The 72,089-nt window shown below is 44.9% G+C and overlaps 1 protein-coding gene across 5 annotated transcripts; it reads right to left on the bottom strand.

The window, feature by feature from the left end:
• Nucleotides 1-16,877: 16,877 nt before the first annotated feature.
• LOC106611257 (thrombospondin-2) lies at nucleotides 16,878-61,045 on the bottom strand. 5 transcript variants are annotated; one of them, XM_014211281.3, is made up of 23 exons: nucleotides 60,900-61,045; nucleotides 59,919-59,987; nucleotides 57,532-58,091; nucleotides 57,219-57,303; nucleotides 42,265-42,473; nucleotides 39,520-39,660; nucleotides 39,175-39,268; nucleotides 38,155-38,325; nucleotides 36,905-37,081; nucleotides 36,205-36,378; nucleotides 35,219-35,346; nucleotides 34,501-34,653; nucleotides 26,738-26,956; nucleotides 26,333-26,440; nucleotides 25,490-25,649; nucleotides 24,660-24,778; nucleotides 24,189-24,423; nucleotides 21,812-22,039; nucleotides 20,145-20,416; nucleotides 19,817-19,914; nucleotides 19,402-19,541; nucleotides 19,206-19,239; nucleotides 16,878-18,695 (listed from the first exon to the last, which is right to left on the bottom strand). In XM_014211281.3, exons 2-23 carry the CDS (start codon nucleotides 59,980-59,982, stop codon nucleotides 18,692-18,694), a joined length of 3,573 nt encoding a protein of 1,190 aa, XP_014066756.1. In that variant the 5' UTR covers nucleotides 59,983-59,987; nucleotides 60,900-61,045; the 3' UTR covers nucleotides 16,878-18,691. The 5 variants fall into 5 exon arrangements, with proteins under 5 accessions (XP_014066756.1, XP_014066750.1, XP_014066775.1 ...); XM_014211275.3 differs by lacking the exon at nucleotides 60,900-61,045 and adding an exon at nucleotides 60,540-60,844; XM_014211300.3 differs by lacking the exon at nucleotides 60,900-61,045 and adding an exon at nucleotides 60,540-60,844 and having other exon boundaries at nucleotides 42,265-42,470.
• Nucleotides 61,046-72,089: the final 11,044 nt, after the last annotated feature.

Here is a 72,089-nt window from a genome sequence, read left to right as displayed (position 1 = left end):
TCAGCATTGTCTCAATGCAGAGTTCTGACTCACCCATGGATTGATGTTTCAGCCTTGTCTCAATGCAGAGTTCTGACTCGCCCATGGATTGATGTTTCAGCATTGTCTCAATGCAGAGTTCTGACTCGCCCATGGATTGATGTTTCAGCATTGTCTCAATGCAGAGTTCGGCATTCGACTAGCCTTGTGCGACATGCATGCGCAGCTACTAGCCTGCTAGCATTAGCGGCAGGCGGACGAGCAATATCCAGTACGGCTGTACTGATGAAGCCTGAGCTGCAATGTGAAGCTAACTGAAGCTGGCTTTAGAAAATCTTGAGTAGCTCTAGCTTGCTTCGTAGTACATCACTCTGGGATATCCCCTGGATTAGTGGCTTCCACTGTTGTACTGCAGACTGGATGTGTCAGGGGGCCCCTGGCTCAGGGTGGGTTACGAGGCCTCTGATGGAGTCACAGACACAGATTCACATGCCTCACATCAGATTCTCATTACTGGCCTGGACTGGTCAATGGCTGTCTTACCACGCCAGCCCTTCCATGTGGTCATGTACAGGCATCAAATTAAAAATAAAAAAAATCAACAAATTAAATTGTATTGGTCACATGTGCAGAATACAACAGGTGTAGACTTTACTGTGAAATGCTTACTTACGAACTAAACTATAAAAAGTTAAAGGTAAGAAAAATATTTGCTAAATAATAAAGGAAATATTAGTAAAACAATAAAATAATGACAACAAGGCTATATACAGTTGAAGTCGGAAGTTTACATTCACCTTTGCCAAATACATTTAAACTCAGTTTTTCACAATTCCTGACATTTAATCCTAATAAAGATTCCCTGTCTTGGGTCAGTTAGGATCACCACTTTATTTTAAGAATGTGAAATGTCAGAATAATAGTAGAGAGAATGATTTATTTCAGCTTGTATTTCTTTCATCACATTCCCAGTGGGTCAGAAGTTTACATACACTCAATAAGTACTTGGTAGCATTGCCTTTAAATTGTTTAACTTCGGTCAATGGTTTCGGGTAGCCTTCCACAAGCTTCCCACAATAAGTTGGGTGAATTTTGGCCCATTCCTCCTGACAGAGCTGGTGTAACTGAGTCAGGTTTGCAGGCCTCCTTGCTCGTACACGCTTTTTCAGTTCTGCCCACAAATGTTCTATAGGATTGAGGTTACGGCTTTATGATGGCCACTCCCCATGGATTGGCTTTGTTGTTCTGAAGCCATTTTTCCACAACTTTGGAAGTATGCTTGGCGTCATTGTCCATTTGGAAGACTCATTTGCGACCAAGCTTTAACTTCCAGACTGATGTCTTGAGATGTTGCTTCAATATATCCACATAATTTCCCCTCCTCATGATGCCATCTATTTTGTGAAGTGCACCAGTCCCTCCTGCAGCAAAGCACCCCCACAACATGATGCTGCCACCCCTGTGCTTCATGGTTGGGATGGTGTTCTTCTGCTTGCAAGCCTCCCCCTTTCTCCTCCAAACATAACGATGGTCATTATGGCCAAACAGTTCTATTTTTGTTTCATCAGACCAGAGGACATTTCTCCAAAAAGTACAATCTTTGTCCCCATGTGCAGTTGCAAACCGTAGTCTGGCTTTTGTAATGGCGGTTTTGGAGCAGTGGCTTCTTCCTTGCTGAGCGGCCTTTCAGGCTATGTCGATGTAGGACTTGTTTTACTGTGGATATAGATTATTTTGTACCTGTTTCCTCCAGCATCTTCACAAGCTCCTTTGCTGTTGTACTGGGATCGATTTGCCCCTTTTCTCACCAAAGTACGTTCATCTCTAGGAGACAGAACTTGTCTCCTTCCTGAGCGGTATGATAGCTGTGTGGTCCCATGGTGTTTATACTTGCGTACTATTGTTTGTACAGATGAACGTAGTACCTTCAGGTGTTTAGAGATTGCTCCCAAGGATGAACCAGACTTGTGGAGGTCTACCATTTTTTTCTGAGGTCTTGGCTGATTTCTTTTGATTTTCCCATGATGTCAAGCAAAGAGGCACTGAGTTGGAAGGTAGGCCTTGAAATACATCCACAGGTACACCTCCAATTGACTCAAATGATGTCAATTAGCCTATCAGAAGCTTATAAAGCCATGACATAATTTTCTGGAATTTTCCAAGCTGTTTAAAGGCACAGTCAACGTAGTTTATGTAAACTTCTGACCCACTGGAATTGTGATACAGGTTGGAGTCATTAAAACTCGCATGACACAAGTCATTTTTCCAACAATTGCTGAATAAGATCTAATTGGGGTGTCTGAGGAGTGGAAGTCAGTCATGGTCTGTTGAAGCAAACAGGTCTACTATTTTCTCTAATACACTTATTAATCCAATGTATGTTATTTATAGTGTTGTCATCCAAATCATCTATGTATTACCAGACCAACAGTCCCAAGTTCTTTCATGATTGAAGGGTTTTGGGCCCAAACATGCTTTTGCACTGCATTCTTTACCAACCGAATTTAATCCTGACCGAGAAACATCAGCCACTGTTTTACCCCCCTCAATAACATACCGGTAATGTAATGGGAACAACCATCAGTGATTAGACCTACATCACTAATCATTCTCCACTGACAACAGGGTGAGAGATTTGGGATAAGGACAAGAAGGGAGCAGTATAGTGTCGTGGCATTTCAGATGGCCAATGTTCTCACAAGTCAGAGTAGCATGTCAGCTGACTTTATTACATTTGGGTCCTCTGGTCTGGTTTGGCAGGGCTGTGTTCATCCAAACATATAACTAATTTATGAAAACTGACATTAACAGGAGCGGGGCTAGTTCCTGCAGTGACGTGCCCCCACAGCATATTTACTGTTAAACACACTTCCCTTCCCTTCCCTTCCCTTCCCTTCCCTTCCCTTCCCTTCCCTTCCCTTCCCTTCCCTTCCCTTCCCTTCCCTTCCCTTCCCTTCCCTTCCCTTCCCTTCCCTTCCCTTCCCTTCCCTTCCCTTCCCTTCCCGTCCCTTCCCTTCCTTTCCCTCACAGCGACCTCATTTGAACTCCGCAAACCAACTTCTCCACAGTGAGTCAAACAGAGGAACCCAACCAATCCTATCCCCCTATCTCAGAATTGCTACCAGGGTTTGGTTCAGTAGAGATAAAAATGTTTTTAAACAAAGTGAAATGGGGAGGTTTCACTAAGGTCTAACACCTAAACTTGCCCAATGAGAGAACAGATTGTTGCCCATCTGAATATGGCCCTAATGAATTGCGAAGCTGTGGCGTGGTTGACTGGAAACGGTTCTCTGTTTTCTGTTTGGTAAATACTTCTGCTTCCATGGAGCTTGAAATACAGCAGTCCTACTGTTTCTGCCAGCCCTGGGTCCAAATTGTATGTGTTGTCTTTCAAATGCTTTATCTGTGCTTGATTGATCTTGTCCAGTTTCTTGTTGTCCATTTATCCCCGTGGTTACATGGCTGGATGTTTCAGTTTATACTGGAATACAAGAAGGAGTCTAAAATCGACATTAATTTGTGTGCGGTAATGTTTACAGAGAGAATGGTAGTTCATTGATGTCAGTCAGTGAGCAGTAGCCTAGGCCCATGGTTCTGGTTCTTGGCTGTTCTGAGCTCACCTGCAGCATCTCAATTCAAACAGTATGGAAAGCATTATAAGACTCCTGGTCTTTTTCATTTTGTACAAAAAAAACCCATCTGGACCAGAATGGCATGGTCCCTAGATAGACACGGTCATGTCTGAAAACATGTGAATATCCTCTTTTTTTATGTGAAATAATATGTAATTGCTTCTGTTTCCATGGATCCTGTCTTCTTCTTCTCCTCACTGATATTGTAAGTATGTTTACATTCCTTAGTGAAGAGCAGCAGACTCTTGAGTCAGAGGATGAGATTATGATTAAAACCTCTCTGGGATAGGGGTCCCGCTAGCGGACAACTTCCGGTGAAACTGGAGGGCGGCAATTCAAATAAATAATCATAAAAATTATGAATATAAAAACATTTAGGTACATACAAGTGTCTTATATCGGTTGAAAGTGTCACAACTGTCTTCAGAAATGGACCAAAATGCAGCAGAGTTAGTATTCATCCTTCAATTTAATTAGAAAGAACACTCTACAAAAACAAAAAACAAGGAAACTGACAGCCAACAGTCCTGTCAGGTGCAACCACACTAAACAAGAAACAATTACCCACAACCCCAAAGAAAAACACACACTCCTATATAGGACTCCCAATCAAAGGCAACTCAACACACCTGCCTTCAATTGGGAGTCCTAATCACCAACCCAACCATTCACACACACAAAAACCCTGCCACATCCTGACCAAAACTAATCCAATTGCTCCCTCTGCTGGTCAGGATGTGACAGTACCCCCCCCTCAAGGTGCAGACCCCGTAATGCACCTTAAAAAAGAAAACACAACAAAAAATCCCCAATACCCCAACAAAACCAATAAACAATAACCCCTAAACAATAAGGGAGGGAAGGGAGGGTGGCTGCCGTCAACGACGGCACTGTGCTACACCCTCCCTCCCCAACCCACCTATCCTGGAGGTGGCTCAGGTGCGGGACGTGGACCTCTCTCCAACTTCGGCGTCGCCCACTTCGGTGGTGCCGATAGCTGCGCCGGGCAGACGGGCCATTCGGGCTGACCCTGGCAGACGGACCACTCGGGCTGGGCCGGAGGACAGGCGGGCCACTCGGGCTGGCCCGGAGGACAGGCGGGCCACTCGGGCTGGGCCGGAGGACAGGCGGGCCACTCGGGCTGGGCCGGAGGACAGGCGGGCCACTCGGGCTGGGCCGGAGGACAGGCGGGCCACTCGGGCTGGGCCGGAGGACAGGTGGCCACTCTGGCAGACACGGGCAGTCGGGCCACTCTGGCAGACCCGGGCAGTCGGGCCACTCTGGCAGACCCGGGCAGTCGGGCCGCTCTGGCAGCTCCGGGCAGTCGGGCCGCTCTGGCAGCTCCGGGCAGTCGGGCCGCTCTGGCAGCTCCTGACTAGCGGGCGGCTCTGGCGGCTCCTGACTGGCGAGGCTGGGCTGACACACTAGACACCTGATGCGTGGGGCTGGTACTGGACGTGCCAGCCTGGAGACACGCACCTCCATGCTAGTGCGGGGAGCTGGCCTGGGGCTCCATTCTTGCCCCGCAAAACTGCCCTTGTGCCCCCCCCAAAAAAAATTATTGGGGCTGCCTCTTGAGTTTACTAAACTTTTCCATAGCCCTGGAAACGCTCCTCCTTATCTCTGCCCACGTCCATCCTTCCTCCTCGTTCTTCTGCTGCTTGGTCCTGGTTTGGTGGATAATTCTGTCACAAATGTCTTCAGAAATGGACCAAAATGCAGCAGAGTTAGTATTCATCCTTCAATTTAATTAGAAAGAACACTCTACAAAAACAAAAAACAAGGAAACTGACAGCCAACAGTCCTGTCAGGTGCAACCACACTAAACAAGAAACAATTACCCACAACCCCAAAGAAAAACACACACTCCTATATAGGACTCCCAATCAAAGGCAACTCAACACACCTGCCTTCAATTGGGAGTCCTAATCACCAACACAACCATTCACACACACAAAAACCCTGCCACATCCTGACCAAAACTAATCCAATTGCTCCCTCTGCTGGTCAGGATGTGACAGAAAGTTTAAAATATTGTTAATCTAACTGCACTGTCCAATTTACAGTAGCTATTACAGCGAAAACATGCCATGCGATTGTTTGAGGACGGCACTCCAAATCAAAATATTTTTCCACCGGCAGAGGTTTCATACATTCACAAACAACGATTAAATATTCACTTACTTTTAGAAAATTTTCCTCTGATGTGTCATCCAAAGGGTCCCAGCTATAACATGTAGTGTTGTTTTGTTAGATAAAATCCTTCTTTATATCCCAAAAAGTCTGTTTAGTTGGCGCCATCGATTTGAGTAATCCACTCGTTCAACATGCCAAGATAGGAATTCGACAATCTACCCCTAAACTTTGTTTCAACAAGTCAAAATATGTTTATATTTAATCCTCAGATACCCTAAAATGTAATCAAACTATATTTCATACGGAAAGAAGTATGTTCAATAGGAATCCGATTTTAGCAGGTGCGCGTTGTCTTCATGGCGCGCACACACACGAATTTCCAAGCAGGTATCCTTGTACTAAAACTCATTATTCTTACTCATTTTGGAAGAAACAAGCCTTAAACCTTAAACAAAGACTACTGACACCCAGTGGAAGCCATAGGAATTGCATACTGGGAGCTAGATTACATTATTTCCCTATACATTCCATTGTAAGAGCATGGGCTCTCCCCCCAAGAAATCCAGTTGGTTTTTCTTTGGATTTCCTCCTACCATATCTATTGTGTTATTGTCTCCTACATTATTTTAACATTTCTACAAACTTCAAAGTGTCTTCTTTCCAATGGTACCAATTATATGCATATCCTGGCTTAAGGGCCTGAGCAACAGGCAGTTTACATTGGGCATGTCAGTCAGGCGGAAATTGAGAAAAAAAGGACCCTAGCCTGAAGAAGTTTTTTAATTAATCTATTCAATCGTTTGTTTTGAAACCATGACAAATGAAAACCGAATGTAACCGTATGATTCTTTCTCACCACACAAACATTGTAATAATTATACATGATTAACAACAGTCTCTAATCAAAAACGAATCAGAAACATAATTTAATCGAGGACACGACCCTCCTCACAACGTTAGTAGATCCATCCTTCTTGTTGGGTAGTAGAGCAGAGCAGCCAGCATCAGGACTGTGTTTGTCAAGTGTCAGTTTGCTGTGATAAATATCCCATTGTCTTGGCTTGGGCTCCTGTGAGACACACAGACAGACAGTGATACAGGCAGTGTGAAGGAAAGGAGGTTTTTATATACCAGAAACTATCACAGGTAGTGTAAAGCTTGTAAGACCATGCCTGTGGAATGGAAGGGGGAGAAGAGGGGAACAATGGATGGAAATGTGGTCCTGGATTCTGGAAGTGTGGTCCTGGGTTTTAGAAAGTCCTGTGGTCTGGAAGGAAGTGTGGTCCTGGATTCTGGAAGTATGGGCCTGGGTTTTGGATGTGTAGTCCTGGGTTCTGGAAAGAAGTGTGATCCTGGGTTCTGGAAAGAAGTGTGGTCCTGGGTTCTGGAAGGAAGTGTGATCCTGGGTTCTGGAAATGTGGTCTTGGTTTCTGGAAGTGTGGTCCTGGGTTCTGGAAGTGTGGTCCTGGTTTCTGGAAGTAAGTGTGATCCTGGGTTCTGGAAGTGTGGTCCTGGATTCTGGAAGTGTGGTTCTCTCCTATTGGAGTCTTCCCCCATGGCCTCACATGTAGCTATTAGCCAATATCAGATTCACTACCAGTGGAGGTCCAGTAGAATATACTGTATACTATATGAATAAATCAGTTGAGGTCCAGTAGAATATACTGTATACTATATGAATAAATCAGAAGTGGACTAGAAGCTATTTTATCAGTGGGGAGGAAAAGTCTAGTGTTACTTCAGCATGCATAAATTAGTCCTCCTGCCGACTTCCGTGTCAGGTTTTTTATTTTTCCAGGCCTGGGTTCCAAGTGTCTGGACTCACACACGATATTGGTGGAAGTGTTTTCAGAGCCACAGCTGAATCCAATTAGGACACTACACTCACATACACACGCCTGGCGCATGCACTGTTTGTGGTTTTTCTTGCTCCTTCACTGTGCACGTCCAACTAAAGGAGGTTTCATGTGAACTAAAAAGAGTCTCTTGTCTCATTGTGGACTTTTATGGTGATTTGGAGTGTACTTTCTCATGTCCAGGGATTGTACTTGTATATCAAGCTGCCTCACGCTACAGAAACAGGTTATAGGCTCCTGCAAATATGGGCTGTTTTGGCTGGTACAAGGCTTCTTACTTACTTTCTTAGATATGAATAAGATATGATTCTCTCTCTCTCTCAACTCAACACTTGCATCAATGTCTGAAACAATCCACTTACAGTGCCTTTTAGAACTCTTGATTGTAAATTTCAATATTCAATGTTAAAATGGAGCCAGTCCAGTTACTGAGCTGGAAATCACTTGACTAACACAAGTTACGGTAACTTAGATTATATTGACTATATTCATCATGACGTTCTAAAAATTATTCTTGCATATAAATTGAGTTTGTAAATCCTCCATGATTAACATTTTGATTCAAGTCTTTTTCAAGTCATCGCCTCAATGATATTTTCTCTGATATGAGCTACGAGAATTCAAATACATGGAGATAACACATGACAGTCCTGTTTCTTCATCTGAAACTTAACAATGCAATTATACCATTGTCTGTTCTCCAGCTGTGTGTGTGTGTGTGTGTGTGTGTGTGTGTGTGTGTGTGTGTGTGTGTGTGTGTGTGTGTGTGTGTGTGTGTGTGTGTGTGTGTCTGAATGGAACAAACGTCTAAATCTCTCAATGTCCCTCATCCATCCGTGTCGGATTGCTCAAGGGAGAGTTGCGTTTAACAGCCTTTTCGTATCTGTCTGGCCCAACATTGATTCATCCATCACACACACACTGATCAGTCACACAAGTGTCCTACACTTCCTTCCTTCCTTGGTGCCATTGATTCCAAGGCTGAAACACCTGTTATCTCTGGCATCTGAAATGACCATCTGACAGACTAACATGGTTGAAGAGGAATGGAAAACATTTAGGAAACAGGATAGAGGTAGCCAAATGAATGGTCAATGTTTCTAGTCTGTCCTATGTTTTACAGCACTATTTGGTAACTGGGTTTAACTGGGTTTTACTTAAGCTGCTAACAGATTGCTGCAGAGTTCCATAAGAGATAAATGGCTTGTATAATCTTGTATAATCATCAGCTGTCCGGGTGGCTGGTTTCAGACGATCCTGCAAGTGAAGATTCCGGATGTGGAGGTCCTGGGTGGGCGTGGTTACACGTGGTCTGCGGTTGTGAGGCCGGTTGGACGTACTGCCAAATTCTTTAAAACTATGTTGGAGGCGGCTTTCGATGGAGAAATGAACTTTCAATTCTCTGGCAACAGCTCTGGTGGACATTCCTGCCGTCAGCATGCCAATTGCACGCTCCCTCAAACCTTGAGACAAAACTGCACATTTTAGAGTGGCCTTTAATTGTCCTCAGCACAAGGTGCACCTGTGTAATGATCATGCTGTTTAATCAACTTCTTGATATGCCACACTTGTCAGGTGGATGGATTATCTTGGCCAAGGAGAAATGCTCACTAACAGGGATGTAAACAAATTTGTGTACAACATTTTAGAGAAATACGATTTTTGTGCATCTGGAACATTTCTGGGATCTTTTATTTCAGCTCATGAAACAATGGGCCAAAACTTTATATGTTGCGTTTATATTTTTGTTCAGTATAGTCAACACCGGTAAAGTTGTCTGTTTCACTTCAGCTAGGGCCTAACCTCCCGGAGCAAGGAGGTTTAGGGACCGGGCCGGGGACAAAATGAAATAACTCCAAAACAGTGGAAAGATTTCTCCCGTGCAAAATGTCCAAACGCAGCAGTTTGACCAGTTTTAAGGAAATGAAAAGCTGAGAAAATGACTAAACACGTTTCTGATAAGACTTCAGTTCATCTTGGTTGCATAATTTATATTAGCTGAAATACTGTCTGCTTACATAACAGTGCCAAAGATAACACATTAAGAGCAGGGCGGCAGAAAGCCTAGTGGTTAGAGCATTGGGCCAGTAACCGAAAGGTTGCTGGGTCAAATCCCTGAGCTGACAAGGTAAAAATCTGTCATGCTGAACAAGGCAATTAACCCACTGTTCCCTGGTAGGCTGTTATTGTTATTAAGAATTTGTTCTTTACTGACTTGCATAGTTTAATAAAGGTTAAATAAAAAAAGAGATGCTGAAAGAAAGAAATAATATTTCTCCAATCCTTTTCCCGAGACATGATTTATATTTGCTGTATCGTACTGCAATAAATACATAACTCTGCAGGAGTTACTATTATATGACGCTGCATGTGAGAGATAATAGAGAGATTATAGAGAGAGGTTATAGAGAGGTTATAGAGAGATTATGGAGAGAGGTTATAGACGTAAGGTATAGAGAGGTTTTAGAGAGGTAATAAAGAGGTTATCGAGAGGTAATAGAGAGGTTATAGGGAGGTTATAGTGAGGTAATAGAGAGAGGTTATAGAAAGAAGTTATAGAGAGAGGTTATAGAGAGGTTATGGAGAGAGGTTATAGAGTGGTTATAGAGGGAGGTTATAGAGAATTTTTAGAGGTAATAGAAAGGTAATACAGAGAGGTTATAGAGAGGTTATAGGGAGGTTATAGAGAGGTAATAGAGAGGTTATAGAAATAGGTTATAGAGGGGTTATAGAGAGTTTATAGAGAGAGGTTATAGAGAGATATATAGAGGTTACAGAGAGGTTATACGCCTACAGTCAGTGTCCAGATTTCAGTTACTATTCCATTTAACCCACATTAACTTAAATGAGGAATACTGTGTATTCATGGATACTTGTTAGCGGGATATCAAAAGTGCATGTAAACAGCATATCCAGAATAAGACCTTAAGCGGGATATGAGCTACTATACAGAATACTGTGCTCATGTAAATGTGGTCACTGTTGCACAGAGGATTCCTACTTCTGCTTTGTGACTGTGACTTCCCCACCGCACACACACACTCTCTGCTTCGCCACCACAGACACACTCCTCAGGTCTCCACCCCCTCCCACATCTGAGGCAGCCTGCAGCCAATACATATTTTCCGAGTGCAAAGAAGGCTGCATATTTCGCTAATACCTCACAGATTAAAGGCATAAAAAGCCTATAAACGAAAACAGAGGAAGATAAGTGATTTTGATAAGAGCCTTGACTTGGCTTGCCAACACAATATGAGGCTCCTCATTGTGTCCATGTTCGATATTTGTCCTACATTCTTTGTTGTGGGAGAGATAAATCTAAATCACATTTTTATAGAACACATCGCTAGCTATACCTGTGATGTCTGGTTTTACTCCGTGCAAGGTTGTGGTAAGGTCAACCCTCCAGGACTGATTTACAGAGACTGGGGCTGTGAAGCCTGACTTCGTGCATCTGTTCCCAGTTTCACACCAAAGCTGTCAAACTCAGAGACCCTCAGAGGAGACAAGACTGTAATATCTGTTTTTGTGATTTGTACATATTATGCTGGGTTAAATGAAAGATTGTACGTAAGCTATGTATGAAAAATGGCATCAGAATTAACACGAACCTATCAGCAAGGCAGTGAGGCACTTGATTTATAGGACAGCAGCTTTAGCTCAGTGGGCTTACACAGTCTTGATGGTGTGCAGAAGACCCGGATTTTGAAGTCCAATAGCATGCTTGTTTACTACCATGCTCCTCAATTCTACTCCATGACATTTTAGCACTAACCTGGACTGTGGCAGCACTGCTACTAGCAGCCAGACTACCCCACCACCCCAAACCCAACATCAAACCCAGCATCACAGAGAAGAGTTAATGTAGCTGTAGTGTAGCACACTTACAGAACTAATGTTTCTGGCTTAGCAAGCTCTCTCTTGCTCTCTGCCCCCCCTCTCTCTCTCTCTTTCTCTCTCTCTCTCTCTCTCTCTCTCTCTCTTTCTCTCTCTCTCTCTCTCTCTCTCTCTCAAGCTCTCTCTTGCCTTCCTTCTCTGCAAACAATGAGTCCGCAATTAATGTTAGGGTTTGTTTATTAGCATGGTATAGCAGAGGTAGGTTCTGTTCATTAGCATGGTATAGCAGAGGTAGGTTCTGTTCATTAGCATGGTATAGCAGAGGTAGGTTCTGTTCATTAGCATGGTGTAGCAGAGGTAGGTTCTGTTCATTAGCATGGTATAGCAGAGGTAGGTTCTGTTCATTAGCATGGTATAGCAGAGGTAGGTTCTGTTCATTAGCATGGTGTAGCAGAGTTCATTTCTGTTCATTAGCATGGTATAGCAGAGGTAGGTTCTGTTCATTAGCATGGTATAGCAGAGGTAGGTTCTGTTCATTAGCATGGTGTAGCAGAGTTCATTTCTGTTCATTAGCATGGTGTAGCAGAGGTAGGTTCTGTTCATTAGCATGGTGTAGCAGAGTTAACATGGTATAGCAGAGTTAGCATGGTGTAACAGAGTTAGCATGGTGTAGCAGAGTTAGTTTTTGTTCATTAGCATGGTGTAGCAGAGTTAGTATGGAGTAGCAGAGTTAGTATGGTGTAGCAGAGTTAGTATGGTGTAGCAGAGTCAGCATAGTGTAACAGAGTCAGCATGGTGTAACATATTTAGCATGGTGTAGCAGAGTTAGCATGGTGTAGCAGAGTTAGCATGGTGTAGCAGAGTTAGCATGGTGTAACATATTTAGCATGGTGTAGCAGAGTTAGCATGGTGTAGCAGAGTTAGCATGGTGTAGCAGAGTTAGCATGGTGTAACAGAGTCAGTGGCGGTCAGTGCCGTTTAAAGATGTTTTTTTATGAGCATGGCCTTATTTCTATTACATTATTATGACTGTCATCCATATTCCATTCACCCAGACTTTTATTTTCTGTAAGTATTATGTTACCTGGGACTTTTTACATAAAGTAAATGAAAAAGACCCCCAAAAAGGTACTGTACAGATGGTTGTGTGGAGGAGTTGTTGAGCTGATTTTTATATATATACACACCTTTATTTAACTAGGCCAGTTAGTTAGAACAAATTCTTATTTACAATGACGGCCTACCCCGGCCAAACCCAGACATCGTTGGACCAATTGTGTGCCGCGCTATGGGACTCCCAATCATGGCCAGTTGTGATTCAACCTGGAATTGAACCAGGGTCTGTAGTGACTCCTGCTAGTATTGAAATGCAGTGCCTTAGACCACTGCGCCACTCGGGATCCCCAATGCACAGATGGTTGTGGAGGAGTCGTCATGCACAGATGGTTAGGGAGGAGGAGTCATGCACAGATGGTTGTGGAGGAGTCGTCATGCACAGATGGTTAGGGAGGAGGAGTCATGCACAGATGGTTGTGGAGGAGTCGTCATGCACAGATGGTTAGGGAGGAGGAGTCATGCACAGATGGTTGTGGAGGAGTCGTCATGCACAGTTGGTTGTGGAGGAGGAGTCATGCACAGTTGGTTGTGCAGGAGGAGTCATGCACAGATGGTTGGTTTGTGGAGGAGGAGTCATGCACAGATGGTTGTGGAGGAGTCGTCATGCACAGATGGTTGGGGAGGAGGAGTCATGCACAGATGGTTGTGGAGGAGGAGTCATGCACAGATGGTTGTGGAGGAGGAGTCATGCACAGATGGTTGTGGAGGAGGAGTCATGCACAGATGGTTGTGGAGGAGTCATGTCCTGTTGAGATCATTACATTTTTCCTCTATTTGGAATCCTCTTGTTTCATCCCTGTTATGCTGTCAAGCATCAACCACCCACCACCTAAATGTATTATATCTTGACTGGATCAGATAAGAGACAGAGCAGGGAGAAAAGGGAATAGAGGTTTTGATATTTTGACTGGATCAGATAAGAGACGAAGCAGGGAGAGAATGGGAGAAGAGGAAGAGAGCAGCCGTGTGTGGAGAGTGGTGAAGAGAGAGAAGCGATGGAAGGTAAGAGAAAGCGAGAAAGAAAGAGAGATTAAGAGAAAGATGGTGAGAAAAGGAGAGATGTGGAGAGAGGGCGGTAGAGAGAGAGGGAGGTGGAGAGAGGGAGGTGGAGAGAGGGAGGTGGAGAGAGAATGGTGGAGAGAGAGAATGGTGGAGAGAGAGGGAGGTGGAGAGAGTGGTGAAGAGAGAGAGAGAGGGAGGTGGAGAGAGAGAGGTGGAAAGAGAGGGAGGTGGAGAGAGAATGGTGGAGAGAGAGGGAGGTGGAGAGAGAGAGGTGGAGAGAGAATGGTGGAGAGAGAGGGAAGTGGAGAGAGAGAGGTGGAAAGAGAGGGAGGCAGTGAGAGAGGTGGAGAGAGAATGGTGGAGAGAGAGGGAAGTGGAGAGAGAGAGGTGGAAAGAGAGGGAGGTGGTCAGAGAGAGGTGGAGAGAGAATGGTGGAGAGAGAGAGGGAAGTGGAGAGAGAGAGGTGGAAAGAGAGGGAGGTGGAGAGAGAGGGAAGTGGAGAGAGAGAGGTGGAAAGAGAGGGAGGCGGTGAGAGAGTTGGAGAGAGAATGGTGGAGAAAGTGGGAAGTGGAGAGAGAGGTGGAAAGAGAGGGAGGTGGTGAGAGAGGTGGAGAGAGAATGGTGGAGAGAGAGGGAAGTGGAGAGAGAGAGGTGGAAAGAGAGGGAGGTGGTCAGAGAGAGGTGGAGAGAGAATGGTGGAGAGAGAGGGAAGTGGAGAGAGGTGGAAAGAGAGGGAGGTGGTGAGAGAGGTGGAGAGAGAATGGTGGAGAGAGAGGGAAGTGGAGAGAGAGAGGTGGAAAGAGAAGGAGGTGGTCAGAGAGAGGTGGAGAGAGAGAGAGAGAGAGCCTGGGGATAAGCGGCACACAGGGCAGTTTTCCCTTTAAACCTGTTTGGATAAGAGTCCCAGTCCGGGTCCAGAGCTCTCTATGCGTCCAAAATGGCACCCTATTCCTTATGCAGTGTCATTTTGACAAGGACCCATACGACTCTGGTCAAAAGTAGTCCTCTGTGTAGGTAATAGGGTTCTATTTGGGAAACAGCCCAGGGCTCTCTGCTCTCTCTGACTGCTGTGTCTGTCTCCCTGACCTGGGCTTATTTCACCGACTTGGTGGTGCCAAGGTCCATGTCTGTCTCCCTGACCTGGGCTTATTTAGACTGACGTTGTGGTGCCAAGGTCCATGTCTGTCTCCCTGACCTGGGCTTAGTTAGACTGAAGTTGTGGTGCCAAGCTCCATATCTGTCTCATTGTAGCCAACTTAACCAGACAGGACACACACACACACACACACACACACACACGCACACGCACACACGCACACGCACGCACGCGCGCGCGCGTGCGTGCGCACGAAGCTAGGGTTACAGTACGCAAATGGACTTTGAATGAGTCATTTGCTTAAAGGGCTCTAAATTACAAGCAGATATGAGATCATATTTCAAACTGAATGCTTAAGTAAATACTGATTTGGGTGACTTCAAATTGTGCATACTCCAAACCTTGTAGAATTAGAATGACTAATTCCAATTCTACGTTCGACTGAACGTCTCAGAGAGTTCTAGTGGTTATACTGAATGACCCACATTAGATCTAGCAGAAAAGCAGTTGTATCCTATCTGTGCCACATGGCTCCATCTTCTAGCGTTGCCTCATGAACCACCAGGAACGCTCTCTGGGCCCGCTCTCTGGGCCCATACCCAGGCTGCGGTGAATGCCACGTGAGCTTATTCATTGGGCTTCAGCCTTAAGGGCCCAGCCACCCAGCCACACAACCACAGCTCAGCTTATTATCTGGGATGGACCTGGAGAAATGTAACTACTCTCATCGAAAACGTGTAAGTATCAAAGAGTAGGCCTTTAATCTCCCAAACTCCTTCATATCAATCCTGTCCTTCCCTTTGTCTCCTCCCCTTTATTACTGTAGTTAAAACCCTTTAGTGTCCTTGCTCTCTACATACCTTATGGACAGGTGGTACAGAGTGCAGAATCTTCAGCACCATCCTTTAGTGTTTCCTATGCTGCTACCATGCTACTGAGTGCATGAGTCAGTCATTGTGTTTTTATACTGCCGATCTGTAGCGAAGGCCTGAGCAGCAACGTGACAAGGAAAGCCATCTGAATCCTATTTGCTGCAGTGCATTCCATGGAACAGAATTGCTAGTGCAAATGGATGTACGTTTCATTTTGTGACTGTATAATTATCTTGTAAATGGTTACGTTGGCTTTCATTAGCGTTGAATTTGACAATGATTTGTGTGTGTGTCTGTGTGTGTGGGTGTGTGTGAGTGTGTGTGATCTTAGAGCTAAAACTTCTCAAACATATCTTCGGATTCTCACAGCAAGGTCAGAGAAGAAACCTGTCCCTCAGATATATTGTTTATTGTCAATGCAATTTCATGGAATGTGAAAGTATGTTACATTAGCAACATGTTATCTACCATCTAGCCAGGGTAAAGGTATGTTACATTAGCAACATGTTATTTACCATCTAGCCAGGGTAAAGGTATGTTACATTAGCAACATGTTATTTACCATCTAGCCAGGGTAAAGGTATGTTACATTAGCAACATGTTATTTACCATCTAGCCAGGGTAAAGGTATGTTACATTAGCAACATGTTATTTACCATCTAGCCAGGGTAAACGCCTTTCTATCAACACCGACTGCTACTTTGGGAAATGCTTTACATAATAGGGGCGGAGAGTGGCAGGTAGCCGAGTGGCAGGTAGACGAGTGGCAGGTAGACGAGTGGCAGGTAGACGTGTGGCAGGTAGCCGAGTGGCAGGTAGCCGAGTGGCAGGTAGCCGAGCGGCAGGTAGCCGAGCGGCAGGTAGCCGAGCGGCAGGTAGACGAGCGGCAGGTAGACGAGCGGCAGGTAGCCGAGCGGCAGGTAGACGAGCGGCAGGTAGCCGAGCGGCAGGTAGTCGAGTGGTTAGAGTGTTGGACTAGTAACCGAAAGATTGCAATATTGAATCCCTGAGCTGACAAGGTTAAAAATCTGTCGTTCTGCTCCTGAACAAGGCAGTTAACCCACTGTTCCTAGGCCGTCATTGAAAATAAGAATTTGTTCTTAACTGACTTGCCTAGTTAAATAAAGGTTAAATAAAAAAAATAGCTTTGAAATGATTGTATCCATATTTCTCTTTGCATACGATAGATTCAAATAGAGGGACTATATATTTGATCTTCACTTGACAATATTTAAAGGATCTGATGTATTTATTAATCAATCAATCAGTTTAATGTTAAATATAAATCTATTTCCATTTTATGACATATTTATAACAATCCATCATTTCCATTATCACAATGAAGAAGACATGGTGTACAAACAATTTATTTAGGAAATAAGATCATCTCTTTTAAGTGGAACACATACATGACGACTCCTCCACAACTAATAATGGTAAATTTAACAACAAATACCTTTTTTTTTTCTTTTTTTTTTTTTACATTTGTGCATTGAAATATCCCTCACAAAATATAACAAAGCTAGTTATTAACAACGAAAACTAAATTTGACAACAATTAATGCTATGCAGACTGATGACAACTTAAAAGCTATACATTGCAAATATCCTTGATACATATAATTCAACCAAAAGTTACAAGAAACATTTTTACTTGATTTTTGAATAGATTCTAGAATGGTTAAATGTTTGAATAGATTCATCTGGTTAAACGTTTCACTCATTCAAAACAGAAAGTTCTCTTCTCATGACCACCTGTTTCCACGTGAACGACACATTTACATTGACATAAAGTCAAGTGTTTTCATTGTGTCCCATCTGAAATGCCCCGTCACACCAGGCATACACACTCAAACCTCAGACCAGCAGCTGTCGTGGTCAAGGATGCTGTGAACCGTTAACATAATAATCATTGTTGCTCTCTCACACATACTACTACTACAACTAACCCCAAACATGACATTTGCCCTTACATGAATGTAGCACTCTTACATCAACACTTAAGGCTATGTTCCAATGTCCATACTAGCATACTACTTAGAATGCATGTACAATATATTGCTTGATTCTCTCGAAGTGGGATGCTAGAGGGGTATTGGAATAGGGAGTTACAACGAACCCAAACTACTACAACTGCTCCTCTTGAAACCACTGCATTGTTTTGAGTGAGGATAGGGCCTCTCTTGGGGAATTAGTGAACATATGAATCAAGTAATACATGACATAACACTGCATAGTGCACAAAGCTTGTGATAGTCTATTTTATCTTGATGTTTGAGACATTTTGATGTTGATATCCAACGATTTTTCTGTTGTACTTCAATTGTGAAATTTCGTCAGTGTAAACAAATAAATTAATTATTTACAATCTCTAACAAACAAAACAAACAAGACATAAACTCACGATAATAATTTACAGAAGAAAGTATAGTACAAACTTAGTATAAACATCCCAAAGTACTTTAAAATGCTATAAAACGGTCTCAAGGTCAACCTTCTTAGAGTTTGACAAACATTTTAAATGGGTAACTGAAGACCCTTAGTTCAGGATGGCATAAGAAACAATACAAAATATAACTTTGTTTAAGTCAGCAACATACATCAGTATGCTTTGGTATCAATTAAGAGTTTGGCAGATATTTGGCAGTTAATATTACATTTGATCACATTTTTCACTGTATGGCTGAAACTGCTGAGGTCAATACAAAGACCTCTAGTTGCTGGGCGACCTAGACACCTTTACTGTACCAAGTTGCTCTCTATTCCAGCAAGAATATCAATATTTATCGAGTAACAATCATTTTATATTTACTTTTGTTAATGTAAAGCTGTAGAAAGTTAGGAGAAAAGCACAAAAGTGGTTGTTCAAAGAATCCCTATAATATGTTGTCAACATCAGTTACTTCGTTTTTTTTCATTTGTCCACTTGTCATCTGTTTTCACTTCTCAAGGAAATGTCTTTTCACATAAGGCACTCAGAACAACTGCAAAGGGCCATGGCTGCCCCTTCAATGGAAAGTTAGAGGCAAAAAGACTTGGGAGGGCTGAAGTTGAAGCTCCATTTTTTTGGTTGAAATGATGAGCGACTCAGCAATAGGCTGGTGAACAGGTTATGAGGTTTAGTGTCTTTAGCCATTTAAAGTCTTCACATCCAACGCTGTTCAGTTATCTAGATAAAAAAGAAGAAAAAGTATGATTATTTATAACAACAAAGCTAAGGAATAACAGCATATCCAGAGTCATACAGTATGTAGATTAAGTCTATATACAGTATACAGCTGTATACCTATACAGTATGGCAGTATGGTTCTGGGAATGTAGAACACTGAATAGAGCAAAAGGTGGAGCATTAGCTGTATCATTCCGGAAAGCAAGACAACAACTATTTCATTGTGACAGTGAACAAGCAGTATTATCATATTTGTGATCAAAGTAGCACGTGAAACATTTAAGACCACACACCAGACCTCCCGCAGTGTCGCACACACACACACACACACACACACACACACACACACACACACACACACACACACACACACTAGTCTGAGTCATTGGAACCAGGCAAGGTGACAAGCAGAAACAAAAGCATGACTGCTGTTTTCTTTTTAACAAAGCATGATTTTTTTATTTCTTTTTTACAGCCGACACAAAACAGAGACCTCTTTATGATTGTTACCTGATGGACAACACAGTTGGAAACTCCAGCTCATCTGAGTATTGGAAAAGATTTAGAAGGTTTTAACAACACTTTCCCCCCCTTCAGCTGCATTTTGTCTCCCAAAAAGGTGAGATCTCTCACCAACCAACCATTCAACACAGCACAAACAGATCTGTGACCAAGCTAGAATGGTGCTGCTATCTACAGGACTCACCTCTGCACTCGTATTTGAGATCGGAGAAGAAGACCAGTTCCTGGGAGAACACAAACAGGCCTAACCGTCCTCCAGCAAACGTCTTGTCGTACACTGGTCCTGAGTCTGCCAAGATCTGTTTCCCTTCATAAACCACAACCCTACAAAACGCAACAAGACAATACATGAATGATTGAAAATGATCGCTTGGTGTGCTGAACACTTAGATAAAACACACTATGGACAAAACACCCTGGATAACAGCTTAGCCTATTGTATATCATTTGTGCTTCTACTATACAAAGAATTTTCAGACTGTTACTGAGGAAAGAGTGATGGGTGTGATCGACTGGATTCGATCCCAGGTCTCCTACATGCCACAAGACTGTTTTAGCCCACTGAGCTAAATTCTAGGTATTAGGCTGGACTTGATCACCTGATGAAACCAGTCTTGGGTCTGTGGATGAGGTGCCACCTGTAGGCTGTGTAATCCTTCCAGCCAATGTTTTTGGGATCGTGCCAAAGAGTGCGCACCTGTGGACAACAGAGAAGGAGAAAAATGAATTACTAAAGAGCTATGATCTATGATTACTTTATACATTTGATTGATTGACTGAAAGATTGCTCAATAGAGGGTATGACCACACCAGAGACACTGTATGATATGTTGGCTTATATGACTTAGCTGTGTCGTGCCACTTTGGATGACTTAGCTGTGTCAGGGTGAGTGTCCACTTTGGATGGAATCTTGGATCTTAGCATACCTGATCTTTAGTGTTGCCTGTGTGCCACAGGGCGTTTCTCAGGTTCTCCCCTGTGCCTGTGGTTGAATTGACCACCTTCAGGGAGACACCAGAGATACCGAAGGCCTTGGAGGGTTTGTCTTCCCAGTAGGTCTGAGTGATCTGCTTCCACATCACCACGTAGAAGCGGCCGCTCGACTGGTAGCCGAACACGAAACCAGCGTAGTCGTCATCCCGGTCCGTGTTCACATAGAACGTACCACTGAAGTCCACCGCGTTGAACTCATCAAAGCCTAGAATGGTAGGACAGAACATGTGAATACTAAGGATGGATGGTGGGACAGAACATGTGAATACTAAGGATGGATGGTGGGACAGAACATGTGAATACTAAGGATGGATGGTGGGACAGAACATGTGAATACTAAGGATGGATGGTGGGACAGAACATGTGAATACTAAGGATGGATGGTGGGACAGAACATGTGAATGCTAAGGATGGATGGTGGGACAGAACATGTGAATACTAAGGATGGATGGTGGGACAGAACATGTGAATACTAAGGATGGATGGTGGGACAGAACATGTGAATACTAAGGATGGATGGTGGGACAGAACATGTAAATGCTAAGGATGGATGGTGGGACAGAACATGTGAATACTAAGGATGGATGGTGGGACAGAACATGTAAATGCTAAGGATGGATGGTGGGACAGAACATGTGAATACTAAGGATGGTTGGTTATTAAAAATGAATCAGGGATTCAGAATTAAAATGCATATACTGTACACTACATGGCCAAAAGAATGCGGACACCTGCTCGTCGAACATCTCATTCCAAAATCATGGGCATTAATATGACGTTGGTCCCCACCTTTGCTGCTATAACAGCCTCCACTCTTCTGGGAAGCCTTTCCACTAGATGTTGGAACATTGCCGCAGGGACTTGCTTCCATTCAGCCACAAGAGCATTAGTGAGGTTGGGCACTGATGTTTGGTGATTAGGCCTGAATCTCAGTCGGCATTCTAATTAATCCCAAAGGTGTTGGATGGGGTTGAGGTCAGGGTTAAGTGTAGGCAAACAGTTATTGTGCTGACGTTGCTTCCAGCGGCAGTTTGGAACTTGGTAGTGAGTGTTGCAACCAAGGACAGACGATTTTCACGTGCTTCGCGCTTCAGCACTCGGCGTTCTCGTTTTGTGGGCTTATGTGACCAACCACTTCGCGGCTGAGCTGTTGTTGCTCCAAGACATTTCCACTTACAATAACAGCACTTACAGTTGACCGGGGCAAAAATTTGACTAACTGACTTGTTAGAAAGGTGGCATCCTATAACGGTGCCACGTTGAAAGTAACTGAGCTCAGTAAGGCTATTCTACTGCCAATGTTTGTCTATGGAGATTGCACGGCTGTGTGCTTGATTTTATACATCTGTCAGCAACAGGTATGGCTGAAATAGCAGAATCCACTCATTTGAAGTGGTGTCCACATACTTTCATGTACACTATATATACAAAAGTATCTGAGGTAAGGTTGTCCTGCTCTACTCACCCACTGTGATGCAAGGTCAGAGTTGACAGTCTGCACATCTCTAAACTGTAGTGAATTAAATCTCTAATTTATCTCTAATAATTATATATTTTACGGCAGTATAGGGACTACATATTGATGTTATGACCTACTCACCAACAGCGATGCCCGGGTCAGAGTTGACGGTCTGCACCAGCTCCTTGCCCTGATGCCTAACCACCCAGTTGGGGTCGATCTGCGTGGTTCCCTTGGGGTCCAGGTGGACCATCTGAAACTTCTGGAAGTTTGTGACGGTGACGGCGTTGTTCTCAGGACACACATCAAGGATGTCTGGGATGTTGTCGTTGTCAAAGTCGTCTTTGCAGGCGTCTCCTCTACCGTCGCCTGTTGATAGAAGAACAGAAGATGTTGGGATAAAATACAATGTCCTAGTGTGACAACTTTGACAATGACTATGGTCATAATGCGGTCTGCTTTTTAAATGAATAACAGAGAACCATGAATTCATAATACAATGTTGCAGTCCATCTTTGGTTGTTGCTCTCCTATTCCCTTTTAATGGAAGCTTTTATTTATTTATTATTAGGATCCTCATTAGTTTTTGCTGAAGCAGCAGTTACTCCTCTTGGGGTGCACGATAAGTGAAAATGATCCATGCTAACCTGTAACTTTACCTCAAATGTCCATAATTTCTGGCGACTACAGTAGGCCTACTATATATAACTCTCTAGTCTCCACACTATCAGTAATGTTGCAAAATTCCCACCCCAGGGAAGGCAGATGTTTCACTCAGTGAACTAAGTTTTCATTAAAAAAACTGAACAGAAAATAACCGCAATTCTTTCCCAAGAACTTTTAGCTTTTAATACCGTATGTCCACCAAGTCCAATAAGGAGTCTCAGCCATCTCTGCATACCATGAAAACTTCCATTGATACGTGTAACTGTCTTAGAGGCAATAGTTCGAAATCGACTCAGGGCATAATACAGAGTGAAGGGAAGTGGCCAGCGAGATTAAAGCCTGTGCTACGGTGAAGTAGCTGCATTTTCTCCACTTTCTTCTCTACTCTTTTGTTATTGCACAGGGGGCTGACTTGATTCTATCAAATAAAAACCTTCTGATGAGATGTGAAGAGGATGAAGGGATCTGGCACACTCTCTTTCTCCCTCTCTCTCCCTCTCTCTCTTTCTCCCTCTCTCTCTCTTTCTCCCTCTCTCTCCCTCTTTCTCCCTCTTTGTTTCTCCCTCTCTCTTTCTCCCTCTCTGTTTCTCCCTCTCTCTTTCTCCCTCTCCCTCCATCTTTTCCCATATCTCCCTCCCTCCCTCTCCCCCATCTCCAGACAGACTGTTTCTAGTTAAAGCCAACTAAACACTTTCCAGGTAACCCTGCATGATGAAACTGAAATTGGGCACTGTGGATTAATCGAGAGCAAGCGAGCCCAGATGCCCCTTTCGGAAATAAAACTGTCCTGGCCGCAGGGTGGCTAGCTGGCTTATGATACCCTCATGGGTACGATGAAGTCATGGGCACGATGAAGTCATACGCTAATGACATCATCAACCCTGACCCAGAAATAGTCATTTTTATTAACTCTTTCCTGTCTGACCCACCCACCATACTTGCACAATAAAACTGTGGAGCATTCAACAACAGTTACTGGATGTACTTCTAAACCTCTAACCATACTTCACTATACACCTGCCTTTTTATAGAGAGAGAGGGGAAATAGAACATGGCATATTGAACTGTAAAAAGATGAGTGAAAAGGAGGGGATAAAAGGAATCTCATGTGTGTTTATGGTGCACAGGTGCAGGGTTAGGGTTTGCAGGGTTAGGGTTCCCAGGTGCAGGGTTAGGGTTCCCAGGTGCAGGGTTAGGGTTCCCCGATGCAGGGTTAGGTTTCCCCAGTACAGGGTTAGGGTTCCCAGGTGCAGGGTTAGGGTTCCCAGGTGCAGGGTTAGGGTTCCCAGGTGCAGGGTTAGGGTTCCCAGGTGCAGGGTTAGGGTTCCCAGGTGCAGGGTTAGGTTTCCCCAGTACAGGGTTAGGGTTCCCAGGTGCAGGGTTAGGGTTCCCAGGTGCAGGGTTAGGGTTCCCAGGTGCAGGGTTAGGGTTCCCAGGTGCAGGGTTAGGGTTCCCAGGTGCAGGGTTAGGTTTCCCCAGTACAGGGTTAGGGTTCCCAGGTGCAGGGTTAGGTTTCCCCAGTACAGGGTTAGGGTTCCCAGGTGCAGGGTTAGGTTTCCCCAGTACAGGGTTAGGGTTCCCAGGTACAGGGTTAGGGTTCCCTGGTACAGGGTTAGGGTTCCCCGGTGCAGGGTTAGGGTTCCCAGGTACACGGCTAGGATACAGATAGTATCTACAGTATACTATATAGGGCTATTACAGAGTCTACCTAGTGGCTAATTCAGACAGCTACAGCCACAGCACTGTTCACAGGTGTGAGGGTATTCAACATGCTGATGCACGTTGTGTGTGTGTGTGTGTGCGTGCGCACGCAGGTATGCATACTTCCATGCACACGTGTTTTCCTCCTTACCATCAGAGTCCAGTTGATCTTTGTTGGGCGTCAATCTACAGTTGTCTCTATCGTCAGGGATACCGTCATTGTCATCGTCAAAGTCACAGGCGTCCCCTTTGCCGTCCTTATCGTGGTCTGCCTGGTTGGAGTTGGCCACATAAGGACAGTTGTCCAGGTTGTTCTGGTGACCGTCTTCATCAATGTCCTGGTTGTTGTCACACTGGTCTCCTACAAGGTCATTGTCTGTGTCAGCCTGTTAGAGAGGAGAGGGGAGGGTTACAGATACCAGCTTGATTTTTCTAAACGTTTTCCAGAATTCCCGGTTGGAAGATTCCTGGAATGAGGAACAAGGAGGGAGTGAATCCTCCAACTACAACTGGGATTTCTGGGAATTTTGGTAATGTTTCTGGAATTTAGCACCCCTAATAGCAATGGGGTAGCTTTTGTAATTATACAAGTAGTGTAATAGTGACTGTTTCTTTGTCCTACCTGGTCAGGGTTGTGTAGTAGAGGACAGTTGTCACACTGGTCACCCACTCTATCCATGTCAGTGTCCTTTTGGTCATTGTTGTACACGTACGGACAGTTGTCTTGCTCATTTGGGATTTCTAAAGGAAAGGGGAAATGGATAATGAAGTGGAAAATTGTAATATTGTGTGTGCAGGACTTATCTTGAGTCATAATCTTAGATATTTGCTTGCCTGTGCTTGCATGTGGCATATCACATTCCGTGCCATATAAATTGCTAATGCTAATCAATCAGTTGATAGTTGAGGGTGGAAAGATGAATCGCAAATCTGCCAGCTAGTAATTCCTTTGCATGATTTACTATCCCGCAATAATCCATTAAATATCTTCTTAGTACCCATTAACCATTTTCTTAAGTACTGTTAAAGAGATACTTGGGGATTTTGGCAATGAGGCCCTTTATCTACCTCCCAGAGTCATATGAACTTGTGGATACCATTTTTATGTTTTTGTTTCCAGTATGAAGGAAGTTAGAGGAAGTTTCACGAGCCAATGCTAACTAGCATTAGCAGAATGACTAGAATGCTAGCAGATACCCATAGACGTCCAGCCATTGCGCTAACACTAGTTAGCAATTGCGCTAGTGCTAGTTAGCAACTTCCTGCAAACTGCACGCAGAGACATAAAAATGGTGTCGACGAGTTCATCTGACTCTGGGGAAGGAGATAAACGATCCCTTTAAATAATACATTAGAGGAATATAAAAGTTAAGAGTTGAAGGAGCCTTCCCCCTGACTATAATATAACAGTGTTGCATATTCTTTAGTAATTTGGTCAGAAATAACTAGTACCATCTCCATCAATGTCGACAGCACAGGCATCTCCTTCGCCGTTGTGGTCAGTGTCAATCTGGGCAGGGTTGTGTTCGTAGGGGCAGTTATCACATCGGTCACCCACATCATCTTTATCAAAGTCAAACTGTCTGGGGTTATACAGGAGAGGACAGTTGTCCTGAGGAGAGAGAGAGAGCATCAAAATGGGAATTATTAAAGCGTCCGTTGCTTGAAGAGGGCATTTGATTTCCTATTGAATTCATCTAAATACCCTGATGAAGGCATTTGCCGAAATGCGTTGGTTTTAACAATAAAACATTGACCTTTGAAGCAAACTTCTATTGTCCTACCAAGAGTTACTGAATATCTTTTCATCTATTTAATACATTTGCCTTAAAGGTCCAACACAGCCATTTTTATCTCAATATTAAATCATTTCTGGGCAACAATCAAGTACCTAACTGTGATTGTTTTCATTTAAAATGGTTGAAAATGAACAAAAATACCTTCTTAGCAAAGAGCAATTTCTCAAGCAATAATTTTGCTAGGAGTGTCTGGGAGTGGTCTGAGTGAGAGGCCTAATTGGAGGAGCCTAATGGGAGGCATAAGTAGCTAGGTTTGAAACTACCTTTGTTATTGGTCTATCAGCTTATATCGCCAGGCAGGTCAAAAGTCCACCCATGCAAACAAGTCAACATTTCAGGAGGTATTTTTAAACAGCTCTTACACTAAAAGGGCATTATCATCATTTTCAGAATTTCACACTATTATTCCAACCTCATAGTGTGGAAATATATATATATAAAAACAAAGGACAATAATGTTTTGGACTTCACAGGGCCTTTAAAAAAGGTCTCCTACTCTCTCATCCACAATTGCATCATTGTCATCATCCTTGTCGCAAGCATCTCCCTGGCCGTCTTTGTCAAAGTCCTCTTGTCCAGAGTTAGGCAGGTTGGGGCAGTTATCCTGTTAAAGATTGATAAAGAAATGGAAACAGTTTTAGAAATAGCCACAGGAAGAACTATCAACGAGTGACACACTGTAAGATTGGAAACATTTGGAAAATCTGCAGGTCTGACATTGAGGATAAAAGTTTCCTGGACCTAGATTAAGTCTAGTCCTAGACTAAAGTGCATGCTCAATGGAAAATCTGAATTGAAACTAATTTTTATTCCAGGACTTGTCCAGGAAGGTCTAGGTTTAATCAAGGACTATGGACTAGGCTTAATGTGGCCCAGGAAACATAATGTTAGGGTCCGTTACCTTCCTGCAATGATAGGTGGCGTTGGCGCCACACACCAGGTTCTGATTGGGCCATCCGTCTAGGTCAGAGTCCTCTCCACAGATGAAGCCATCCCCGGCATAGCCTATCCTACACTCACACTTATACATGGGGTCACTGAAGTGGCTAAGGTAGATACACTCAGCTGAACGGTGACAGTTGTGGGTCTTGTCTTTGCAGGGGTTCTCTGGCTCACAAACCTAGAGAGATAGAGATGAGATAGAGAGAAAGAAAGAAAGAGAACAGCCTAAGAAGACACTTCAGCCGGGGTATATTGGCCATATACCACACCCCCTCTGATCTTATTGCTTAAATAAACCATTTTGTTTTGTCTAATTTGACATATTTTCATTTCCTAAGGAAGAGCATGGTAAAAGTGCAGTAAATCAGGGTCTCAATCTCATTGTGAACTGTGTTCTCAGATGTCATGTTATGTCATGTTATGTCATGTCTTGTCACGCTATGTGATGTTATGCCATGTTATGTGATGTTATGTCATGTCTTTTCATGTTATGTCATATGTGAGGGCTGTACTTCTGAATCTATATGCCCCCTGCTCTGCCCTGACCCCTGTGCCCTGTGGATTCTGCTACAGTGTATTCTGTAGCTATAGCAAGAGAACACTGTTATATCTCTATGGCTACAGTTGTTATATCTCTATGGCTACAGCTGTCCATCTATAGGAAGTGAGTGGATGCCAGTCCATGAGCTCATACCATAACGCTACAACAGTGTTGCGTGATGACCAATAAGAAAACATTTATTCTTTTAATCAGCTCTGGGATACAGAGGCGCTCAATGCCAGCTATGAGACAATTCCCTTTCCCCTTCCCTCAAATCAATTCGTACGATGTTAGCCTCGGATCAGAGCAGGCCCAGTTTTTAAAGGCCAGTGACAAAGTAGTGATTTACTAGGTATGTTATGCAACATTAGGGCAGAGCAGATCTGGGTTCAAATACTATTTGAGATCATTCAAATACTTTTGAGTGTTTGTTTTTGCCTGTCTGGAGTGCCAAATGGGCAGGGTTTGTAGTTTTGTGACTATTCTATTGGTTCCATTGTGCCAGGTAAGCTCAATCAAGCCCTGATAGTATTTTAAATGATTTCAAATATTATTTGAACCCAGGTCTATTGGAAAGCGAGCTATGTAACGAAATGATTCAACTTCCCAACAGTTATCACAGTTTTAAAGGAGAAACAATGTATGTATACCACAACAGATGTGGTGCCAGTAGTTAATGACCTAACAAAGCATCATTAAAACATCAGATATGTGTGGTTAGAGTGGAAACTGAGTGCTAACATATACACCATCAAATACACATACACATTACTTTGTAAAGTTCCACACACTTTATAGCTCTCATAGCAACTACCACCTCTACTAATACTGTAAACCTAGCCTCATACCACCTCTACTAATACCTCTACCATTCCTCTACCTCTACCTCTACTAAGTCTCTCACTGTTGCCGCTTGTTACAGACCCACCTCTGCCCCCAGCTGTGCCCTAGACACCATATATGAATTAATTGCCCCCCATCTATCTTCAGAGTTTGTACTGTTAGGTGACCTAAACTGGGATATGCCACCCCGGCCGTCCTACAATCTAAGCTTGATGCCCTCAATCTCACCCAAATTATCATGGAACCTACCAGGTACAACCCCAAATCCGTAAACACGGGCACCCTCATAGATATCATCCTGACCAACCTGCCCTCTAAATTCACATTTGCTGTCTTCAACCAGGATCTCAGCAATCACTGCCTCATTTCCTGCGTCCGTAATGGGTCCACGGTCAAACGACCACCCCCATCACTGTCAAACGCTCCCTAAAACACTTCAGCGAGCAGGCCTTTCTAATCGACCTGGCCCAGGTATACTGGAAGGATATTGACCTCATTCCGCCAGTAGAAGATGCCTGGTTATTCTTTAAATGTGCTTTCCTCACCATCTTAAATAAGCATGCCCCATTCAAAAAATAAAGAACCTGGAACAGATATAGCAATTAGTTCACTCCAGACCTGACTGCCCTTGACCAGCACAAAAACATCCTGTGGCGTCCTGCATTAGCATTGAATAGTCCCCGCAATATTCAACTTTTCAGGGAAGTTAGGAACCAATATACACAGGCAGTTAGGAAAGCAAAGGCTAGCTTTTTCAAACAGAAAATTGCATCCTGTAGCACAAACTCCAAAAATGTCTGGGACACTATAAAACCCACTGCACTGAGGCTAGGAAACACTCTCACCACTGATAAATCCACGATAATTTACAATTTCAAAAAGCATTTTTCTACGGCTGGCCATGCTTTCCACCTGGCTACCCCTACCCCGGTCAACAGCTCTGCACCTCCCATAGCAACTTTCCCAAGCCTCCCCCATTTCTCCTTCACCCAAATCCAGATAGCTGATGTTCTGAAAGAGCTGCAAAATCTAGACGACTACAAATCAGCTTTGCTAGACAATCTGGACCCTCTCTTTCTAGAATTATCATCCGCAATTGTTGCAATCCCTATTACTAGCCTGTTCAACCTCTCTTTCTTATCGTCTGAGATCCCCAAAGATTGGAAAGCTGCTGCGGTCATCCCCCTCTTCAGAGGGGGAGACACCCTAGACCCAAACTGTTACAGACCTATATCTAACCTACCCTGCCTTTCCAAGGTCTTCGAAACAGGTTAACAAACCGATCACCGACCATTTCGAATCCCACCGTACCTTCTCCGCTATGCAATCTGGTTTCCGAGCTGGTCACGGGTGCACCTCAGCTACGCTCAAGGTCCTAAACGAGATCATAACCGCCATCGATAAAAGACAATACTGTGCAGCCGTCTTCATCAACCTGGCCAAGGCTTTCGACTCTGTCAATCACCGCATTCTTATCGGCAGACTCAACAGCCTTGGTTTCTCAAATGACTGCCTCGCCTGGTTCACCAACTACTTCTCAGATAGAGTTCAGTGTGTCAAATCGGAGGGCCTGTTGTCCGGACCTCTGTTAGTCTCTATGGGGGTGCCACAGGGTTCAATTCTCAGGCCAACTCTTTTCTCTGTATACCTCAATGATGTCGCTCTTGCTGCTGGTGATTCTTTGATCGACCTCTACGCAGACGACACCATTTTGTATACTTCTGGCCCTTCTTTGGACACTGTGTTAACCTGTTATGGATAGGGGGCAGTATTTTCACGGCCGGATAAAAAAAACGTACCCGATTTAACCTCTTGGCGTTCCCCTAGGATAGGGGGCGCTAAAGCGATTTTTGAAAAGAATTCGTGCCTCCTACTCAAACTCAGAAGCTAGGATATGCATATAATTAATACTTGTGGATAGAAAACACCTGAAAGTTTCTAAAACTGTTTGAATGGTGTCTGTGAGTATAACAGAACTCATATGGCAGTCAAAACCCCAAGACAGATCGAAACAGGAAGTGGAATGCTGAATTGCGAACTGAACTTCATCACGTTGCCTATTAATCACACCGTGAGCTATGGTTCATTGAGCACTTCCTATTGCTTCCACTAGATGTCCCCAGTCTTTACAAAGTGGTTTGAGTCTCCTACTGTTAAAACTGAATGAATGAGACGCTGTGGAACGTGGTCACACGGAGAGGGCCATCACCATTATGACGCCGACGCCCCTGGTTACCCTCCCCTTTCGAAACGTTTTGAAACACAATGCAATCGTCCCCCTCGAATCTTATTGGCTCTCTTGTTGAAAAACGCCCTGAAGATTTATGTTATACAACGTTTGACATGTTTGAACGAACCTAAATGGGACAAAAATGCATTTTCTCGAAATGGCTGTCCCGTGGCAGACGGAAGTTTTGGAGCAGCCTTCAGACGCGCTAACAAGAACAAGCTCTTGGAACATAAAGGAGTATTTTTTTCGAACGAAAATACATTTGTTGTGGACCTGGGATCCTGGAAGTGCTTTCTGATGAAGACAACCAAAGGTAAGGGATTATTGACAATAGTATACAAGACTAGATGTGATATGCGATTGTTCCAAGATGGTGCTGACCTGTAACGTTAGCCTATTTTTCAGAGTATTGCATCCCCTTTCATCGCAAAGTATGATTACCCAGTAAAGTTAATTTTAAATCTGGCATTACAGGTGCTTTCAAGAGATATTCATCTATAAATCTTAGAATGACAATATTACATTTTAAAAATGTTTTCGAATAGTAATTTAGTAAATTGTAGCTCTGTTTCATCGGATGCATTTGAGGGAAAATAGTTAGTCAACGTTACGCACCGATGTAAAATGCTGTTTTTATATATAAATATGAACTTTATCGAACAAAAGAATGCATGTATTGTGTAACATGATGTCCTAGGTGTGTCATCTGATGAAGATTGTCAAAGGTTAGTGCTGCATTTAGCTGTTTTTTGGTTATTTGTGATGCATGTGGTTGGTCGGAAAATGGCTATGTGGCTACTTTTACGATATACTCCTCTAACATAATCTAATGTTTTGCTTTTGCTGTAAAGCCTTTTTGAAATCGGACGACGTGGTTCGATTCAGGAGAGGTGTATCTATAAAATGATATAATTAGAATTTTTTATTTTTTTATTTTAATTATTAAATTTTGTTATGCTAATGGCGATATGATTTTTCGCTGGATGTCCGTCCCGTATGGCCGCACAGGGGTTAATCTGTTTATTACTCCTGCCCAGAAACTAGAATATGCATATAATTGTTTGATTTGGATAGAACACACTCTAAAGTTTCTAAAACTGTTTGAATGGTGTCTGTGAGTATAACAGAACTCATATGGCAGGCCAAAACCTGAGAAGATTCCAAACAGGAAGTGCCCTCTCTGACCATTTCTTGGCCTTCTTTAGTCTCTTTATTGAAAACAGAGGATCTCTGCTGTAACGTGACACTTTCTAAGGCTCCCATAGGCTCTCAGAAGGCGCCAGAACGTTGAATGATGACTCTGCAGTCCATGGCTGAAAAACAGTAGCGCATTTGGATAGTGGTCGATCTGAGAACAATGAGACGGGTGTGCGGGTGCACGTAAAGAGTCCATTTTACATTTTCAGTCTTTGAACGAAAACAATGACTCCCGGTCAGAATATTATCGCTATTTTACGTTTGACATGCTTTGAAGTACGGTATTGGAATATTTTGATTTTTTTGGTCACGATACGCGCAGGCGCGTCACCCTTCGTTTCCTCTTCCGATAGTGTCTTGAACGCACGAACAAAACGCCGCTATTTGGATATAACTATGGATTATTTGGAACCAAACCAACATTTGTTGTTGAAGTAGAAGTCCTGGGAGTGCATTCTGACGAAGAACAGCAAAGGTAATCCAATTTTTCTTATAGTAAATCTGAGTTTGGTGAGTGCCAAACTTGGTGGGTGTCAAAATAGCTAGCCTGTGATGGCCGGGCTATCTACTCAGAATATTGCAAAATGTGCTTTCACCGAAAAGCTATTTTAAAATCGGACACCGCGATTGCATAAAGGAGTTCTGTATCTATAATTCTTAAAATAATTGTTATGTTTCTTGTGAACGTTTATCGTGAGTAATTTAGTAAATTCACCGGAAGTGTTCGGTGGGAATGCTAGTTCTGAATGTCACATGCTAATGTAAAAAGCTGGTTTTTGATATAAATATGAACTTGATTGAACAAAACATGCATGTATTGTATAACATAATGTCCTAGGAGTGTCATCTGATGAAGATCATCAAAGGTTAGTGCTGCATTTAGCTGTGGTTTTGGTTTTTGTGACATTATATGCTAGCTTGAAAAATGGGTGTCTGATTATTTCTGGCTGGGTACTCTCCTGTCATAATCTAATGTTTTGCTTTCGTTGTAAAGCCTTTTTGAAATCGGACAGTGTGGTTAGATAAAGGAGAGTCTTGTCTTTAAAATGGTGTAAAATAGTCATATGTTTGAAAAATGGAAGTTTTCGGATTTTCGAGGAGTTTGTATTTCGCGCCACGCCCATCATTGGATATTGGAGCAGGTGTTCCGCTAGCGGAACGTCTAGATGTAAGAGGTTTTTAACTAACCTCCAGACGAGCTTCAATGCCATACAACACTCCTTCCGTGGCCTCCAACTGCTCTTAAATGCAAGTAAAAGTAAATGCATGCTCTTCAACCGATTGCTGCCCGCACCTGCCCGCCCCTCTAGCATCACTACTCTGGCCAGTTCTGACTTAAATACCTAGGTGTCTGGTTAGACTGTATACTCTCCTTCCAGACTCACAATAAGCATCTCCAATCCAAAATTAAATCTAGAATCGGCTTCCTATTTTGCAACAAAGCATCCTTCACTCATGCTGCCAAACATACCCTCGTAAAACTGACTATCCTACCGATCCTTGACTTCGGCGATGTAATTAACAAAATAGCCTCCAACACTGTACTCAGCAAATTGGATGCAGTCTATCACAGTGACCACCAAAGCCCCATATACTACCCACCACTGCGACCTGTATGCTCTCGTTGGCTGGCCCTCGCTTCATATTCATCGCCAAACCCACTGGCTCCAGGTCATCTACAAGTCTTTCCTAGGTAAAGCCCCGCCTTATCTCAGCTTACTGGTCACCATAGCAGGACCCACCCGTAGCATGCGCTCCAGCAGGTATATTTCACTGGTCACCCCCAAAGCCAATTCCTCCTTTGACCGCGTTTCCTTCATGTTTTCTGTTGACAATGATTGAAACGAACTGCAAAAGTCACTGAAGCTGGAGACTCATATCTCCCTCACCAACTTTAAGCATCAGCTGTCAGAGCAGCTTACAGATCATTGCATCTGTACATAGCCGATCTGTAAATAGCCCACCCAACTACCTCATCCCCATGTTGTTATTATTATTTATTTTTTTGCTCCTTTGCACCCCAGTATCTCTACTTGCACATTCATCTTCTGCACATCTATCACTCCAGTGTTTAATTGTTATATTGTAATTATTTTGCCTCTATGGCCTATTTATTGCCTTACCTCCCTAATCTTACTTCATTTGCACACACTGTATATAGACTTTTCTATTGTGTTATTGACTGTACGTTTGTTTATTCCATGTGTAACTCTGTGTTGTTGTTTGTGTCGCACTGCTTTGCTTTATCGTGGCCAGGTCACAGTTGTAAATGATAACTTGTTCTCAACTAGCCTACCTGGTTAAATAAAGGTGAAATAAAATAAAATGTAAAAAACTGTAAACCAAGCCTCATACCACCTCTACTAATACTGTAAACCAAGCATCATACCACCTACCACCTCTACTAATACTGTAAAGCAAGCCTCATACCACCTACCTTCTCTACTAATACTGTAAACCAAGCCTCAAAGCACCTACCACCTCTACTAATACTGTAAACCAAGCCTCATACAACCTACACTAATACTGTAAACCAAGCCTCCTACCACCTCTACTAATACTGTAAACCAAGCCTCCTACCACCTCTACTAATACTGTAAACCAAGCCTCCTACCACCTCTACTAATACTGTAAACCAAGCCTCCTACCACCTCTACTAATACTGTAAACCAAGCCTCATACCACCTCTACTAATACTGTAAACCAAGCCTCCTACCACCTCTACTAATACTGTAAACCAAGCCTCCTACCACCTCTACTAATACTGTAAACCAAGCCTCCTACCACCTCTACTAATACTGTAAACCAAGCCTCCTACCACCTCTACTAATACTGTAAACCAAGCCTCATACAACCTCCACTAATACGCTGTCTAAAGAATACACTAGGTCTAAAACCGGCACAGACGTACCTGTTTGTTCTTGCTGGCAGCCTCCACCCCCACACCGAAGGGTTGTGTTCCATTGTAGCGGGGTGGACAGGCCAGACAGTGGAACCCTGGGTCTGTGTTGACGCAACGCAATGCTCCACCTGCTTTAAAGCAGACATCTGACACAATGTCACACTGAGAAGGGGAAAAAAACATATCAAATAAATTAATTCAACTCATCAGTCAGAAAGCAGAGCCCATGTCACACTGAGGAGGAAGAGGATCAGATCAAATCAAATCAAACAATCAATCAATCATATTGATCTATCAGAGCCCATGTCACACTGAGGAGGAAGAGGATCAGATCAAATCAAATCAAACAATCAATCAATCATATTGATCTATCAGAGCCCATGTCACACTGAGGAAGAAGAGGATTAGGTCAAATCAATCGATCATATTGATCTATCAGAGCCCATGTCACACTGAGGAGGAAGAGGATCAGGTCAAATCAATCGATCATATTGATCTATCAGAGCCCATGTCACACTGAGGAAGAAGAGGATCAGAAGTAGGGTCAGATTATAAAAGGGTAACAGGTCAAGACTATGAATGAGTTCAGGATGAACTAATGGTTAGGGTTAGGCATAGCCTGGTGATCTACATTAATTTAGGGCTATGATTAGAGCTAAAGTTAAGGTTAGGGTTAATCATTAGTTAAAGTATCTAACTTGTGTAACCTTCTTTAACCCTAATTTACCTCGTTGACATCTTCACAGTGGGTGCCGTTGCCACGGAAACCAAGGGGGCATGGTCCACACTCCCAGGATCCGTCAGAGCCGCTGTTACAGTCCACTCCCCCAAAGCATGGGTTAGACAGACAGCCGTCTGACAGGGAACAATAAAACATGGTTAGACAGACAGCCGTCTGACAGGGATTAGCATGGGTTAGACAGACAGCCGTCTGACAGGGAACAATAAAACATGGTTAGACAGACAGCCGTCTGACAGGGATTAGCATGAGTTAGACAGACAGCCATCTGACAGGGATTAGCATGGGTTAGACAGACAGACGTCTGACAGGGAACAATAAAACATGGGTGAGACAGACAGCCATCTGACAGGTGTTAGCATGGGTTAGACAAACAGCCATCTGACAGGGATTAGCATGGTTAGCAGACAGACATCTGACAGGTGTTAGCATGGGTTAGACAGACAGCCATCTGACAGGGATTAGCATGGTTAGCAGAAATATAAAAGAGCTATAACTAAAACAGCCATGTGAAAGAAACATGGCGACCGGTTATGATAATGAAGAGAACCAGGACATGCCTAATGCAGCTACGTTTGGACATTTGTGTATTGATATTTCGATATTGACATTTAGCTTCTCCAGGTTGCTCAGGTTGCTCCCTTCAGGTTGCTTCCTTCATTTCCTTCATTTCTCTCCAAGTTAGCAGGTTTCAGTGCTTTCAGAGCAATGTTAGCATTAGCTAATGTCTTCCTTCTCATAATAGGCCAAACACATCCTCCCAGACTTTGTTATCAGCACAAATATGTGAATAAATTAGCCATTCTAAGAGCACCTATCACAGGAATGTTGAAATGAGGTATAATAACTAAACAGGAATGCTAGAATGAACTGTCGCACCCAGCACCTGGTGGAGGTGCTGGGTGCGACACATACGCACGCACACAAACACACACAGTCCACACACACACACACACACGTGCACACTCACTCACCAATAGGGCAGTCCTGTTTGTTGCAGGCGTTACTGTCGTTGGTCTCCCCGGGGCACTTCTTGCCTCCGTACTGGGGTTTGGGGCTGTTACAGACACGGGTCCGACCCTTAACTCCACCCCCACAGGTTGCCGAGCAGATCGCCCATGGCGACCACGGTCCCCAACCACCGTCAACTGCACATGGACAACAAATAAGCAGTTAGTGGACCATCACACTGTTTGTTAGGATCTCTTTTAGATCACATTGGGGGCTACCTCCACATTGGGGAGGTTTTACTACTTTACATTACTGCCTTATCAAGTCTCTTTTACTGTAAGAAAGTGAATTACAGTAGTAGTTGAAGGCCTACAGTCACACACAAACCACTCTACACATCTCCTAGGGGTCATTCAATTCTCAGCCCTGTTGCGGTCTGGAAGCTTTAACCGCAGTAGTTTTATAAAAGACAGACAGAATGTTTAGCATGTGAATGGTGCCCCATCCTATGTGAGTGGAACGAGCTATAAAACGTCTCATTCTGCCTGTTTTTAAATCCAGGTTAGTGGTTATTAATCAGATCAAACTCCCGGGTTCAAAGTAGTTCTCTTTCTAAAGAAAGAGGCAAGCTCAATCAGTGCACAGCTAAAATGTTGAACCCAGGTCTGGTATGGACAATGTGCCTGTCTGTCTGTGTTGTTCCTCTTGGGCCACCATACTCACTGGGACAGGGCTTGGCCTCACAGCGCTGTGTCTCTCTCCCCTGGCCCTCACAGTCTTTGCCCCCCAGTTGTGGTGTGGGGGCGTTGCAGTGGCGTATCCTGGTGATCTGACCCTCGCCACACGTCACCGAACATGATGACCATGGAGACCACAGGCTCCACCTACCATCCTGACGAACTGAATACACACAGGTCAGTCAAGGCAGTGTATAGGAAAATACATACATGTAATATGGTAGTCCTTTTTAGTGCAGTAGAACATGCCGCTTGTAACGCCAGAATAGTGGGTTTGATCCCGGGGATCACCCATACGTAAACAATGTACAGTATGCACATAGGACTGCAAGTGGCTTTGGATAAATGCTTCTGCTAAATGGCATATATTATTTTTTCAGATTTAAATGTCTTTATTATCCATTTCTGGGTAATTTGGTTACAGTATAATAAACCACTAATATGTAGGTCGCTATGGGTGACGTTGTTTGGTGGGTACTAGTGAGTCCTTTAGGCTAACAGGATGGACACACCCTCTACAGCCATGTACGTGACCTATTTCCCACAGCAGACAGAGACAGACAGAAACAGACAGACAGAGAGAGAGAGAGAGAGAGAGAGTAAGAGAAGTATTTTGAGTCAGAGTGGGATGAGGTCCCTGTCCAGCCATCTCCAGCCTAGCAGAGCAGTACACTATATGTCTATTCAGTCACTTTGTCCCCTGTTCCATCATTACACAGCTGCTTCTAACGACATCATCCTCTCTCTTGATCCTTTCACAAACATACACTCGCACAAACCCTCACATGCAAAAACACACACACACACACACACACACACACACACACACACACACACACACACACACACACACACACACACACACACACACACACAGAAACACACACACACACACACACACAGAAACACACACACTCTCACTTGGCAGTTGCAGGAAAATACTACATTTATGATGTGGTTGTCTTTTGTCTGTAAAAACATCACACTGCTGTTTTGGCTAAAACTACTCTCTTTCTCAGTGGTAATGGTATGGGAGAGAGGTACCATCATGAGATGGGAGAGAGGTACCATCATGTTCACCCAAAGGTCCTTAGTTGGTCTAATCAAATCATATTAAATCAAACTTTCTATAAAGTGTATTTAAAATGGCAACAAGCTTCAGAGTGGAAACAGTCTAACCAATAGAGGTCAAGGTAGGTTGACACAAAGTAGACTGTAGCAGACACGTTGACTCACCTCGGCTGTCACATTTTCCTAGGCTGCATTTCCTGGTCTGGATGGATGGTCCAGAGCAGGGGTTACTGGTGGCATCACATGAGCGTCCTCTCTGTTGAGTACCTGTCCCACAGGTGACAGTACACTCTGTCCACTCTGACCAGGGGGACCAGCCGTCCTCACTGTCCTTGGCTGGGGGAAACTCAAAGGGTTATTAATGACAAATCATCATGTGCTGCCTCTGAAAAGTGAAAACCCTGCTATCTAGATGAATGTATATTATTTCAATTAAATGTAAATAAAATGTAACAAACCTTAAACAAAATAAACGCGCAAAGCTATCTTTCTACGATGAAGTCAACTCATTGCATTATTGCATGTTTCCCCACCACACCATCTCGTCTACAGTTGCTCTGTGTCATTGTTGGAACTAGGAACGCTTCAAAAGATGCAGAGAAACAAAGCTCTGGAGAGCAGTCTGTTTTGATGCTTAGGTTTTATATGACGTCATGGTTCACAGAGACCACTTCAGCACTTCAGAGTATGGCAGCCTGTAGTGCTGCTGTTTTCATGTAGAACATTAAAACGTGGTCGTCCCTTTACAGACCAACCAGCTGTACAACAATAACACGGCTCTATTATTCAAACTTAATATGCATGGAAACGTTGTTTCTCTGGTACTCAGATCTGGCATCAGAGGCCTTGGCTCTAGAAAGGACTTTAGCCAGATGTGAAATGAAGCGAAGTGTGTTTGCGAGAGAATACGTGTTATAGTAATTGTTAATCTTCAGCTAGATGTGAAATTAAGCGAGGTAAGCAATTGTTTATTGATCAATGTGATGCCATTGTTTTTACAGGGCTCAGGAGTCTCGTTTTCACTTCAGTACGTTTCCTAATTGCGATACCTCCTGTAAAGATTATGGAAACAGTTATTAAAGCCACATTCTGCTATTTTTCCTTCCGTTCAATGGTTATGAGTCAGGATTAGGCTGTTGCAAGGGTTTAATGATAGAATGGTGTATAGAATGAGTGGCTACTTACGCAGACACACAGGGCAACACTCTCCGTCGATGAAGGAGGGGCTAGCACAGGCTACAGGGGGACAGGTGATTTGGTGACACACGATCTTTGAGTCCTGTCATGCGCCAAAAAACATTTTTTGGGGACATTAGTTGCTATAGGTGACCTATGAATGAATTAGTTTCTTGTAAGACCTCAGGATCTGGGCACTTCTCAAAGGTTTATGACTGATTAATTTGGGATCAATTAATCAACCAACCAACCAATTAACCAAACAAATCTATCAATCAATCAAAACCATATCCACCCTATGACATTCTGTGTCTGTCATGTCTCTCCATTTAAGGAGGTTTGTATGTCTCCTACCTGGCAGGTACACGTGGTGCAGCTGTCCACCACCCAGTCCTCCTTATCTTCAAACATCCGTCCATCCTGCCAGCACATGTGTTTCTCCTTGGAGGTCTTTATCTTTCCCAGAGTGTCCTTCATCATTGTGTTCTCCTCGGTCTGGAGAGAGGAGACAGACACATAGACATTGTCAGACAGACAGACAGACAGACAGACAGACAGACAGACAGACAGACAGACAGACAGACAGACAGATATAGTCAGACAGACAGACAGATATAGTCAGACAGACAGACAGATATAGTCAGACAGACAGACAGATATAGTCAGACAGACAGACAGACAAGTTCATCATGGGTTTTTACTCAGCCTGAGGAGAGAGGATACAGACAGACAGATACACATAGTCTAGACTCTACAGCAGGGTTGGTTTGAGTCAAAATGTTGACAGTGAGGAGATACAACACATTTTCAGTAAAACCCTCTGGACCTCATTGAAGAGCGAATGCGGCCCCGGGGCAAAACGAGCTTGACACCCCTGCTCTAGAGTAAAAGCCTGTCTGAGGATACGACAGCCAGAAAGACATAGCCTACAGTCAAAAAGCTTTCTTAAAGCAAATAAAATGGCAATAAAAGCACATAGGATGCATAACTCCATCCATATGAAAGGAAGACGCATGGAGCTAGCCTGTTTTCTTTGTCTGAGGAGACCCCAACAGACAGACACATAGAATAACTTCATACCTCCCTCCATCTGGGAGGAAGCCATAGGGAGCTACAGTACATGTTGCTCCTGACAATCTTACTGCTTCAAGGAAGGCAACACGTGAGGTCACTTTATTAAGTTGTGTGTGTGATTATGTGTTTGTGTGTGAGATTGTGTGTGTGATACCACAGAGGGTAGTGTAGCTCCACTTCAGTGTTATGAGACACCACTTGGTCTGGAAGAGCCTTGGGGACCATAGCTGTTCACAGTGAGCAGTCGAACACACACACACACACACACACACACACACACACACACACACACACACACACACACACACACACACACACACACACACACACACACACACACACACACACACACACACGAGGAAGGAGAATGAAGCACATGGTCTGTTTAAACCCAGCCAGATATCAGGCTTGAGAGGAGCCGCTAGCTGAAGCCAATCACAGCCAAGGGAAGTTGGGAACACTTCCTATATCCACATGTTACGTGCCATAAAACCAGCCTCATTGATTCACACTCTGACTCTGACCACACAGTTAGCTCCACTGCTTTAGTAGTTCTACCATGCCTTGCTTCATGACTTCAACAGGGTCTTTGGTTTGCTTTACCAGCATCTCTCTAGAAAGTCTCTCATGTTAACCCCCAAAGAAGACTTCAAACTATTTATACCGACTCCCAAATGTTCCCTAATTTTCTCGGTTACACCTAACAACAGTCTATCATTCCATAAACATTATTTTAAAGAATCAAGGTAACTGGTAACATTAGTTCATGGAGTGCACTAATTTGTTCACAAACACAGTTCCATAGAAAACTGGTTGTAGACAAGACCAACTGATAGTAGACAAGACAAACTGATAGTAGACAAGACAAACTGATACTAAACAAGACAAACTGATACTAAACAAGACAAACTGATAGTAGACAAGACAAACTGATAGTAGACAAGACAAACTGATAGTAGACAAGACCAGCTGATAGTAGACAAGACCAGCTGATAGTAGACAAGACAAACTGATAGTAAACAAGACAAACTGATAGTAGACAAGACAAACTGATAGTAGACAAGACCAACTGATAGTAGACAAGACCAACTGATAGTAGACAAGACCAACTGATAGTAGACAAGACCAACTGATAGACAAGACAAACTGATAGACAAGACAAACTGATAGTAGACAAGACCAACTGATAGTAGACAAGACCAACTGATAGTAGACAAGACAAACTGATAGTAGACAAGACAAACTGATAGTAAACAAGACCAACTGATAGTAGACAAGACAAACTGATAGTAGACAAGACACACTGATAGTAGACAAGACCAACTGATAGTAGACAAGACCAACTGATAGTAGACAAGACCAACTGATAGTAGACAAGACCAACTGATAGTAGACAAGACCAACTGATAGTAGACAAGACCAACTGATCTAGGCAAGACCAACTGATAGTAGACAAGACCAACTGATAGTAGACAAGACCAACTGATAGTAGACAAGACCAACTGATAGTAGACAAGACAAACTGATAGTAGACAAGACCAGCTGATAGTAGACAAGACCAGCTGATAGTAAACAAGACAAACTGATAGTAAATAAGACAAACTGATAGAAGACAAGACAAACTGATAGTAGACAAGACAAACTGATAGTAGACAAGACCAACTGATAGTAGACAAGACCAACTGATAGTAGACAAGACCAACTGATCTAGGCAAGACCAACTGATAGTAGATAAGACCAACTGATAGTAGACAAGACAAACTGATAGTAGATAAGACCAACTGATAGTAGACAAGACAAACTGATAGTAGACAAGACCAGCTGATAGTAGACAAGACCAACTGATCGTAGACAAGACCAACTGATAGTAGACAAGACCAACTGATAGTAGACAAGACCAACTGATAGTAGACAAGACAAACTGATAGTAGACAAGACCAACTGATAGTAGACAAGACAAACTGATAGTAGACAAGACAGAAAGTATGGAGCACCCCCCCATGATCAGAGGACATCTGTACATACCACTTTCTGCAGGCCGTCAATGAGGTTCCCCACTACAACCCGCAGTCCTTTGAGCTCCTGAAACATGGTGCTGAGTTCCTCACAGGATCGTTCACACATATCTGCTCCCAGATTCTCTGTCTTCTGGCCAATGAAGTTAGTGGTGATGGCGGTGGAGGAACTCACATCCACCATGTCTGTGCTCTCACTCACCACCGTGTTGGCCTCTTCTGACAGGAGGACGGGGACAGGGATGTGGACGGGGGGTACAGATGGACAGAGAGAGAGAGAGAATGGATGAAGAATTGATGATCATTACATGTGATGAACCCTGCTGATGCAAGAGCATAATGAAGAGGAAAGCACAAAGAACTTCATCACATAATTCAATTATTTTCAGTCTTTCCTATCTGTTAAATCGTCTTAATGAGTCCTTAAAGCAGATGTCATTGAGCAGAAACAGCATGGAGATTGAGGGATTGCACATGTTTCACTTTAGGAAATGAAGTCTTCCGTCTATGTGAACTATATCATCAGAGAGCACACAGAATCTGAGGAGGTGTAGAAAACAACTCCTAATAGAGCTGTCTGCTCACAACGTGATGCCTCTTAAATCTTCATGACCCCAGAGATTATTGAGGGCACTCAGTAGAGTCCTCAATGTGAAGCACATTGTTCTGTTTCATCATCCACTTCCATTTTATTTTTAACATGGGGCCTCAGCCTGTCTAGCAACAGAGTATGTCCCAACTGGCACCGTATCCCCTTTGTAGTGCACAATCTTTGACCAGGGCCCGTAGGGTGCAATATATAGGGAATAGGATGACTTTTGGGACGCGTCCCTAGATTTCTCCATCTTCTCTCTCTGTGTTCTCAGTTCATGGACGGAGCACTGATCTACAGCAGGAAGCCAAAGCAGCCTGGTCATGTCCAACACACTGACACAGATTCTGGTCATCATGTCAACACACTGACATTGATCCTGGTCATGTCAAACACACTGACACAGATTCTGATCATCATGTCCAACGCACTGACACTGATTCTGGTCATCATGTCCAACACACTGAAAATAATCCTGGTTGTTCCAACACACTGACACTGATCCTGGTCATCACATCCAACACACTGACACTGAGCCTGATCATCATGTCCAACACACTGACACTGAGCCTGGTCATCATGTCCAACACACTGACACTGAGCCTGGTCATCATGTCCAACACACTGACACTGAGCCTGGTCATCATGTCCAACATACTGACACTGATCCTGGTCATCATGTCCAACATACTGACACTGAGCCTGGTCATCATGTCCAACATACTGACACTGAGCCTGGTCATTTCCAACACACTGACACTGAGCCTGGTCATTTCCAACACACTGACACTGAGCCTGGTCATGTCAGACACACTGACACTGCGCCTGGTCATCATGTCCAACACACTGACACTGAGCCTGGTCATCATGTCCAACACACTGACACTGAGCCTGGTCATGTCAGACACACTGACACTGCGCCTGGTCATCATGTCCAACACACTGACACTGAGCCTGGTCATGTCCAACACACTGACACTGATCCTGGTCATCATGTCCAACACACTGACACTGATCCTGGTCATCATGTCCATCACACTGACTCTGATCCTGGTCATGTCAAACACACTGACACTGATCCTGGTCATCATGTCCCACACACTAACACTGATTCTGTTCATGTCCAACACAACACTGATCCTGGTCATCGTGTCCAACACACTGACACTGAGCCTGGTCATGTCAGACACACTGACACTGCGCCTGGTCATCATGTCCAACACACTGACACTGAGCCTGGTCATGTCCAACACACTGACACTGATCCTGGTCATCATGTCCAACACACTGACACTGATTCTGGTCATGTCCAACACACTGACACTGAGCCTGGTCATCATGTCCAACACACTGACACAGAGCCTGGTCATCAAGTCCATCACACTGACAATGATCCTGGTCATCTCAAACACACTGACACTGAGCCTGGTCATGTCCAACACACTGACACTGATCCTGGTCATCATGTCCAACACACTGACACTGAGCCTGGTCATCATGTCCAACACAATGTCACTGAGCCTGGTCATGTCCAACATACTGACACTGATCCTGGTCATCATGTCCAACACACTGACACTGAGCCTGGTCATCATGTCCAACACAATGACACTGATCCTGGTCATCATGTCCAATACACTGACACTGACCTTGGTCATGTCCAACACATTGACACTGATCCTGGTCATCATGTCCAACACACTGACACTGATTCTGTTCATGTCCAACACACTGACACTGATCCTGGTCATTATGTCCAATACACTGAGACTGACCTTGGTCAAGTCCAACACACTGACACTGATCCTGGTCATCATGTCCAGCACACTGACACTGATCCTGGTCATCGTGTCCAACACACTGACACTGAGCCTGGTCATGTCCAACACACTGACAATGGTCCTGGTCATCATGTCCAACACACTTACACTGATCCTGGTCATCATGTCCAACACACTGACACTGAGCCTGGTCATGTCCAACACAGTGACACTGATCCTGGTCATCATGTCCAGCACACTTACACTGATCCTGGTCATCATGTCCAACACACTGACACTGAGCCTGGTCATGTCCAACACACTGACACTGAGCCTGGAAACATCCAACACACTGACACTGATCCTGGTCATCGTGTCCAACACACTGACACTGAGCCTGGTCATGTCCAACACACTGACACTGATCCTGGTCATGTCCAACACATGGACACTGATCCTGGTCATCATGTCCAACACACTGACAATGATCCTGGTCATCGGTTTTTGGCCTTTCTAGGGAGTTTTTCCTAGGGAGTTTTTCCTAGCCACCGTGCTTCTTTCAAATGCATTGCTTGCTGTTTGGGGATTTAGGATGGGTTTCTGTACAGCACTTTGAGATATCAGCTGATGTACGAAGGGCTATATAAATACATTTGATTTGATTTGATCGTGTCCAACACACTGACAATGAGCCTGGTCATGTCCAACACACTGACACTGAGCCTGGTCATGTCCAACACACTGACACTGATCCTGGTCATCATGTCCAACACACTGACACGGATTCTGGTCATGTCCAACACATTAACACTGAGCCTGGTCATCATGTCCAACACACTGACACTGATCCTGGTCATCATGTCCAACACACTGACACTGAGCCTGGTCATGTCCAACACACTGACACTGATCCTGGTCATCATGTCCAAAACACTGACACTGATGCTGGTCATCATGTCCAACACACTGAGACTGGTCATGTCCAACACACGGACACTGATCCTGGTCATCATGTCCAACACACTGACAATGATCCTAGTCATCGAGTCCAACACACTGACACTGAGCCTGGTCATGTCCAACACACTGACACTGATCCTGGTCATCATGTCCAACACACTTACACTGATCCTGGTCATCATGTCCAACACACTGACACTGAGCCTGGTCATGTCCAACACAGTGACACTGATCCTGGTCATCATGTCCAACACACTTACACTGATCCTGGTCATCATGTCCAACACACTGACACTGAGCCTGGTCATGTCCAACACACTGACACTGAGCCTGGAAACATCCAACACACTGACACTGATCCTGGTCATCGTGTCCAACACACTGACACTGAGCCTGGTCATGTCCAACACACTGACACTGATCCTGGTAATCATGTCCAACACACTGACACTGATCCTGGTCATCATTTCCAACACACTGACAAAGAGCCTGGTCATGTCCAACACATGGACACTGATCCTGGTCATCATGTCCAACACACTGACAATGATCCTGGTCATCGGTTTTTGGCCTTTCTAGGGAGTTTTTCCTAGGGAGTTTTTCCTAGCCACCGTGCTTCTTTCAAATGCATTGCTTGCTGTTTGGGGATTTAGGATGCGTTTCTGTACAGCACTTTGAGATATCAGCTGATGTACGAAGGGCTATATAAATACATTTGATTTGATTTGATCGTGTCCAACACACTGACAATGACCCTGGTCATGTCCAACACACTGACACTGAGCCTGGTCATCATGTCCAACACACTGACACTGATCCTGGTCATCATGTCCAACACACTGACACTGAGCCTGGTCATGTCCAACAAACTGACACTGATCCTGGTCATCATGTCCAACACACTGACACTGATGCTGGTCATCATGTCCAACACACTGAGCCTGGTCATGTCCAACACACGGACACTGATCCTGGTCATCATGTCCAACACACTGACAATGATCCTGGTCATCGTGTCCAACACACTGACACTGAGCCTGGTCATGTCCAACACACTGACACTGATCCTGGTCATCATGTCCAACACACTTACACTGATCCTGGTCATCATGTCCAACACACTGACACTGAGCCTGGTCATGTCCAACACAGTGACACTGATCCTGGTCATCATGTCCAACACACTTACACTGATCCTGGTCATCATGTCCAACACACTGACACTGAGCCTGGTCATGTCCAACACACTGACACTGAGCCTGGAAACATCCAACACACTGACACTGATCCTGGTCATCGTGTCCAACACACTGACACTGAGCCTGGTCATGTCCAACACACTGACACTGATCCTGGTAATCATGTCCAACACACTGACACTGATCCTGGTCATCATTTCCAACACACTGACACTGAGCCTGGTCATGTCCAACACATGGACACTGATCCTGGTCATCATGTCCAACACACTGACAATGATCCTGGTCATCGGTTTTTGGCCTTTCTAGGGAGTTTTTCCTAGGGAGTTTTTCCTAGCCACCGTGCTTCTTTCAAATGCATTGCTTGCTGTTTGGGGATTTAGGATGGGTTTCTGTACAGCACTTTGAGATATCAGCTGATGTACGAAGGGCTATATAAATACATTTGATTTGATTTGATCATGTCCAACACACTGACACTGAGCCTGGTCATGTCCAACACACTGACACTGATCCTGGTCATCATGTCCAACACACTGACACGGATTCTGGTCATGTCCAACACATTAACACTGAGCCTGGTCATCATGTCCAACACACTGACACTGATCCTGGTCATCATGTCCAACACACTGACACTGAGCCTGGTCATGTCCAACACACTGACACTGATCCTGGTCATCATGTCCAACACACTGACACCGATCCTGGTCATCATGTCCAACACACTGAGCCTGGTCATGTCCAACACACGGACACTGATCCTGGTCATCATTTCCAACACACTGACAATGATCCTGGTCATCGTGTCCAACACACTGATACTGAGCCTGGTCATGTCCAAAACAATGACACTGATCCTGGTCATCATGTCCAACACACTTACACTGATCCTGGTCATCATGTCCAACACACTGACACTGAGCCTGGTCATGTCCAACACAGTGACACTGATCCTGGTCATCATGTCCAACACACTTACACTGATCCTGGTCATCATGTCCAACACACTGACACTGAGCCTGGTCATCGTGTCCAACACACTGACACTGAGCCTGGTCATGTCCAACACACTGACACTGATCCTGGTCATCATGTCCAACATACTTACACTGATCCTGGTCATCATGTCTAACACACTGACACTGAGCCTGGTCATGTCCAACACATTGACACTGAGCCTGGTCATGTCCAACACACTGATCCTGGTCATAATGTCCAACACACTGACACTGATTCTGGTCATGTCCAACACACCGACACTGATCCTGGTCATCATGTCCAACACACTGACACTGATCCTGGTCATCATGTCCAACACACTGACAATGATCCTGGTCATCATGTCCAACACACTGACACTGAGCCTGGTCATGTCCAACACACTGACACTGATCCTGGTCATCATGTCCAACACACTTACACTGATCCTGGTCATCATGTCCAACACACTGACACTGAGCCTGGTCATGTCCAACACAGTGACACTGATCCTGGTCATCATGTCCAACACACTTACACTGATCCTGGTCATCATGTCCAACGCACTGACACTGAGCCTGGTCATGTCCAACACACTGAAACTAAGGCCTGGTCACGTCCAACACACTGCCACTGATCCTGGTCATCGTGTCCAACACACTGACACTGAGCCTGGTCATGTCCAACACAATGACACTGATCCTGGTCATCATGTCCAACACACTTACACTGATCCTGGTCATCATGTCCAGCACACTGACACTGAGCCTGGTCATGTCCAACACATTGACACTGAGCCTGGTCATGTCCAACACACTGATCCTGGTCATCATGTCCAACACACTGACACTGATTCTGGTCATGTCCAACACACTGACACTGATCCTGGTCATCATGTCCAACACACTGACACTGATCCTGGTCATCATGTCCAACACACTGACAATGATCCTGGTCATCATGTCCAACACACGGACACTGATCTTGGTCATCATGTCCAACACACTGACAATGATCCTGGTCATCATGTCCAACACACTGACAATGAGCCTGGTCATGTCCAACACACTGACACTGAGCCTGGTCATGTCCAACACACTGACACTGATCCTGGTCATTTTGTCCAACACACTGACACAGATTCTGGTCATATCCAACACATTAACACTGAGCTTGGTCATCATGTCCAACACACTGACACTGATCCTGGTCATCATGTCGAACACACTGACACTGAGCCTGGTCATGTCCAACACACTGACACTGATCCTGGTCATCATGTCCAACACACTGACACTGATCCTGGTCATCATGTCCAACACACTTACACTGATCCTGGTCATCATGTCCAACACACTGACACTGAGCCTGGTCATGTCCAACACACTGACACTGAGCCTGGTCACGTCCAACACACTGACACTGATCCTGGTCATCGTGTCCAACACACTGACACTGAGCCTGGTCATGTCCAACACACTGACACTGATCCTGGTCATCATGTCCAACACACTTACACTGATCCTGGTCATCATGTCCAACACACTGACACTGAGCCTGGTCATGTCCAACACACTGACACTGAGCCTGGAAACATCCAACACACTGACACTGATCCTGGTCATCGTGTCCAACACACTGACACTGAGCCTGGTCATGTCCAACACACTGACACTGATCCTGGTAATCATGTCCAACACACTGACACTGATCCTGGTCATCATTTCCAACACACTGACACTGAGCCTGGTCATGTCCAACACATGGACACTGATCCTGGTCATCATGTCCAACACACTGACAATGATCCTGGTCATCGGTTTTTGGCCTTTCTAGGGAGTTTTTCCTAGGGAGTTTTTCCTAGCCACCGTGCTTCTTTCAAATGCATTGCTTGCTGTTTGGGGATTTAGGATGGGTTTCTGTACAGCACTTTGAGATATCAGCTGATGTACGAAGGGCTATATAAATACATTTGATTTGATTTGATCATGTCCAACACACTGACACTGAGCCTGGTCATGTCCAACACACTGACACTGATCCTGGTCATCATGTCCAACACACTGACACGGATTCTGGTCATGTCCAACACATTAACACTGAGCCTGGTCATCATGTCCAACACACTGACACTGATCCTGGTCATCATGTCCAACACACTGACACTGAGCCTGGTCATGTCCAACACACTGACACTGATCCTGGTCATCATGTCCAACACACTGACACCGATCCTGGTCATCATGTCCAACACACTGAGCCTGGTCATGTCCAACACACGGACACTGATCCTGGTCATCATTTCCAACACACTGACAATGATCCTGGTCATCGTGTCCAACACACTGATACTGAGCCTGGTCATGTCCAAAACAATGACACTGATCCTGGTCATCATGTCCAACACACTTACACTGATCCTGGTCATCATGTCCAACACACTGACACTGAGCCTGGTCATGTCCAACACAGTGACACTGATCCTGGTCATCATGTCCAACACACTTACACTGATCCTGGTCATCATGTCCAACACACTGACACTGAGCCTGGTCATCGTGTCCAACACACTGACACTGAGCCTGGTCATGTCCAACACACTGACACTGATCCTGGTCATCATGTCCAACATACTTACACTGATCCTGGTCATCATGTCTAACACACTGACACTGAGCCTGGTCATGTCCAACACATTGACACTGAGCCTGGTCATGTCCAACACACTGATCCTGGTCATAATGTCCAACACACTGACACTGATTCTGGTCATGTCCAACACACCGACACTGATCCTGGTCATCATGTCCAACACACTGACACTGATCCTGGTCATCATGTCCAACACACTGACAATGATCCTGGTCATCATGTCCAACACACTGACACTGAGCCTGGTCATGTCCAACACACTGACACTGATCCTGGTCATCATGTCCAACACACTTACACTGATCCTGGTCATCATGTCCAACACACTGACACTGAGCCTGGTCATGTCCAACACAGTGACACTGATCCTGGTCATCATGTCCAACACACTTACACTGATCCTGGTCATCATGTCCAACGCACTGACACTGAGCCTGGTCATGTCCAACACACTGAAACTAAGGCCTGGTCACGTCCAACACACTGCCACTGATCCTGGTCATCGTGTCCAACACACTGACACTGAGCCTGGTCATGTCCAACACAATGACACTGATCCTGGTCATCATGTCCAACACACTTACACTGATCCTGGTCATCATGTCCAGCACACTGACACTGAGCCTGGTCATGTCCAACACATTGACACTGAGCCTGGTCATGTCCAACACACTGATCCTGGTCATCATGTCCAACACACTGACACTGATTCTGGTCATGTCCAACACACTGACACTGATCCTGGTCATCATGTCCAACACACTGACACTGATCCTGGTCATCATGTCCAACACACTGACAATGATCCTGGTCATCATGTCCAACACACGGACACTGATCTTGGTCATCATGTCCAACACACTGACAATGATCCTGGTCATCATGTCCAACACACTGACAATGAGCCTGGTCATGTCCAACACACTGACACTGAGCCTGGTCATGTCCAACACACTGACACTGATCCTGGTCATTTTGTCCAACACACTGACACAGATTCTGGTCATATCCAACACATTAACACTGAGCTTGGTCATCATGTCCAACACACTGACACTGATCCTGGTCATCATGTCGAACACACTGACACTGAGCCTGGTCATGTCCAACACACTGACACTGATCCTGGTCATCATGTCCAACACACTGACACTGATCCTGGTCATCATGTCCAACACACTTACACTGATCCTGGTCATCATGTCCAACACACTGACACTGAGCCTGGTCATGTCCAACACACTGACACTGAGCCTGGTCACGTCCAACACACTGACACTGATCCTGGTCATCGTGTCCAACACACTGACACTGAGCCTGGTCATGTCCAACACACTGACACTGATCCTGGTCATCATGTCCAACACACTTACACTGATCCTGGTCATCACGTCTAACACACTGACACTGAGCCTGGTCATGTCCAACACATTGACACTGAGCCTGGTCATGTCCAACACACTGACACTGATCCTGGTCATCATGTCCAACACACTGACACTGATTCTGGTCATGTCCAACACACTAACACTGAGCCTGGTCATCATGTCCAACACACTGACACTGATCCTGGTCATCATGTCCAACACACTGACATTGAGCCTGGTCATGTCCAACACACTGACACTGATCCTGGTCATCATTTCCAACACACTGACACTGATCCTGGTCATCATGTCCAACACACTGACACTGATTCTGGTCATGTCCAACACACTAACACTGAGCCTGGTCATCATGTCCAACACACTGACACTGATCCTGGTCATCATGTCCAACACACTGACATTGAGCCTGGTCATGTCCAACACACTGACACTGATCCTGGTCATCATGTCCAACACACTGACACTGATCCTGGTCATCATGTCCAACACACTGACACTGAGCCTGGTCATGTCCAACACACGGACACTGATCCTGCTCATCATGTCCAACACACTGACAATGATCCTGGTCATCATGTCCAACACACTGACCCTGGGCCTGATCATGTCCAACACACGGACACTGATCATGGTCATCATGTCCAACACACTGACACTGAGCCTGGTCATGTCCAACACACGGACACTGATCCTGGTCATCATGTCCAACACACTGACACTGATCCTGGTCATCCTGTCCAACACACTGACACTGATCCTGGTCATCATGTCCAACACACTGACACTGATCTTGGTCATCATGTCCAGCACACTGACACTGATCCTGGTCATCATGTCCAACACAATGACACTTAGCCTGGTCATGTCCAACACAATTACACTATGCTGGGTTCAATGCCAGCTTTTCTTCTCTAGCACAGTTGGTAGTAGACCACCCACAGGCCAGGTCAGGATGGGATGGAAAACATCCAACACGTGAAGGGGAGAAACCTAGCCTTGTCCCAGATATGTCTGTGCTGTCATGCCAATTCCTATGTTCATGTCTGTCTGTGCTGTCTTGCCAACTCTTATGGCAAGGCTAGGTTTTTCTGCTCTATTTGTTGCATGCTTTGTTTGTTTCATAGCCACAGATAATGCTTTTGTCATGACCATTGTATCATAGACACAGATAATGCTTTTGTTATGACCACTTGCTTTCTTTTGTATTGTGTCAACAGTCCCTGCAGTTTACAATCACTATGCAATATGTATCTCTTCTATGATCCACATTGTCTCACTCATAATCCTCTGGTTTTAATGGATCACAAAGGTCTCACTACAAGTGACAGACTATTAGGAAGTCCTACAACATGATAAACTGTCCATAGATATGACATATATCTGCTTAACAGTAGTGCTACTTAAACATGATCAATTCGATAGAACATTATATTGATGAGTGGCCACAGACTGGTGAGTCAGATTGGGGGTCCTGGTGAGGAAAGTCCTGAGGAACGCAGCATCTCCAGCCAGGCGTGTGTGTTTGTGTGTGTTTGTGTGTGTGTGTGTGTGTGTGTGTGTGTGTGTGTGTGTGTGTGTGTGTGTGTGTGTGTGTGTGTGTGTGTGTGTGTGTGTGTGTGTGTGTGTGTGTGTGTGTGTGCGAGAGAGTGTGTATGTGTGCGTGAGTGTGTGTGTGTGTGTGTGTGTGCCATTAGACATGTGCAGTAGTTGTCTCTTGGTCAGCCATGTAAATGGTCAGAGATGAATTGGTGGTTAGGGGCTGTAAATCAGGCTAGGTCCAAGTCAGGCTGGCCCTGTTTAACCACAAGGTGTCCCACTGCGGCCAAATTGGACAAAGATGTTTTACTTCCTTTCCCCCCCTAAAGTCTGGTGGACTCATGCAAATCTTCCAAATATGTTTCCAGCTGTTGCTATGTGTGTGTGTGTGTGTGTGTGTGTGTGTGTGTGTGTGTGTGTGTGTGTGTGTGTGTGGTGTGTGTGTGTGTGTGTGTGTGTGTGTGTGTGTGTGTGTGTGTGTGTGTGTGTGTGTGTGTGTGTGTGTGTGTGTGTGTGTATGCCTTTAAAACATGTCTGTGGATCTGGTTTATTCATGACTCATTTCCTCTCCTCTTTCCCTTCTTTCCTCTCCTCTTTCCCCTCCTATTTCCCTTCTTTCCTCTCCTCGTTCCTCTCTTCTTTCCTCTCCTCTTTCCCTTTTTTCCTCTCTTTTTTTTGATTGAGATAGGGGGGAAGAAACATATGATATTCCAAATGCTTATCGTTAACTTAACAACGTGGCAGTTTTAAATTTTATATTTTATGAGTGACTTTTGAGCTAACATTAGAGCTTTCTGAACCAGGGTCAGACCTTCGCTGGTAGGAGCATCTAGGCTTTTTCCAGTGACTCACTGGGAAGCCTCGGTGACATTTGTCAAACATAAAATCTGCTCACTCAGTTAGAATGGAAACACACTTGTGTCAACAGTGGAGCTACACACACACACACACACACACACACACACACACACACACACACACACACACACACACACACACACACACACACACACACACACACACACAGACACACCAATAAACACACACACACACACACACACACACACACACACACACACACACACACACACACACACACACACACACCCTGGGGTTTCTGGACATTCTCAGAAGACCCTACTGAGGATTACAGGGCCCCATACCCAGCTTCAGTAGCGGAGAGGCTAATATCCTGTGTGTGTCCATGAGGGAAAGTGGCAACTCCCAGTCCCTACTCCTTCCAGCACAGCATTTGGCTTTCTCTTCTGTTTTTCTCCCCCATCATTACCCTTCTGTTTTCCTCCCCATCATTACTCTTTTATTTTCCTCCCCCATCATTACCCTTCTATTTTCCTCCCCCATCATTACCAATCTATCTCCCCCATCATTACCCTTCTGTTATCCTCCCCATCATTACCCTTCTGTTATCCTCCCCATCATTACCCTTCTGTTATCCTCCCCATCATTACCCTTCTGTTATCCTCCCCATCATTACCCTTCTGTTATCCTCCCCATCATTACCCTTCTGTTATCCTCCCCATCATTACCCTTCTGTTATCCTCCCCATCATTACCCTTCTGTTATCCTCCCCATCATTACCCTTCTGTTATCCTCCCCATCATTACCCTTCTGTTATCCTCCCCATCATTACCCTTCTGTTATCCTCCCCATCATTACCCTTCTGTTATCCTCCCCATCATTACCCTTCTGTTATCCTCCCCATCATTACCCTTCTGTATTCCTCCCCCATCATTACCCTTCTGTTATCCTCCGCCATCACTACTCTTTTATTTTCCTCCCCATCATTACCCTTCTGTTATCCTCCCCCATCATTACCCTTCTGTTATCCTCCCCATCACTACTCTTTTATTTTCCTCCCCATCATTACCCTTCTGTTATCCTCCCCATCATTACCCTTCTGTTATCCTCCCCCATCATTACCCTTCTGTTATCCTCCCCCATCATTACCCTTCTGTAATCCTCCCCCATCATTACCCTTCTGTTATCCTCCCCCATCATTACCCTTCTGTTATCCTCCCCCATCATTACCCTTCTGTTATCCTCCCCATCATTACCCTTCTGTTATCCTCCCCATCATTACCCTTCTGTTATCCTCCCCATCATTACCCTTCTGTATTCCTCCCCCATCATTACCCTTCTGTTATCCTCCGCCATCACTACTCTTTTATTTTCCTCCCCATCATTACCCTTCTGTTATCCTCCCCCATCATTACCCTTCTGTTATCCTCCCCATCACTACTCTTTTATTTTCCTCCCCATCATTACCCTTCTGTTATCCTCCCCATCATTACCCTTCTGTTATCCTCCCCCATCATTACCCTTCTGTTATCCTCCCCCATCATTACCCTTCTGTAATCCTCCCCCATCATTACCCTTCTGTTATCCTCCCCCATCATTACCCTTCTGTTATCCTCCCCCATCATTACCCTTCTGTTATCCTCCCCCATCATTACCCTTCTGTTATCCTCCCCCATCATTACCCTTCTGTTTTCCTCCCCCATCATTACCCTTCTGTTATCCTCCCCATCATTACCCTTCTGTTATCCTCCCCCATCATTACCCTTCTGTTATCCTCCCCCATCATTACCCTTCTGTTATCCTCCATCATTACTCTTTTATTTTCCTCCCCATCATTACTCTTTTATTTTCCTCCCCAAACATTAGCCTTCTGTTTTTCTCAACCATCATTACCCAGCCAGTCCACTGTCAATGGAAACAAATGTTAGCGTCTGTATCTCCTTTTGTTTGTTGACCGCAGCGCACGCACGCACACACACCACACACACACACACACACACACACACACACAGGTTGACCTCACGCCACCACACTGACACAGTGATTTCCGTTAACATGATGTAATACTGTCAGATATCTCCACATCTGCAATCTTTCTATGACCCACTAAAATGAAAGACCCAAAAAAGTGATAGAACCAGACACAATGGATATAAGGAAGAACTCCATATTTTTAAGTGGTTGGGTCTGTTGGGGAAATGTGATATGGTTTTATCTAAATGAAATGCAGAACCACAGAGCTGTAAGAGGTTTGGTCTGTTGGGGAAATGTGATATGGTTTTATCTAAATTAAATGCAGAACCACAGAGCTGTAAGAGGTTGCATGTGACTGTGACTGCGTCACAAATGGCACCGTATTCCCGCTGATTCCCTATGTAGTGCAGTACTTGTGACCAAAGAAGTACACTAAATAGGAAATAGGGTGCCAGTTGGGATGCACCCAGTAAGGCAGCAGGATGGTTGGTTCAGTCGCATCTGCTTTGGATGGGGCTTAAAAGTAAGTTTGAAGCAGATCGGGAATGACAAATTGAGGTCACGTCATCAGGATATTTAGAGCATGAAAACAATAGCACAGATCCCCAAAAAGGACCAGCTTGGTCCCAGATCTGTTTGTGCTGTCTTGGCCATTTCTATGATCATTCTATGTTGCCAAACTTGGGATGACAAGGACCATAACAGTTGGCTAACAGCACACACCGGTTTGAGAAAAGGTTAATAAAGGACAGTTGCTGTAACATAATACAACATTAGATTTGAGATTATGTCCTTGAAATATCTTTAGGCCTTCATATCATATCGCCCCCTATTGGTAGGTCTCAGTCTATCTAAACTACAGGGGCATGTTCTTAGGGCACACAACAGAAAACATTCTATAATTTTTTTGCAATGGAAAACTAAAATGATCCTTTCTCATTGGACAAGTCCAGGTAGTCCGTTCCTGTTTAACAGAAACAAGTGTCTCTCAATGGATAAGTCCAGGTAGTCCCTCCTTGTTTCAAACAGTTTTTTCTCTCCATTTGGTGCCTAATAAACACGACCAGTACAGTAATGTTAGCCAAAATCCAACTGTCTCTTACCTGGCTTAGTGACTTCACAGCCCTTGTTCCTAAGAACGTCATCCACGGGTGTGTCGAACATGAAGCGAACGTTCTGCAGTAACCCCTGTGTGACAAGACAAGAGGCTGTTATGTGTCACATTGGACTAGCAGCCAGGAACAACTTCTTTACTATTCACTTACCTTGAGCTTGTATGTCAAGTAAAAAAAATACAGAATGAGTTAGTCTTACTGGCTAACATTAGATGCAGAATGACTTAAGGGGCAAGATCTGAAATGGTGTCCTATTCCCTATATCTGGTGCACTACTTTTCTGGACAAAAGTAATTCTTACCCTGAAGTGGTTTTCACGGATGGATCCCTTAGCGACGAACATTCGGCTCCCCTCCGCCTGCAGGTGCTCGTAGAACGGCTCATCCAAGATGAAGCTGTCGATGAGACTGCAGCCCACAAACAGATTTGCGTTTTCGCCATGAACATGAAGTGTGATATTCTTCCACTGCGAGTCAGACAGGTCAACATCCTCGAAGGAGACAACATTTTGGGAGCCGTCCACCCAGAAGACAAGGTCCAGCGTGTTGGCACGACCATTGGAGACTATTTCAAACTGCCGCTGGCCGTTGGCGTCTTCCATGGCGATGAGGGTTCCTCGCGATCCGCGGTCCTGGCGCATGCTGGCCACGAACACGAAGCCCTCATTGTTCTGGATTTGCTGAAGTATCTGTTTGAGCACGGGCGCGCTCACTGAGGGCAAATGGTCGAAGCGGATGAAGCGGTAAGCAGGGTTGTCTGTGTCTTGGCCGCGGAATTGCTTGGCGCCCAGAGTCTTGCGTGTGATACCGCTAATATCAAACAGGTCAAATGTTGTGTCGTCATCCGATGTGACCTCGCCATCTTCAATCAGTCGTACAGGGGATAGATAGGGAGAGGAGAACGTGTACAGCCAATTAGCTTGATGAAACAGCAAAGCATTCGAAGAAAATCTGACCAAGTGATTATAGCTAAGTCTATAGTGGGGCTCTCCTACCCTGTTCCTGCTGCAACCAGCTGTCAAAGTCTCACATCAGAATTAGACGTTCATCCATGTTTCTCAAAAGTCAAATTTCGAAGTTGTTGCAAATGTCAAATTTTCAAAAGTCTAAGTTTAGGCATTAACTCTGAATTTTTAAGGTTTGGATTAAGTTTAGGAATGTTTAAGGTTAGGGCATTAACCCCAAAATCCAAATGGTTATGGTAAGGGTTAAGGTTGGGATAGGCTTAAAACTAAAATATAAAAAACAACTTTCTGTCACTGGATTCAAACTTGCAACCTTTAGAATCAGAGACAGATGCTTATACCCATCCGCTGTCGCCTTCCACAACACCCTAGGAAAACTGAAACCTCTTGAAGGTAACAACGCCCCTAGTGGGTGGTTTCCACATCGTCTCCCAACGTCCTCAGACATAGATGGACGATGTTGAATACTGACTTGTATCATGGGTGACCTGGCTGTCCTGGAGAGCGACTCTCCTGTAGGTTTTTGTTCCAACCCCAGTTGTAACTAACTTGATTCGGTTTATCAATCATCTAATTATTAGAATCAGGTGTGCTAGATTAGGTTTGAAGCAAAAAAATCTACAGGATGGTAGCTCTCCAGGACAGGGTTGGAGTTAAAACCAACAGAAAGGTAGCTCTCCAGGACAGGGTTGGAGTTAAAACCTACAGAAAGGTAGCTCTCCAGGACAGGGTTGGAGTTAAAACCTACAGAAAGGTAGCTCTCCAGGACAGGGTTGGAGTTAAAACCTACAGAAAGGTAGTTCTCCAGGACAGGGTTGGATTTAAAACCAACAGAAAGGTAGCTCTCCAGGACAGGGTTGGAGTTAAAACCTACAGAAAGGTAGCTCTCCAGGACAGGGTTGGAGTTAAAACCTACAAAAAGGTAGCTCTCCAGGACAGGGATGGAGTTAAAACCTACAGAAAGGTAGCTCTCCGGGACAGGGTTGGAGTTAAAACCTACAGAAAGGTAGCTCTCCGGGACAGGGTTGGAGTTAAAACCAACAGAAAGGTAGCTCTCCAGGACAGAGTTGGAGTTAAAACCTACAGAAAGGTAGCTCTCCAGGACAGGGTTGGAGTTAAAACCTACAGAAAGGTAGCTCTCCAGGACAGGGTTGGAGTTAAAACCTACAGAAAGATAGCTCTCCAGGACAGGGTTGGAGTTAAAACCTACAGAAAGGTAGCTCTCCAGGACAGGGTTGGAGTTAAAACCTACAGAAAGGTAGCTCAAACGGACAGGGTTGGCGTTAAAACCTACAGAAAGGTAGCTCTCCAGGACAGGGTTGGAGTTAAAACCTACAGAAAGATAGCTCTCCAGGACAGGGTTGGAGTTAAAACCTACAGAAAGGTAGTTCTCCAGGACAGGGTTGGAGTTAAAACCTACAGAAAGGTAGCTCTCCATGAACAGGGTTGGAGTTAAAACCAACAGAAAGGTAGCTCCCCATGAACAGGGTTGGTATTAAAATCTCCAGGAACAGGGTTGGAGAGCGCTGGCTATAACTTAACTGGGTATGCTTTCATGCACAAGGAAAAGTGACAGTATCATATTCACTCATGATACATTTACAAAAATCTAATTAGTATGAAACATACATCACATCATTATTTAACAATAAAAATGAAATGGCATTGAGGTTATGATAATGATGATGAAAAGTCGTATAAACTTTATGCATGAGTAGATTTACCTTGAGGTAGCGCTGAGGAGCAAAGTAATAAAATCGGCAGCAAGTTGAGACTTCTGAGTATCATATCTCCTTCAAAACACAAGAGACACAAACGCTGATTATTATCCAGGGAAACGGCAAATTGAAAGTTGTTAGCTTCATCACGATTGTAATGACTATCTCATAAGTAAAATCTTTGTAGGCTATCTATTTTGTATTCGCCCTCTGCTCAGCTGTCACAAAGCGACACCAAGTTCATTGCAACTGTGAATAGTGAAGTTCTCAGTCATGTCATGCCACAAGCTTCAACAATAGCAACGCTATGAAGGAGCCTAACTGTCTCCAAAACTAACACAGGTTTATCGAGGAAGATACAATACACCTTACACCTTACAACGTGCACATACTGTATGTGGGCTGTTATAGGCTATTGGGAAACAATTATACACTACTTCTAAAACAACATTTCTGCAAATGCATAACGTTTAACAAAACGAATCAATCACATAACAAAATATGTGTGCTACATTCTTTAACTAAATTATTCTGACTAGCAGTAAATTTGAAACTTATGGTAACATTGCTGATTGTTTTTGAAAATGCAAAACAATTCCCCATGCACATTGGAATGCAACAATTTACCGGGTGAAAGTGCAAATTCCCTTTAAAAAAATCCGTTAGATGTCCAATAATAAAAAAGAAGGTAATAACAAATATATTTTTCAAACAAATATGAATAGTGTAATGAAAACGGAATAACTCCTGTAACCTGGTGCGTAAGATGTAAAGCCCGCTGGTTTACTTCACTAGATCTACATTATGTAGGGAGGACTCGAGCGATAGTGGCTTAGGCACCAGTCTCCCTCCCTCCTATATACTCCTCACTATGACCCTGTCAGTCAAGTTTAAGTATGAAATGTTTGGATTCAATTTCTAAATCGGAATTACATAATTCCGTTCTGATAGCGTCATTTGCTTATATCTGTTTAAAGCGGCATTTACCGGTCCCGGGGCCCCTCCCTCGCGGTCTCTCGTTCCCCAATCCAACCTCTCTATCAAGCCCACTTCATTACCGATGTTCCAACGGAATCGGGTTTCGGGGAGGAGTTATTGATGGAGAAAACGCAACAGCGAGGTCGGATGTAAGGCTTGCGCTGGCTTTTAGGTCTGGGAGCAGTGGTGTGTCCAGGTGGTGGCCCAGTGTGACGGCCCCCCTGAATTCTGATTGGCCACCCCAGTCCCTCCCCCCCAGAAATTATTGTACAGACAGCAAGACTAATCAATCTCACCAGAGAAAGCATCTGAGTGAGCGAAACAGCGGCTCTCTGTTTTCATATGTGTAGCCCAAGTATCTGATGCTGTTTGGCCTAAAAGGGCCTAATGAAATTACTTAAATTGACTGATTTCCTTATATGAACTGTAACTCAGGAAAATCACAAATCATTTTATACGTTTGTTTATTTATATTTGGGGTTAAACATTTTGGGCACCCATGAATACACGAAACTTTGTAGGCTGAATGTCATTACACTTATGGTGTTAGTAATAGATGTCTCTTTCCATTTAAATGGCGGGTGCAGAGTGCACTGTTTGGATGCTGGATATATTTTGGAGTAGAAGAACATGCGCAAGTAACCTAGTTAACCTACATTTTGAAATTACTTTGTTTGACAATCAGATGAAAACATCATGACTGGTTGTGTTCATGACACATTAAAAGTTAATCCATTTTGTAAGAAGACTTTTGGAAATGATTTATGAATTATTTTAACCTGACCTAAGCTGAAGTATTTAATGCGTTGACCCATCATAATTATATTTGAAAAAACCCACCATGCATCGATTAAGGTTAAACATGTTATGGCCCCCCTAAATTGGGTCTGTGCCCCACCTTGCCACCCCATTCAACAATGTTTGGATCAGATTTCTAAGGCGGAATTACATAATTCCGTTCTGATAGCGTAATTTGTTTATATATGTTTAAAGCGGCACCCCATTCAACATGTTCTGGACACTCCTCTGTCTGGGAGCGCAAAGCTTGGTCACGGTTTCCATGTGGCTGTAAATTACAAATATATCCGCTCTATAACATATAGTCTTTGGAGTGCAGTATTTTTCAAAACGTTCCCAAAACTTTTACACACAAGTTTTTCTGTTAGTTTATTTAATAGCTCGGAATTTTAACAATTCTTAAAGCGAGCACATCAACTGCAGCCTACCTATTCAAACTACAGTATAGGATTTGTTCTACTTTTTAATCAGACCAGACCACCAGCATTCATTATATTAGGCTATAGTTCACCGATGCCTGTTCAAGTGTACAGTGAATTAATGTGGCTTCTGTAACATTCGTTTGTCAAATTTAGATAATATCTGTATCCTATAGCCTAATAATTTTTCATTCGTTAAATATCACCTTTAGGCACCAAAATCAAGTCAGCAATTCACACTGATCCACTATGGTCAGTACATGGGCGGGACACAACGCGCTGCTTACTGATGGGGGAATACTGATCCTCTAGCGATGTGTCGCGTGATCATTTAGTCAAAGTCATTTAGGACACTGACTGTTCAGACTGACTTCAATTTTGAGGGTTAAAACGCCCGACCGCGACCGACTCACTGGCTGTTGTGTGTTTTTAGGAATGTGGATGCTCCCGCGTTGCTGGCAAGTAGTACTGTATCTGGTCTGGAAATAAGTAGTTCCCTTCTACTTCTGCTCCCCTCTATGTTGTCAGATAGGAATGACTCGTATATTCCACTGACATTCCTTCGTTCCTGGGGTTTCGGTTGGCTCATGGAGAGGGGTCATAAAACAAACAATAGATGGAGATAGATGAAGCGCGCGTCATTTAGAGACGTCCTTGTCTTATTTTGACAGGAACAATACGCAGGGAAACAGAACGGACAGTAGCTTACCAAAATAGCCAATAGGGCAGTAATAACTGAGGAATGTTCTAATAAGGAAAGAGTAGCCAAGTATGTCAGTCTTAGTCATGTTTTTGAGGTGTTGGTTTCTAGCATGTTTCTAGCATTTTAGTACACTAGTCAGTTATAGGCATATTATTCCAATCAAAGGATATATGAATCCAGCCAGTCTTTGGCATGCCACCGTTTCCACACAGAATGCCAGTAAATACAAATTGATTGATGCCCCTGCAGTTGCCAGGTGCGCTATAGAAAGGTTGAAGCTTACTCTTAGTCTTACCCATAGCCTTTTGGGGGCCCTTGGTTGGGGTGACCTCAACAAGCAGGTCAAATCTTATTAGTGGCCCCCTCTTGACAGCAGAGAAAACATTTGTTTTAATTTCCTGCAGTTCTACACATTTTGCCACAGGGTGGAGAGAAAATGAAAATGTTGCAGTTTTATAACACATTTCATACAATTCTACTCATTTTACCATGGGGCAGAGAGACATTTTAGCAGTTTTAAAGCAAGTTTTCTGCAGCTCAACAAATTATGTCATGGGGAGGAGAGAAAATGTTACATAACTACAGTATTGATAATTTTGATCATATTATAAAGATGAAGTAAAAATACATTGTCTATACAGGTAAATAAAACAAAAAAAGAAGTGGGTCTCCTCCACCAACCTCCCATCCCAACCCCACCCAGCCAACATGTCTCCACCCCCAACCTCCCATCCCATTCCCCCAACCCCACCCAGCCAACATGTCTCCACCCAACCTCCCATTCCCCCAACCCCACCCAGCCAACATGTCTCCACCCCAACCTCCCATCCCATTCCCCCAACCCCACCCAGCCAACATGTCTCCACCCCCAACCTCCCATCCCATTCCCCCAACCCCACCCAGCCAACATGTCTCCACCCCAACCTCCCATCCCATTCCCCCAACCCCACCCAGCCAACATGTCTCCACCCCAACCTCCCATCCCATTCCCCCAACCCCACCCAGCCAACATGTCTCCACCCCCAACCTCCCATCCCCCAGCCCCACCCAGCCAACATGTCTCCACCCCCAACCTCCCATCCCCCAACCCCACCCAGCCAACATGTCTCCACTCCCAACCTCCAATCCCATTCCCCCAACCCCACCCAGCCAACATGTCTCTACTCCCAACCTCCCATCCCATTCCCCCAACCCCACCCAGCCAACATGTCTCCACCCCAACCTCCCATCCCATACCCCCAACCCCACCCAGCAAACATGTCTCCACCCCAACCTCCCATCCCCCCAACCCCACCCAGCCAACATGTCTCCACCCCAACCTCCCCTCCCATCCCATTCCCCCAACCCCACCCAGCCAACATGTCTCCACCCCAACCTCCCATCCCCCCAGCCCCACCCAGCCAACATGTCTCCACCCCAACCTCCCATCCCATTCCCCCAACCCCACCCAGCCAACATGTTTCCACCCCCAATCTCTCATCCCATTCCCCCAACCCCACCCAGCCAACATGTCTCCATCCAACCTCCAACTCTCAAAAACCATGCCCCTCCCTAGCAACTAGTCGCCCCTTACTCCCCAGAACACCATCCCACCCGTTTGTGTCGCTTATGGCTGGAGCCGGCCCTGGTCTTAGCACATGCACAGCGGACCATTTTCTTAGGGGCCCAGATGCAAGATCATAGTCATAGACAGACCCCTGCCTATGATGTAAGTCACAAACTGATGGCATGCAAGGTAGCACAAAGAAAGATTGGCATGTTGTTTTAACTGTCTCCATAGCAGATGTGTTTATAAACTCAGCAAAAAAAGAAATGTCCTCTCACTGTCAACTGCGTTTATTTTCAGCAAACTTAACATGTGTAAATATTTTTATGAACATAACAAGATTCAACAACTGAGACATAAACTGAACATGTTCCACAGACATGTGACTAACAGAAATGGAATAATGTGTCCCTGAACAAAGGGGGGGTCAAAATTAAAAGTAACAGTCAGTATCTGGTGTGGCCACCAGCTGCATTAAGTACTGCCGTGCATCTCCTCCTCATGGACTGCACCAGATTTGCCAGTTCTTGCTATGAGACGTTACCCCACTCTTCCACCAAGGCACCTGCAAGTTCCCTGACATTTCTGGGGGGAATGGCCCTAGCCCTCACCCTCCGATCCAACAGGTCCCAGACGTGCTCAATGGGATTGAGATCCGGACTCTGCACTGGCCATGGCAGAACACTGACATTCCTGTCTTGCAGAAAATCACGCACAGAACGAGCAGTATGGCTGGTGGCATTGTCATGCTGGAGGGTCATGTCAGAATGAGCCTGCAGGAAGGGTACCACATGAGGGAGGAAGATGTCTTCCCTGCAACGCACAGCATTGAGATTACCTGCAATGACAACAAGCTCAGTCCGATGATGCTGTGACACACCGCCCCAGACCATGACGGACTCTCCACCTCCAAATTGATCCCGCTCCAGAGTACAGGCCTCAGTGTAATGCTCATTCCTTCGATGATAAACGCGAATCCGACCATCGCTCCTGGTGAGACAAAACCGCGACTCATCAGTAAAGAGCACTTTTTGCCAGTCCAGTCTGGTCCAGCGACAGTGGGTTTGTGCCCATAGGCATCTGGCACTGTTAGGCACTGTTGTCAGTGATGTCTGGTGAGGACCTGCCTTACAACAGGCCTACAAGCCCTCAGTCCAGCCTCTCTCAGCCTATTGCGGAAAGTCTGAGCACTGATGGAGGGATTGTGTGTTCCTGGTGTAACTTGGGCAGTTGTTGTTGCCATCCTGTACATGTCCCACAGGTGTGATTTTCGGATGTACCGATCCTGTGCAAGATGTTGTTACACGTGGTTTGCCACTGCGAGGATGATCAGCTGTCCGTCCTGTCTCACTTTAGCGCTGTCTTAGGCGTCTCACAGTACGGACATTGCAATGTATTGCCCTGGCCACATCTGCAGTCCTCATGCCTCCTTGCAGCATGCCTAAGGCATGTTGACGCAGATGAGCAGGGACCCTGGGCATCTTTCTTTTGGTGTTTTTCAGAGTCAGTAGAAAGGCCTCTTTAGTGTCCTAAGTTTTCATAACTGTGACCTTAATTGCCTACCGTCTGTAAGCTGTTAGTGTCTTAACGACTGTTCCACAGGTGCATGTTCATTAATTGTTTATGGTTCATTGAACAAGCATGGGAAACAGTGTTTAACCTGTCTGGGATAGGGGGCAGTATTTTCACGGCCGGATAAAAAACGTACCCGATTTAAACTGGTTACTACTCTTGCCCAGAAACAAGAATATGCATATTATTAGTAGATTTGGATAGAAAACACTCTAACGTTTCTAAAACTGTTTGAATGGTGTCTGTGAGTATAACAGAACTCATATGGCAGGCAAAAACCTGAGAAGATTCCAAGCAGGGAGTGGCCTGTCTGACAATTTGTAGTCCTTCTGTTGCATCTCTATCGAAATTACAGTATCTGTGCTGTTACGTAACATTTTCTAAGGCTTCCATTGGCTATCTAAAGCCTTCAGAAACCGGATTGACGTGTCTCCTGTCTCTGGGCAGATAACAGCAGTGCAGTTTCTCAGTGGTCTGCCTGGTGACAGAGAGACTGGCGATGCGCATTCACGAGACCTCGCAATTTTTTTCTTTCCCTCTTTGAATGAATACAACGTTGTCCGGTTGGAATATTATCGCTATTTTGAGAGAAAAATTGCATAAAAATTGATTTTAAACAACATTTGACATGCTTCTAAGTACGGTAATGGAACATTTAGAATTTTTTTGTTATGAAATGCGCTCGCGCGTTACCCTTCGGATAGTGACCTGAACGCACGAACAAAACGGAGGTATTTGGATATAACTATGTTTCACGTCCTGACCAGCAGAGGGCGTAATTGTGTTAGTCTTGGTCAGGATGTGGCAGGTGGTTTGTGTTTGTTAAATGTTGTGTTGGTGATTGGGACTTCCAATTGAAGGCAGGTGTGTTGAGTTGCCTTTGATTGGAAGTCCTATATAGGTGTGTGTGTTTTTCTTTGGGGTTGTGGGTGGTTGTCCTTGCACTGCATTGTATGTGCCTGCAAGACTGTTGCTGTTATAAGTACTGTTTATTGTTGTTTTCAAGTGGATGCTTTACGTGTTTTATTTAACCTCTCTAGGCTAGGCGGGACGAATTCGTCCCACCTACGTAACAGCCACTGCCAGCCTGTGGCGCGATTTTCAAAACCTTAAAAATCCTATTACTTCAATTTCTCAAACATATGACTATTTTACAGCCATTTAAAGACAAGACTCTCGTTAGCCTGTCTAGGCTAGGCGGGACGAATTCGTCCCACCTACGTAACAGCCACTTGCAGCCTGTGGCGCGATTTTCAAAATCTTAAAAATCCTATTACTTCAATTTCTCAAACATATGACTATTTTACAGCCATTTAAAGATAAGACTCTCGTTAATCTAACCACACTGTCCGATTTCAAAAAGGCTTTACAACGAAAGCAAAACATTAGATTATGTCAGCAGAGTACCAAGCCAGAAATAATCAGACACCCATTTTTCAAGCCAGCATATAATGTCACCAAAACCCAGAAGACAGCTAAATGCAGCACTCACCTTTGATGATCTTCATCAGATGACAACCCTAGGACATTATGTTATACAATACATGCATGTTTTGTTCAATCAAGTTCATATTTATATCAAAAACCAGCTTTTTACATTAGCATGTGACGTTCAGAACTAGCATACCCCCCGCAAACTTCCGGGGAATTCGCTAACATTTTACTAAATTACTCACGATAAACGTTCACAAAAAGCATAACAATTATTTTAAGAATTATAGATACAGACCTCCTCTATGCACTCGATATGTCCGATTTTAAAATAGCATTTTGGTGAAAGCACATTTTGCAATATTCTAAGTACATAGCCCAGGCATCACGGGCTCGCTATTTAGACACCCGGCAAGTTTAGCACTCACCATAATCATATTTACTATTATAAAAATGTCATTACCTTTTGTTGTCTTCGTCAGAATGCACACCCAGGACAGCTACTTCAATAACAAATGTTGGTTTGGTCCAAAATAATCCATCGTTATATCCGAATAGCGGCGTTTTGTTCGTGCGTTCCAGACACTATCCGAAATAGTAAAGAAGTGTCACGCGCATGGCGCAATTCGTGACAATAAAATTCTAAGTATTCCATTACCGTACTTCGATGCATGTCAACCGCTGTTTAAAATCAATTTTTACGACATTTTTCTCGTAGAAAAGCGATAATATTCCGACAGGGAATCTCCTTTTCGGCAAACAGAGGAAAAAATCCCAAAGGCGGGGGCGGTCGGGGGCACGAGCATAAGCCCAGTGTCCCTTGATCGGCCACTTGAGAAAGGCGATAATGTGTTTCAGCCTGGGGCTGGAATGACGACATTCTGTTTTTTCCCGGGCTCTGAGCGCCTATGGACGACGTGGGAAGTGTCACGTTAGAGCAGAGATCCTTAGTAAATGATAGAGATGGAAAAGAAGTTCAAGAAATGGTCAGACAGGCCACTTCCTGTAAAGGAATCTCTCAGGTTTTGACCTGCCATTTGAGTTCTGTTATACTCAGAGACACCATTCAAACAGTTTTAGAAAATGTAGGGTGTTTTCTATCCATATGTAATAAGTATATGCATATTCTAGTTACTGGGTAGGAGTGGTAACCAGATTAAATCGGGTATGTTTTTTATCCAGCCGTGTCAATACTGCCCCCTATCCTAAACAGGTTAATAAACATGAGTGTCCACAATCCCGCTGCGCCTTGGTCCTCTTCTCTCCATGACAACTTCTGTGACAGAACCACCCACCACCAAAGGACCAAGCAGCGGAAGAGGAGGAAGCCACATGAGGAAAGTTGGAAGCAGCGCGCTCGGAAGGTGATGGATTCCTGGTCGCTGGAAATACTGGAGGAGAGGATTGACTGGACATGGGAGCAATTGCGGGTGCACTGCGACAACCTGCCTGGGAGGCAGGTAGAGCCCGAGAGGCAGCCCCAATAATTTTTTTGGGGGGGCACAAGGGCTGTTTGGCGGGGCGAGATGGGAGACCCAGGCCAGCTCCCCTTACCCTTTTTGGAAGAAAACACACTGGACAGGTCCCATGCTTTGGGGTAGGTGCTGTGGTGAGGCCTGGCATTTTCAGGCCGGTAAGCGCAGTACCAGCGCCCCGCATGTGCCAGGGGAGTGTGAGCATCGAGCCTGAAGGGGTGATGCCAACCCTGCACTCAAGACCGCCAGTGCGCCTCTACGGTCCGGTGTTTCCCGCTAAACGCACTAGCATTGAGGTGCGTGTCTCCAGGCTGGCACGTCCAGTACCAGCCCCACGCATCAGGAGTCTAGTGCGTCAGCCCAGCCTCTCCAGTCAACAGTCACCAGAGCTGCCCGCCAGTCAAGAGTCACCAGAGCTGCCCGCCAGTCAAGAGTCGCCAGAGCTGCCCACCAGTCGTAAGTCGCCAGAGCTGCCCGCCAGTCGTAAGTCGCCAGAGCTGCCCGCCAGTCAGGAGTCACCAGAGCTGCCCGCCAGTCAAGAGTCACCAGAGCTGCCCGCCAGTCGTAAGTCGCCAGAGCTGCCCGCCAGTCGTAAGTCGCCAGAGCTGCCCGCCAGTCGTAAGTCGCCAGAGCTGCCCGCCAGTCAGGAGTCACCAGAGCTGCCCGCCAGTCAGGAGCCGCCAGAGCCGCCCGCCAGTCAGGAGCCGCCAGAGCCGCCCGCTAGTCAGGAGCTGCCAGAGTGGCCCGTCTGCCCGGAGATGCCAGAGTGGCCCGACTGCCCGGATCTGCCCGAGGGGCCCGACTGCCCGGATCTGCCCGAGTGACCCGACTGCCCGGAACTGCCAGAGTGGCCCGACTGCCCGGAACTGCCAGAGTGGCCCGACTGCCCGGAACTGCCAGAGTGGCCCGACTGCCCGGAACTGCCAGAGTGGCCCGACTGCCCGGAACTGCCAGAGTGGCCTTCCTGTTCGGGGCTGCCAGAGTGCCCTGCCTGTCTGGATCTGCCAGAGTGGCCCGACAGTCCGGATCTGCCAGAGTGGCCCGCCTGTTTGGGGCTGCCAGAGTGCCCTGCCTGTTCGGAGCTGTCAGAGTGGCCCGTCAGTCAAGATCAGCCCGAGTGGTCCTCCTGTCCAGCCCGAGTGGCCCTCCTGTCCTCCGGCCCAGCCCGAGTGGCCCTCCTGCCCTCCGGCCCAGCCCGAGTGGCCCTCCTGTCCTCCGGCCCAGCCCGAGTGGCCCTCCTGCCCTCCGGCCCAGCCCGAGTGGCCCTCCTGTCCTCCGGCCCAGCCCGAGTGGCCCTCCTGCCCTCCGGCCCAGCCCGAGTGGCCCTCCTGTCCTCCGGTCCAGCCCGAGTGGCCCTCCTGCCCTCCGGTCCAGCCCGAGTGGCCCTCCTGCCCTCTGGCCCAGCCCGAGTGGCCCTCCTGTCCTCCGGCCCAGCCCGAGTGGCCCTCCTGTCCTCCGGCCCAGCCCGAGTGGCCCTCCTGTCCTCTGGCCCAGCCCGAGTGGTCCGTCTGCCAGGGTCAGCCCAAGTGGCCCGTCTGCCTGGCGCAGCTAGCAGCGCCACCGAAGTGGGCGACACCGAAGGTGGAGCAAGGTCCACGTCCTGCACCTGAGCCCCCTCCAGGATAGGTGGGTTGGGGAGGGAGGGTGTAGCACAGTGCCGTCGGTGACGGCAGCCACCCTCCCTTCCCTCCCTTATTGTTTAGGGGTTATTGTTTGTTGGTTTTGTTGGGGTATTGGGGATTTTCTTGTGTTTTTCTTTTTTTAGGTGCATCCCGGGGTCTGCACCTTGAGGGGGGGTACTGTCACGTCCTGACCAGCAGAGGGCGTAATTGTGTTAATCTTGGTCAGGATGTGGCAGGTGGTTTGTGTTTGTTAAATGTTGTGTTGGTGATTGGGACTTCCAATTGAAGGCAGGTGTGTTGAGTTGCCTTTGATTGGAAGTCCTATATAGGTGTGTGTGTTTTTCTTTGGGGTTGTGGGTGGTTGTCCTTGCACTGCATTGTATGTGCCTGCAAGACTGTTGCTGTTGGAAGTACTGTTTATTGTTGTTTTCAAGTGGATGCTTCACGTGTTTTATTTAATTAACATGAGTGTCCACAATCCCGCTGCGCCTTGGTCCTCTTCTCTCCATGACAACTTCTGTGACACTATGGATTATTTGGAACCAAAACAACATTTGTTGTTGAAGTAGAAGTCCTGGGAGTGCATTCTGACGAAGAACAGCAAAGGTAATACCATTTTTCAAATAGTAATTCTGAGTTTAGTGAGCCCCGAAGTTGGCGGGTGTCTGAATAGCTAGCCTGTGATGGCTGAGCTATGTACTCAGAATATTGCAAAATGTGCTTTCGCCGAAAAGCTATTTTAAAATCTGACATTGCGATTGCATAAAGGAGTTCTGTATCTATAATTCCTAAAATAATTGTTATGTATTTTGTCAACGTTTAGGATGAGTAATTTAGTAAATTCACCGGAAGTTTTCGGTGGGTATGCTAGTTCTGAACATCACATGCTAATGTAAAAAGCTGTTTTTTGATATAAATATGAACTTGATTGAACAAAACATGCATGTATTGTATAACATAATATCCTAGGAGTGTCATCTAATGAAGATCATCAAAGGTCAGTGTTGCATTTAGCTGTGGTTTGGGTTTTTGTGACATATATGCTTGCTTTGAAAATGGCTGTGTGATTATTTTTGGCTGTGTACTCTCCTAACATAATCTAATGTTTTGCTTTCGCTGTAAAGCCTTTTTGAAATCGGACAATGAGGTTGGATTAATGAGAGTCTTATCTTTCAAATGGTGTAAAATAGTCATATGTTTGAGAAATTGAAGTTATAGCATTTTTAAGGTTTTTGTATTTCACGCCACGCTCTACCATTGGATATTGGTGAGGCGTTCCGCTAGCGGAACGTCTAGATGCAAGAGTTAAACCCTGTACAATGAAGATCTGTGAAGTTATTTTGATTTTTATGAATTACCTTTGAAAGACAGGGTCCTGAAAAAGGGACGTTTCTTTTTTTGCTGAGTTTACTATTATACTGGTGTCATGAAGAGAATAACTAAATGAAAGAGAAAGACAGAGAATCAGGAATCTTAGCAGTGTTCTGGTGGTGATATTGTCTGTCTGACCCAGATCATATAGACATGCTGGGCTTTGGTTTTCATCTTTCCCCTAGTTACTTTTTAGAAACAACTCGCTTTGGTACAGCCAGTTAACAGCTGGAGTCCACTAGTCACATGTCTTTTTAGTGCA

This window comes from Salmo salar, chromosome 01 (genome assembly GCF_965601325.2).
Source record: "Salmo salar chromosome 01, fSalSal1, whole genome shotgun sequence".
NCBI lineage: Eukaryota > Metazoa > Chordata > Actinopteri > Salmoniformes > Salmonidae > Salmo > Salmo salar.
Note: the sequence above shows the minus strand (reverse complement) of the source record. Positions and strands in the feature narration are given on the sequence as shown.

What these genes read in the sequence shown, in the direction of transcription:
- LOC106611257 (XM_014211281.3), bottom strand. Translation starts at nt 59,982, where the DNA reads ATGATACTCAGAAGTCTCAACTTGCTGCCGATTTTATTACTTTGCTCC. An exon ending in CAAACAGGACTGCCCTATTG is followed by an intron (nt 35,347 to 36,204) that starts GTGAGTGAGTGT and finishes GTTCCCTGTCAG; the next exon opens with ACGGCTGTCTGTCTAACCCA. An exon ending in TGTCGACATTGATGGAGATG is followed by an intron (nt 24,779 to 25,489) that starts GTACTAGTTATT and finishes CCTTTCCTTTAG; the next exon opens with AAATCCCAAATGAGCAAGAC.